This window comes from Hemitrygon akajei, chromosome 11 (genome assembly GCF_048418815.1).
Source record: "Hemitrygon akajei chromosome 11, sHemAka1.3, whole genome shotgun sequence".
Taxonomy (NCBI): domain Eukaryota; kingdom Metazoa; phylum Chordata; class Chondrichthyes; order Myliobatiformes; family Dasyatidae; genus Hemitrygon; species Hemitrygon akajei.
The window spans coordinates 51,371,534-51,443,622 of NC_133134.1; the positions used below are offsets into that span (position 1 = coordinate 51,371,534).

General features: G+C 40.3%; 1 protein-coding gene across 1 annotated transcript; it reads left to right on the forward strand.

Moving 5' to 3' along the window:
• Window positions 1-2,805: 2,805 nt before the first annotated feature.
• On the forward strand, window positions 2,806-42,931 carry drg2 (developmentally regulated GTP binding protein 2). Its single transcript, XM_073060849.1, has 13 exons — window positions 2,806-3,132; window positions 11,137-11,297; window positions 15,708-15,797; window positions 17,290-17,350; window positions 20,107-20,197; window positions 22,235-22,307; window positions 25,269-25,359; window positions 27,768-27,865; window positions 29,195-29,271; window positions 30,570-30,658; window positions 30,741-30,799; window positions 34,718-34,771; window positions 37,045-42,931. The coding sequence occupies exons 1-13, from the start codon at window positions 3,069-3,071 to the stop codon at window positions 37,129-37,131; spliced, it is 1,095 nt and encodes a 364-aa protein (XP_072916950.1). The 5' UTR covers window positions 2,806-3,068; the 3' UTR covers window positions 37,132-42,931.
• Window positions 42,932-72,089: the final 29,158 nt, after the last annotated feature.

Below are 72,089 nucleotides of genomic sequence, written 5' to 3' on the forward strand. Positions count from 1 at the left end.
GGTTAGGTCTTTATTCTCTGGACTGTAGGAGAATGAGGGGAAATTTGATAAAATTATACAAAATTGAGGGGTATGGATATGGCTAAGGGAAGCAGGCTCTTTCCCCAGAGGTGGGTGAAACTAGAACCAGAGGTGAAGGGTGAAAAGGTGAGATATTTAAGGAGAACCTGAGGGGTAACTTCACTCAGAGGGTGGTGCAAGTGTAGAACGAGCTGGCAGCGGAACCGGTGAATGCAGGTTCAATTGTAACATTTAGATAAATACATGGATGGGAGGGTGTGGAGAGCGATGCTCCAGGTGAGGGTTGATGGGACCAGACAGAATTAACAGCATAGCATGGGCTAGATCACAAGGCCCTATATCTGTGCTGTAATGCTCCATGGCTATTATGAAGAAGTGGTTGCAATGTGGGGAATTAAACATTCTGACAAGATGGGCAAAAGTGGAAAAGGAGGTGGAGTGGCCCTGGTCTTAAGGAATGGGCTAAAGACGCTAGGCAGAGAGAAAGAAACTTAACTCAGAAAATAATGAAATGGCATTGGGGTAGGTGGAATTAAGAAACAGCAATGGGCAGAAATTGTAAATGATGTGGTTGGCTTTCATAGCTATTAAGAGGCTCTGAGAGAACTGTGAATGTAATACAACAGAATTTTGCAAAAAGCAAGAGTCTCAGTCCAACCTGAAGTCAGAAGTTTTAAACTGAGTAAGTCAAGTGACAAAGGCACGTTTTGAGTTGGTTAAAATAAACTGGGGAACTACATTAAAAACAAGAGATTCTTCAGATGCTGGAAATCCAGAGCAACATACACAAAATGCTGGAGAAACTCAGCAGGTAAGCAGCATCTGTGGAGGAGAATGAACATTGAACATTTTAGGCCAAGACCCTTCACCGAGCCAATTACCTTTAAAAGTATGGCAGTAAATTAGCAAGGTCTAATTTGTAAACAATCTTTTGCAAGTATATTCCTTTGAATGCAAAAAGAACAGGAAAAGTGGTCCAGCTGAAGTTTTCGGAAAACAAAGAATGCATTAGATGAAAATAATAAGATTTATAACATTTTTGAATTATAACATTGCAGAATTCATCAAAGAAGCGTCAAGAATAGGAGCAAGAGAAGGCTATTTCAAGCTTGCCTGTCATCAATGTCCAATTTACTGTCATCTGCAAGTGTATATGTGTGCAGTGAAAAACTAAACTTGCAACAGCTTCACATAAGCAACATCCATAAGAAAACTATATACTATTAAAACTATAAATACACATTTTTTTTACTAGAATGCAAGTAGAATAACAAACAGCAAAGTCCATTTTTGTGCTAAACTGTAGAAATTAGGGTTTTGATCAACACACACAAAATGCTGGTGGAACACAGCAAGCCAGGCAGCATCTATAGGAAGAAGTACAGTCAACGTTTCTGGCTGAGACCCTTCATCAGGACTAGGTAAATTAGGGTTTTGATGGTTGGTTCAAGAACTGAATGTTTGACGGAAGTAACTTGTATTCAGTAATATCATTACTGATCTACTCCAAGCCTCAATTCCCTGAACTTTAAAATGTACTTATCTTCAAATACTTATAATGACCTGGCTTCCACAACTCTCTGGACAGAGAATGCCAGTGATTCACCACTTTGCAAGAAGAAATTTCCAGATATCTTGGTTTAAATAACTAGTTTCTTAGGCTGAAAAATGTGTCCCTTGTTTTAAGATTTTTCCACAAGTAAAAACATTTCAACATCCACTTCATCATGTCATGTCAGTTATTTTTGTTTCAATCTTATTCTTCCGAGCTCCACAGTAACATAAAGCTTGACTGTTAACTGCAACAACACTTGAAACTACATGTACTTCTATGAATTGGCTTTTGAGGAATGAAAATTTATTTTTGTAACCTACTTCCTCCCTCTGCATACTGCTAAGCCTCATGAGGTATTTCTATCTCCAGTACCGGGCCGAATATACATTTCCTTACACCTGACTACCTTTCCCACGATTTGGTCGTTCAAATCTATGCCAGTTCAAAAGACAACCCTACTCCCTATTCTCTTTCCTATTACTTGAGTGGTAGAACCAGGGAAGAGTTGATGGTAAAGAGGAGAGAATAGGTTACGTGGAAATAGGATTGCTTCGTGACTGGCACATTTTGCGGGTATAGGAGGAAAACAGAGCACCTGAAAGAAATCCACCGGTCACAAGGCGAACACGCACATTATACCTCGACAACACCAGAGTTCGAGAATTAACTCAGCAGCTTTGTGCCCAAATGCCGGAACGTCTTTCCGCGGGTTAACAGCTGCAAGCAGGTTTCACCGCCGATGAGAGTTGAGTAGAAATTCTACAGATATTACAAACAACTGATTTCCAGTCAATTCCTTAAAGAGTTACGAGGAAAAAAACCCTGCTTTTTAATGTCAAATTATATTGAATTGCCTTTATCACACAATATTTGAGAAAACTTTTGTATGTCCTTTTGTGATTTCCCCGTGGTTAATGCCGCAATTGCAGCATTGCCCCTATCAACTTCTCCGTGAAATTGTCTACGTAAACGAAATGAAGGGGAAAAAATAGATTACATTAGCAGCTACAGGGATAGAGAATGTGTCAGTTAACCTCCAAACCAAGAAAATATAACGCAAACAAAAATGTGATGAAGTGATGTGAAATGGATAACGAGCAAGTGGGCACTGCGACAGCAACAACACACAAGATGCTGGTGGAACACAGCAGGCCAGGCAGCATCGAGAGGGAGAAGCACTGTCGACGTTTCGGGCCGAGACCCTTCGTCAGGACTGGAGTCCCTATGGACGCTGCCCGGCCTGCTGCGTTCCACCAGCATCTTGTGTGTGTGTTGTCGCAGTGCCCACTTGCTCGTTATCCATTTCATTCGTCTGCAGATTTCCCCGTGACTGCGGCAGCAGCAGCAAGGAGCGGAACCAAAGACGCGCTCAGAGGAAGCCAGGATATTTTTCTCGGATGCAATCGAGCCGGGTTCCGGATCCGCTGTGGGAAGTTTCCAGAATTTGCGACAACTTTTTGGTGAATTTGCTCCGGGATTCAAAGCTGCAACCATGGGGATCCTGGAGAAAATCTCGGAGATCGAGAAGGAAATCGCACGGACCCAGAAAAACAAAGGTTGGCGCCGTGGAAATGAAATAAACTTCATCCGTAGCCCGTAGACGCTGCGGTACAATGAGTTCTTGCTCCCCTCCCCCATAGTCTGTGCAATGTGTCCATGAGCCCGTAGCCTGTAGAAAGTGAACGTAGACTCCCACTGTAGAATATGCCCATTGCACCCCCAGAATTTGTTCATGCTCAATGTGCTCACGGGCCTTGCGCCACATATGATTAACCCTCTGCATCCTTAGCATGTGCTTATTAGCTTCATTTGATTCCTTAATCCCCTGCACTTCATAGAATGTGTTCATTATTTTCCATTTGCGCCTTATCAAACATAATAAATAAACCATTCCTTGTTTCCTACTTTTCCTTATTAGGTTGTTCATTAACTCTACACTCCCACCCCATATTGATTTATTAATATCCCACCCCATATTAATTTACCAAACCGTTTATCGTTTATCGAATAGATTGTATTTATCAACCCCAGCTACACACTATACCTTCACTCCATTCCTTGCTGTTTGTACACTGAAGCATTCATTAATATCTGCATGTACTTGTTAGATTTTATTTATTTACTGTCTTCACAATGTGTAGATTTTTAAAATAAGCTCACATGCCATTCAGTGTACTTTTAACTATATCTCCCATGTGCATTCTATAAATTTTGTCCTCTGAGGAGGGTAGTGGTGGGTCTTGTTCTGGCTGGAGGTCTGTGACTAGTGTGCAGGGATCCGTTTTGGAACCTCTAGTTTGTGATATGACGTGAATAAAAATGTGGATTGGTGGATCAATGAGGTTGTGAATTAGTGGCATTATGGTTAGCATAACGAGGGGTACCATGGGATCTAGCTCATTTACAGCTATGGGCTGAGAAATAGTAGACAGAGTTTAACTTGGCCAGATGTGACGTTTTGCACTTTGGGAGATCAAATGTAAAGAGATGGTACATTGTTCATGGCAAAACCCTTCATTGCCAGTTTTTTTCCCCCAAGGTTGACGTGTCTAGTATCAGAGAGCATGGACTTAAGGTGACTTCTGAGGAGGTGTGTGGAGCAAGTTTTTTTCACAGAATGGTGGGTGACTGGAATATGCTTCCTAGGGTGGTGGAGGAGGCAAATTCAATGGAGGGATATTGGGGTCCAAACTTAGTTTCCTGAAAGTGTTATATAGATCCATAGGTTGGTGAAGAAGACATGTAGCGTGTTTGCCTTTTATTAGTTGATGAATTGAGTTCAAGAGTCAGGAAGGTATTTTGCAAAATTAATTTGGTCACACCTGGGTATTGCATTCAGTCTTGTTGACCCAATTCAGGAAGGATATCAAGGCTTTGGAGAGGGTATAGATGGGGTTTACCAGGATGCTGCCTGGAGTTGAGGGCGTATTTTAAAGTGAGATTAGATAAACTTGGGTTTTCTCTGGGCTGGCAGAGACTGAGTGAAGATCTGATAGAGCTTTATAAGATTATGAGAGGCATAGATAGGCAGTAACTTTTTCCTAGGGTTGAAATGTTTAATACCAGAGGACATACATTTAAGGTGAGGCAGGAAAGTTCAAGGGCCATATGCAGAACAAGTTTTTGCACAGAGTGGTGGGTGCTTGGAATGGGGTGGAGGTGGAGACAAATAAAATACATTTAAGAGGCACGTAAATGGAAGGATATGGATATTGTGTAGCAAAAGAGATTAAGTCAGTTGGGCATTTCATTTCTAATTTGATTAGTTCAGCACAATATTGTGTGCCTTAGGGGTTGCTCCTGTAATGTACTGTTCTATGTTCTAAACCTTCCTCGCTTCCTGTAGATTATATTCATTACCACCGCATTAACCTATATGTTGTTTATTTGAACTCCCTAGGTGGTTATTTTGTCCTCCTGCACTGAAGACCTCTTCACACCCTTGAAATTTTAAAGAAAAATTCCCCATGCAAGCTATAGAATGATCATCATTTCCTCACTACACACGCCAATAATTGCCAACACACACAAAATGCTGGAGGAACTCAGCAGGCCAGGCAGCATCTAGGAAAAGAGTAAACAGTCAATGTTTCGAATCGAGACCCTTCATCAGGATTGGACATTGTGTAGGACTCCAATAATTAGCTGTTTTCATCTTACCCATTGAGTTCATTGTCCTTCCCGAGCCTAGGCTTAGTAACCAATCCTCCCACATACAGATTTGTTCATCACTCTCGGGCATTTTGTACCACACTGAGAGACAAAATGCTGGAGGAACTCAGTAAGTCAGACAGCATTTATGGAGGGAAGCAAACGGTCGATGCTTTAGGCCTAGACAAGGATGCTACCTGGCTTGTTGATTCCCTCCAGCATTTTGAGCGCATTGTTCAAGATTTCCAGCATCTACAGAATCCCTAGTATGCACCACATTGACATTCATTTACAAACATCACACTCTGTAGTTTGTAATCCTTTCTCACTGCATCCTGCTAATTGTGTTCACTACACTTTCACCTCATTCATTTCACTGTTCCGTTCAAGTTGAGATCAATGGGTTACATCACCTCGGCATTGTGTTTGGTGACGCTGTGGACTGTGTTCAGTAATACAGCTGACCACCAGTGGATTATGGGCACAACCTATTTCAGTTGTCTAGAATACTGGCTTCTTCACCCTGTTACGCAGGCAGTAATTTTCTACATTTTCCATATAATGTATGCTGAAAACTCAAAATAAGAGTATTGTATGAAGAACAATAATTAGATGAGAAATAAAAGCAAAGCCTGCTGGTATGATACTGAATTGGAAAATACTGGAAATACTCAGTGGGTCAGGACACATCTGTGGCAAGAGAAACAGTCGATGTTTCACATTGAACCCAGTGAGATTTCCCTGGATTTTCTGTTTTAGATTTTCATCTGTTGGTATGGTGTTAGCATGCCTTTGTGTTAATACAAGGAAGTTGATGGACAGCAGGTTGCAGAGATCTAGGTTAAATGTGGAAGATGTATGAAGTAAATATCCCTAGTTAATGGAGGAAAGAGCAAACTTGGAATTGTTAAAGACACTGTTTTACCACCCTGGAGAGATTTTAAAATAGTGTATAACTTTTTAAAGAAATTGTTGATGGTATTTCAATCTCTATCTTAATTTCATCAATACTCCAGTTTATTTTATGCTCTGTGAAATACAAATTGAAAATTGAGCTTTTAACTTCATAATTGATTTATTATCAAGGTACATATGTGTCACCATTTACAACCCTGAGATTCATTTTCTTGCCGGCATACTCAATAAATCCTTAATAGAATCAGTGAAAGACCTCAACTTGGGCATTCAACCAGTGAGCAAAAGACAACAAACTGTGCAAATAGAAAAAGAAAGAATTAGTAATAATGAGTAAATAAGCAATAAATATCGAGAACATGAGATGAAGAGTCCTTGAGAGTGAGGAATTTAAAGGTGCTGACTCTCCACCTCTGATCCACTGATGAGGACTGGCTCATGGACCTCTGGTTTTCTCCTCCTGAAGTCAATAATCTGCTTCTTGGTTTTGCTGACATTGAGTAAGAGGTTTTTGCTGTGGCACCCCTCAGCCAGATTTTCAATCTTTCTACAAACCCCATTTCCAGAAAAGTTGGGATATTTTCCAAAATGCAATAAAAACAAAAATATGTGATATGTTAATTCACGTGAACCTTTATTTAACTGACAAAAGTACAAAGAAAAGATTTTCAATAGTTTTACTGACCAACTTAATTGTATTTTGTAAATATACACAAATTTAGAATTTGATTGCTGCAACACACTCAACAAAAGTTGGGACAGAGTTAAAATAAGATTGAAAAGTGCACAGAATATTCAAGTAACACCGGTTTGGAAGACTCCACATTAAGCAGGCTAATTGGTAGCAGGTGAGGTATCATGACTGGGTATAAAAGTAGCGTCCATCAAAGGCTCAGTCTTTGCAAGCAAGGATGGGTTGTTGCTCACCCCTTTGTGCCAAAATTCGTGAGAGAATTGTTAGTCAGTTTAAAAGGAACATTTCCCAATGCAAGACTGCAGAGAATTTAGGTCTTTCAACATCTACAGTACATAATATTGTGAAAAGATTCAGAGAATTCAGAAACATCTCAGTGCGTAAAGGGCAAGGTCGGAAACCACTGTTGAATGCGTGTGATCTTCGAGCCCTCAGGTGTCACTGCCTAAGAAACCGTCATGCTACTGTGACAATTATAGCCACCTGGGCTCGGGAGTACTTCGGAAAACCATTGTCACTTAACACAGTCTGTCGCTGCATCCAGAAATGCAACTTGAAACTGTATTACGCAAGGAGGAAGCCATTCATCAACTCTATGCAGAAATGCCGGCGAGTTTTCTGGACCCGAGCACATCTCAGATGGACCAAAAGACTGTGGAACCGTGTGCTGTGGTCAGATGAGCCCACATGTCAGCGAGTTTTCGGAAAAAACGAGCGTCGAGTTATCCGTGCCAAAGATGAAAATGACCATCCTGATTGTTATCAGCGAAAGGTGCAAAAGCCAGCATCTGTGATGGTATGGGGGTGCATCAATGCCCACGGCATGGGTGAGTTGCATGTATGTGAAGGTACCATTGACTCTGAGGCGTATATTAGGATTTTAGAGAGACATATGTACCATCAAGGCGACGTCTCTTCCCAGGACGTCCATGCTTATTTCAGCAGGACAATGCCAGACTGCATTCTGCACGGGCTACAACAGCGTGGCTTTGTAGACACAGAGTGCGTGTGCTTGACTGGCCTGCTGCCAGTCCAGATCTATCTCCTATTGAAAATGTATGGCGCATCATGAAGAGGAGAATCAGACAATGGAGACTACGGACGGTTGAGCAGCTGAAGTCTTATATCAAGCAAGAATGGACAAAATTTCCAATTGCAAATCTACTACAATTAGTATCCTCGGTTCCAAAACGATTAAAAAGTGTTATTAAAAGGAAAGGTGATGTAACACAATGGTAAACATGCCTCTGTCCCAACTTTTGTTTGAGTGTATTGCAGCCATCAAATTCTAAATGTGTGTATATTTACAAAATACAATTAAGTTGGTCAGTAAAACTATTGAAAATCTTTTCTTTGTACTTTTGTCAGTTAAATAAAGGTTCACGTGAATTAACATATCACAGATTTTTGTTTTTATTGCGTTTTGGAAAATATCCCAACTTTTCTGGAAATGGGGTTTGTATGTGCTGACTCGTCACCACCTTTGATTCAGCCATTGACAGTGGTGTTGTCAGCAAACTAGAATATGGCATTGGAGCTCTGCTGAGCTTCACAGTCATAGTGGCTACCCTGTGAGTAGAGCAAGGGGCTAAGTACACAGCCTCGTGTTGCACCTGTGAGATCGGGCAGGAGATTTTGTTGTCAATACGAAGAGCCAGTGAGATAACATCTGCAGTGGATCTGTTCGAGAAGGCAAATTGGAGCAGATCCGAGTCACTTCTCAGGCAGGAGTTGATGTGCCTCAACACCAACAGTTCCCTGTGGATGTAAGTGCTACTGAACAGTGGACATTGAGGCACATTACCACGTTCTTTTTAGGCACTGGTATAATTGAAGCAGGAGGTTAGAGGTCTCAGTGAACACTCCAGCCAGTTGATCAGCACAGGTTTTTCTTGCTTGCTTGTGGTAAGATGGCACACACTGTCGCAACAGCCTCTCCGGGTCCAACCAAAGGAATAATTGTTCACCCTTTACATCTTTTTTTACGATCTCAAGACACTACTGGATATTAAGAACATCAAGTCTAGCAGGTCTACCCCTTTAGCAAGTTGCTGGATATCGATGGAGCTGGGTTTGTGTACTGTGTTGTCAACTGGATGTGTTGGGTATCATTGTGTGGAAGCGATGCATGGGTCAACAAACAGTGCAAATAATTATCTTGGAGATCTTATTGTGATCACAAGACCCTGCTGGACATTGGTAATGTAGTAAACTGCAAGTCTAGCTCTGGTTCATAGGTGAGACTGACAGCAGGGGAACTTCATGGCTTCAGTTGTTGCACGGAACAGGCTGTCATGCCTGTTGAGGCCACCCAGGAGAGGAGATTCCAGAGGCCGTGTGGGAGAGAGCAGAGGCCTCTGGCCATGCTGGAATCTGTGCTGGTTGGGGGCTTGCCCTCCAGTGTTCACTCAGTGGAAGAAAGCTGGATTGTCTTTGCGGCTGGAATAGCACGTGATGAAGAACTAACTGCGTGCTTGTTTGTGCAGATACATAGCTCTAGGACAACATCCCATGCTCTATCAATATATAGGCCATGCCACTCAGGGACTTGGGCTATTTTTAAGATGGTATGTTTTCCTGCTATTGTAACTATATATGCTTATATGTGTGCCCTGTGTGTGACTACTGATACTGTGTTTTGTACCTTGGCCCCTGAGGAATTCTGTTTCATTTGGCCGTATTCATGTGTGTGATTAATGACAATTAAACTTGAACTGAATTGGGAGTTCATTAACTTCTTGCCGTTTTCTGACGTCAGTTTGTTGCAGAAAGGTAATAACTTAAAGGTATTTTCAGTAGTGAAAATCCAAAATGTCATTAAACCGATTGAGTTTCTAATTGCAGTAAATTATAAAGTTAAAAGCACAATTTTAGATTTAATATTTTCAGTGTTCTACAAAGCAAATCAAGATAGCTGAAACATACAAGTGCTGTGGCCACATGCTCAGTCCACACTCTAGACTGACCTTGTGAGTTCACATTTCAATCCTGTTCATTTGATGCCTCCAGAACAAATCGGTGCAGAGCCTTGAGTGGACCTTGTCAGTTCACAGATAATTTAATGATGTGGTGTATAAGTATATACACCATGTTATAAACATTTTTGTACAAGAGCAAAGATATATCTGTTTATTGATTTCTGCTTTTAGTAATGACATCATCTGATTTTTTTAAAATTGTAAACTCATGCTGGATCTGGAGGGAGCTAATTCTTCTGTGTAATTTGGGGTGATGGATGGTCCCTACAAGTTCACCAGTAGGAGTAGTAGTTAGAACAATTTTAGAGCCAGAGTTAAGAGTTTTATACATGAAGCATGTTATCCTTGAGTGATTTGTTCTTCATTGCACACGGATGCATTAGCCTGGGTTTTGTGGTCCTTTGGCCCAAAATGTCTGTGCTGACCATGAGGTCAAATGAAACTAAATCCAGATCCCTCTATTCCCTTCATGTTCATGTGCCTCTTAAATGGCAGTCTCAGATCTTCTTTCACTATCTTTTTTCTTCCAGTCAATGATCACTCTGTATATTAAAAAAACTGTCCCTCTCTCACCATAAAGCTATGCCCTCTGGTATTTGACATTTCTACCCTGGGAAAGAGACTCTGATTATCTATCCATGCCACCTCTAATTTTATAAACTCTTATTAGACCTCCCCTAAGCCTCTGATACTGTAATCCAAATCTGTCCAACCAATACTCTCTAATCCAGGTGGCATCCTGGTGAAATTGCTCTGCAACCTCTTCAATGCTTCCACATCATCTCTGATGGAGTGACCAGACTAAGGCAATACTCCAAACAAAATATTATGCAGCTGCAACATGGCTTCCTAACTCTTATACACAGCACACTGACTGATGAAGGCAAGTATGCCATCTGCCTTCTTGACCACCTTATTCAACTTGTGTTGCCAACTTTCAGGGAGATATGGACCTGGACCCCAAGATACCTGTTATTCAGTGCCACGAAGCATCCTCCAATTTACTGTGCATATTTCCCTTACATTTGACCTCCAAAAGTGCGACACTTCACACTTGCCCAGATGAAATTCTATCTGTAGTTTCTTCACCCATATCTGCAACTGATCTAGATCCTGCATTTGACAACCTTTTCCACTACCCACAACTTTACCAACTTTTGTATCATCTATAAACTTACTAATAAACCCATCTTTTTTTAAAATCCAAGCCAATTATATATATCACAAAGAATGGTTTCATAGAATACGGGAATAAATACACTGAATAGATCTGAAGTCAACATTACTGGGAGACTGACTATAATATGATTGATATTTTACAGCCACTGAGTATCATTTGGGCTTGTTAAAAGCCAAACTTGCTAAGTACAGAGCACACTTGTTAGAACCCCCAAAATCAGCTGGATCAAAAGGTGAAGGCTTCGATGTGATGAAATCAGGAGATGCCAGGGTAGCTTTGATTGGATTCCCTTCTGTGGGCAAGGTAAGAACAAGTTTACTCTGTACGTCTTTTACACTTCCCAACAACAGTGTTGTGTGTTGGACTAACATGGTTGGTGGGACAAATTGGAGGAGATGCTGTAAATGGACAAAACTTCATTCAGCATTTTAACTGTGCAAGCCTTGTTTCCTTTAGAGACCACTCAATGAATGCTAACACCCAAAACATTAATATGTGGTATTGTGCACTTCCTGCTTTGGCCTTACTTTTTCTCCCTCTTGAGTAAATAAAGTTAGACTTTTATCTCCTGCACGTAATCCACCACCATGTTAAAGGCCGAAAAAGTACAACAGGAATCATGACCACAACAATACAAAAGCCTTTGAACCATTCTCTGTAATATGGGAGTTTTACTGAGCTGTACAAGGACTTTAAACCCCTCCACCCTCATCAAAGTTTTGAACAGAATTCGTTTGCATTCATTGTAGTGTTAAAAGTGCAATACCAGTCAAATGTAGATTTATTTTTCTGGTTACAATTTCTAATTGCTATCAGAGCATAAAATCTTCGTTGTAAATGGTTGTATGAAATGATGTACACACTTGTGAAATTGTTGTTATAGTCAGTACTTGTTTTCTGTAGATCCAAAGTTTGTGATCTTCATGTCAAGTGCTTGTGCTTTTATTATCAGTGCATCAATCATATGAATTAAATGGAATAAAATATTTCCAGCTATTTCTTACGGTTCAGATGGGCCTTAAAGAACATCACTCATTAGTATTTAAAGCATTTTGAAAATAACCCCTTCAATGCTTTGAAACATTTGATAAGATGCTGCATAAATATAGCATAGCTGAGAAATGGGTTGATCCAAGGTGATTGTTGCTTGTATGGAGCAATCAACGCAAGAAACATGAGCAAACCAGAAGCATGATGTCATGTATCACTACAGCATAGAAACAGGCCCTTTGGCCCCTCTGGTCCATGCTGAACGGATACTCTGCCTAGTCCCACCAGCCCACACCTAGACCAGAGCCCTCCATGCACCTTCCATCTGTATTCTTACCAAACTTCTCTTAAATGTTGCAGTCAAAACGGCTTTCGCCACTTCAGCTGGCAGCTCGTTGCACACTTGCACCACCCTCTGAATGAAGAGGTTCTTCCTCAGGTTCCCCTTAACTATTTTACCTTTCACCCTTAAGCTGTGACCTCTAGTTCTAGTCTCACCTAACAGTAGTGGAAAAACCTTGCTTGTGTTTACCCTGTTTATACCCCTTATAACTTTATATACTTCTATCAAATCTCTCTTCATCTTTCTATGCTCCAGTGAATAAAGTCCTAACCTACTCAGGTCCTTAAGTCCCATCAACATCCTTGTAAATTTTCTCAGTATTCTTTCAATCTTATTGATATCTTTCCTCTAGGTAGGTGACCAGGACTGAACACAGTGCTCTAAATTTGAAGTTGCCATGTCTTCTGCAACTTCAATATAACATACTAACTCCTGTTCTCAATACTGTGATTTGTGAGGCCAATGTGCCAAAAGCTCTTTACAACCCTATCTACTTGTGACGCCACTTTCAACAGATTGTGGATCTGTATTCCCAGATCGCTCTGATCCTCAGTGCCCTTCCATTCACTGTGTAAGTCCTATACTGGTTTGTTCCCGAAAATGCAGTTCCTCATACGTCAGCATTAAATTCCATCTGCCATTATTCAGCTTATTTTTCCAGCTGGTCCTGATATCCTGCAAGCTGAGATAGCCTTCCTCATTGTCCACTATGTCCTCAATCTCAGTGTCAACCATAAGTTTGCTGATCCAGTTTACCACATTATCATCCAAATTATTAATATAAGATGACAAATAGCAATTGACCCGGCACTGCTCCCTGCGGCACACCACCAGTCAGAGATGCAACCATCTGCCATCACTCTCTGGCTTCTCCCGCGAAGCCAATGCCGAATCAGTTTACTATTTCACTTTGAATGCTAAGCGACTGAACCTTCTGGACTAGCTCCCACACAGAACTTTGTTAATGGCCTTGCTAAGTCCATGTGGACAACATCTTCTGCCATTCCTTCATCATCTTTTCCAGTAACCCCCTCGGAAATCTGCATGATTGGTTAGACATCACTCATAAAGCCATGTTGACTATCCAAAATCAGACCATCTATCTAAATACTTATATATCCTGTTCCTTATAGTACCTTCCATTAATCTACCCACTATTGATATCAGGCTCACCAGTCTATAACATCCCAGTTTATTCTTAGAGCATTTTTGAACAACAGACCAACATTATCTGTGCTCCAAATCTCTGGCACCTCACCTGTGCCTAAGGATGTTCTAAATACCTCTGCTAGGGCCCCTGCAGTTTCTGAACTAGCCTCTCACGAGGTATGAAGGACTTCTTGCCAGGCCCTGGCTACTTATTTTAATTTACCCAAGATAACAAGCACCTCCTCTTCTGTTATCTGGATATGGTCCATGATCCCACTACTATTGTGCCTCTAATAAAAGTTCTGTAGACTCTGTATCCATCTCCTGAGTAAATACAAATGCAAAAAATCCATTTAAGATCTCCCCCATCTCTTTAGGCTCCATGCTTAGATGACCACGCTGATTTACAAATGGACCAATTTTGTCCCTTGCTGTCTATTTAGTCTTAATATATCTATAGAAACCCTTGGGATTCTCCTTCACCTTGTCTGCCATTGCAGCCCTATGCCTTCTTTTAGCCCTCCTGGTTTCCCTCTTAATTGTTCTTTTTTGTCTCTTATCCTCCTCAAGTACCTTATTTCTTCATTGCTGCCTACAGCTCCTGTGTACTACAGGTACTTCTTAACTGGGGCCTCAGTATCCATCAAAAACCAAGTTTCTCTAAACCTGTTACCCTTGCCTTTTATTCTAACAGGAACATAGAAATTCTGTACTCTCAATGTTTCACCTTTCAAGGCCTCCCACTTATCAAGCATCCCTTTGCCAGAAAACAATCTATCCCAATCCACACTTGCTGGATTCTTTCTGATGCTATCAAAATTAGCCTTTCTTCAATTTAGAATCTCAACCCAAGGACCCAGTCCTAGCCTCTCCCTAGTTATCTTGAAATAATTGGAATTATGATCACTAGATCTGAAGTGTTGTCACCTTTCTTACGATGCTCTCTAGTTCTGGTATTGTGGTTTATCTAATTGGAACCTCTATATATTGATTAAGGAAACTGTCCTGAACACATTTGACAAGTCCTATTTCATCCAGTCCTTTTATAGCATGAGAATCCCAGTCAATATGTGGAAAGTTAAAATCACCTACTATCACAACTTTATTTTTCTTGCAACTGTCTGCTATTTCTCTATAAGTTTGCTTCTCTAAATCCCACTGACAATTGCAAGGTCTTTAATATAATCCCATTAGCATGGTCATCCCTTTCTTATTCCTCAGTTCCACCCATAAAGTCTCAGTAGTAGAGCCCTCCTGCTTTCCTGTCTGAGCTCTGGCATGACACTTTCCCTGACATGTAATGCTGCCCCCTCCCTTTAATATCCCTTTATCATGTCTAGAACAATGGAAGGCTGGAACATTGAGCTGTCATTTCTACCTCTCCTGCAACCAAGACTCACTAATGGCTGCAGTATCATAATTCCATATGCTGATCAATACTCTTTACATTCAAATAACCAGAGTTCAGAATATTAGTCCCACTTCACTCAACCTTTCTGTTTCTATCTTTGTATGAATGCTTAACATCTACTTTCCCCACAACCACTCCATTAGCTGCCCTGCCTCTCTTAATTCCCATTACCCTTGCAGCTCTAGTTGAAACCACCTAGAGCAGTACTAGCAAACCTTTCTGGAAGGATAGTGGTCTCCCTCCAGTTCAGGTTCAAACTGTCCTGTTTGTACAGATCTCACCTTTTCTAAAAGAGAACCCAGTGATCCAAAATTTGAAGCCCTCCTTCCTGTACCATCTCCTTAGCCACGTGTTAAATTGTATTATCTTCCTGTCTTTAGCCTCACCAGCACGTGGCACAGGGAGCAATCATAGATCACCACCTTGGAGATCCTGTCCTTTAATTTAACACATAACTCTCTGAACTCACTTTGCAGGACCTAATCACCCTTTTTGCCTATGTCATTGGTACCAATGTGGACCATGATATCTGGCTTTTCACACTGCCCCTTAAAAATGCTTCTGTGATCTCAAGCTCCACAGAAAATGCCAAGTGACCCCACTTGCTTTTTAAATATGGTGCTAAAATCCACAAGCAGTGGCTTCCTTAATCACAAGTTCTGCAAGAAAAAAAACACTATGCTTTTATGCACAAAAATTATTCTCAGTAGTTCTGAAAATGCAGCTTTTTAGTGAGCATCAGTGTACGGCTTTGTACCTTCATTGTATTTAATTGTCACTCCCTGTTTTTTCTAAGTTATGCTACATATTTATTTTTCAGTCAACGTTTTTGAGTTTGATGACTTCCACTGCAAGTGAAGCAGCTTCATATGAATTTACAACCCTTACCTGCATTCCTGGTGTCATAGAGGTGAGATATTTGCATTAAAAAATTGTAGGTGCTGGAAATCTGAATTGTAATCAAAATTCCATAACTATCTTGATAGCTGAAGCATCTGTGGAAAGAGAAATCGAATTAACATTTCAGTTCAATGATCTTTCAAAAGGACTGTTCCCTTCATAGATGCTGGCTGACTTGCTGAGCATTTCCAGGGTTTAATGTTTTTATTTGAGAATACTTGTTTTACATTTCATTATTGGGATTTTTGCAAGATTAAATAATGCTGTATTTTCAAGTGTACCTTCTGATGGGGATGCTAGTGGACTATATTTGATATGGTCTACCCTTGACAGAAGAATGTACACCATTCTCTTCAATTGAATTCCAACCAGTTTAGGTTTTTAAATCAGTGTTCATCCCTAAAACAACCAGACTGCAGTTGTTGTCTGTTAATATTCACCTTCAGGTCCTTATTCCTATATTTTCTTGCTATTTTTATTGACTCCTCTTTTTGCTGTATAACAGTAACTGAACTAGTTTGTACCTATCTCAGTATCAGTGAAATGAAAAGTAGTTCCTTTCATTTGTCAACAATCTTTTCCTTATTTCTTCTAAATGTGAATGCTTGCCCACAGTGTCTGTAGCACCCCTGGTTTATTTGCAAGGCTAGAAGTTGTTCAGAGGCAAATCAGAAACAGTATTTGAAGGAATTGTGGTAATAAGCCAAGTTCCTGTTAAATAGATTAAGTTCTGGAAATAATGTTGATGGGATATTGCTCTATTTCTGTGCAGTGTATGATAACTTCCAAATTCTAACATCAGACAACCTTTGCTCCCAACTCTTGTGAAGAGGAAAGTCAGCACTATTATTTTTTGGAAGTTGGAAAGAATTTTCCATTGCAAATGCAGAAGTAAATGTAAAAATCCAGCTGTTACGGTCTGTGGCTCTGCTGCTGTGTAAGCTGTGATTGTTATAACTCCATGTGCTTTGCAGCTGAGCCTCCTTATGTGTACTTCCTTAGAGACATGGTACTGAAGCAAGTGCGACAATGTGAACTTGAATGTATGCAAACTGTTTGCAGGAAAATATTACTGCTTTTTTATTTTAGTGTATGTACTCTTTAATGACGTAGTTATTGACAAGTAACTTATTTGGGACTGAAAATTAACTTTAAGCAAACATTCTGTTTGTCATGGAAGTTTAAAATAGCAACATCTAAATGAAATGTATTGTTCTTTAACTGGCAAGAGAAAAATAATCAGAAAATTAAATCACCATTAATGGTTATATACTTCTGCACAAACAGTCGAGCATGATGGTAGGCAGCCTGGAGCCAGATCGTGTATATTGCATGTTGGCTGCTGTTGCTCCTAGTTTGTGACTTTGGAAATCACAAAAGATAGATTAAATGACACAAATATGTTTTGTCCCTGTGTGCTTCAGATTGAAGCTATAATGAGCAGGTATTTTTTGCTTAAAACAGGAATAAAATTACTTAATATGTTTCTTTTTGTAATCCAGCATAAAGGTGCTAATATTCAGCTTTTGGATCTGCCTGGTATCATTGAAGGAGCAGCGCAAGGTTTGTATGTGACATTGTAGCTTTGGAATACATTTAATAATTCATTCATAAAGGTTTTACTGTTGGGTTGTTGTAATAAAATGTTTATTCAGTGTTCTGATCACAATTTTACACTCTGGCTTTGGAGGACAGAAACTAGGAAAGTTGAAATGAAAAATTTGGTATTGAAGAATGGTCCTCCAAACTGAATGTGCCACTAGCCAAGGTATCCCAGTGCATTTGCAACAGTGGCAGCCATCTAATAATGGGGAAAATTGTCCTGTTTGCAGAAAGTAAGACAAATCTAATGCCCATTCAGTCTTCTCTAAATCATTAGCAAATTGATGGAAGGTGATTTCAACAGTACTATCCAACACCACTTTCTCACCAGTAACTTGCTCATCAGTTAGTGTTTTGCCAAGATCACTTAGCTGAATTCCAGAGATGAGGTGAAAGTGAATGTGATAATTATCATTTGAGTGTAGCATCACAGAGCCCTGGTAGAACAGAAGTCAGTAAATGTCAGTGGGTAAAAGCATTCCAGTAATTGGAGTCATATCTTGCACAAAGGAAGGTTGCTGTGATTATTGGCAGTAAAGAATCCTAGCCCTAGATATTGCTGCAGAAGTTCCTCAGGATATTATCCTAGGCTCAATCATCCTCAAATGCTTCATCATTGACCTTATTCATCTATTACATTCCTTTCATCATCAAATCAGAAGTGCTGATCTTTGATGATTGTGCAATGTTCAGTTCCATTCACTGCCTTCAGTGAATGAAGCAGAATGTCTGCAGGCAGCAAAACATAAACAACGTTGAGGTATGGACTAATTAGTGGCAAGTAACATTCGTGCAACAAAACACAATAAGGAACTTGACATCCCCCCCCCCCCCCCCCAATGCATGTATACCTGTGGACAGTCAAGTGGAATGGGAGTTGTGGGGGCAAAGGTGCAAGAAATCAGTACAGCATGGTTGGAGCAGGTTGAGGCCAGAGAGGGGCTTTTCAGACAGTGAGAGAATAAGGTCAGACACAAGACACTGCAGATATTGGAATATGAAGTTACAAAAATCTACTGGAGGAACTCAGTAGATCGAACAACATCTGTGGGAGGAAAGGAATCGTCAACATTTGAGACTCTGCACCTGGACTAAAGGTGAAGAGGGGGGATAAACAATATAAAGTAGAGAGGGGGAATGTTGAGACAGTGGAAAACAGGCAGGCAGATTAAAAGCAATCCATCCTTGTGGGTTGAATACTTTAAAAAGATTTTGAAATAAATGATGGCATTAGAAAGTGTCTAAAACTGGAGGGCAGAAATTTAGAAGGAGTAGAAGGTTTAGAGATGATCTGAGGGAAGATTTTTTTTCACCCAAAGGATGGTTGCAATCTGGAATATATTATCTGAAGGGGTGGTGGAGGGTTTCTCAACATTTAAGAGTTTTCTAGACAAGTGTATGAATCACCAGTACAGAGAGTGCTGTGGGGAAATGGGATTAGTTTAGATAGCACTGGACAGTTGATATTGGTATAGATCCATTGTTGTCACATGTACCAAGACGCAGTGAAAAGCTTGCCTTGTGTACTATTCATGCAAATCAAATCATTAGACTGTGCATTGAGGTAGAACAAGGTAAAACAGTATCCGTGCAGAGTCAGCGAGAGTAGAATAATTGTAAGAGAGGTAATGAGTGGATCTGCAGGAAGTAGCTTGCAATAAGTTACCAGTCTCTGGCGCCATCCTGTGTTCTGTGGGTGTGGACATGGTGGGCCAAAGAGCCTATTTCTGTCCTGTATGATTCTGTGACTAAAAGTACAAGAACATAAGGATATAAGAGCAGGAATAGGTCACCATTCAATATGAACATGTCTGATCAACTCCAAGTCTCAGCTCTTCTTCTTCTGTGCCAAATTCCCTTGTTTTTTCAAAAAATTATCTGTCCCCACTTTAAATACTTCTCTAAAGAGAACTTTTAGCCACCTACCCATGATAATCGGTGGTACTTGATTAGATTCCCTTCATCCCCATCAAGGCTCTTCAGGTGTCTGGATGAATGCATCTCCATCAAGCCTCACAAAACTTGACAAAGCAGTATATTTGATTGACACCATCAGTTTTTTTCCATCAGCTGTGCACCGTGGCTACAGAGTATGCCATCCAAAAAACACTGTAGTTACTCATCTAGGCTACTGACAGCACTTCTTCAGCCCACTATCTCTACCACAAAGAAGGACGACACAGCAGATGCATAGAAACGCCACTGCCCTTCACATTGCTCACCATACTTGTATGGGAAAAATGTCACTTGTCCTTGGTCACCGCTGGGTCTAAGTTCAGAAAGTCTGCAGTAGTTGAAGGACATGGTCAACTGCTATCTTCTCATAGACGCTTATGGATAGCAATAAATGCTCACTTTGCCCTCAACCCTTAGATCTCAAAATGTGATATATATTTTAAATTATTCACAATGGCATTTTTCATGACATTTGTCCAGTTGGATCTTCTGTTGACCTTTTGGAAACAGTGTGGAAATTGGTATATTTCTTATACTGTGGGTTATTTTGAGGTGATGAAGGGACAGTTTAAATATAAGCCAATTTGTTTTCTTGTTTTCTGTGCTCTTCAGACTCTCCTTAAAGCTCATTCTTTCAAACATACCCACATTTGCCTACCAATAAAGCAATTCATGAAATTCGTGATTGATTATTTTTGGCAGTTTATATTGGGAATTTTACCTAAATTTGTTGACTGCTAATATATATTTTAAATCTACAGGAAAAGGACGTGGTCGCCAGGTGATTGCAGTTGCTAGGACTGCAGATGTTGTAATAATGATGCTGGATGCAACGAAGGGTGATATCCAAAGGTGTGTCAACATGCAACTGTTAAAAATGTCCATAATCAGTTATTCTCAGTTTTTCTAAATTTAGAAATAAAAGTATGTTGTTATGTTAAAAGATAGCTTAATGGTTCAGGTATTTATTCAATTTCTAAGATCAAAGTAAAGGTATTGTCAAGATATGAATAAGACACTATATGCTATTTTGAGGTTCATTTTCTTGCGGACATTTATAGGAAAATAAAGAAATACAATAGAGTTAATGAAAAACTATACATATGTATATGCAGTATACTGTATAAACATCCAATGTGCAAAAGAGGACAAATCGTGCAAATAATAAATTAAAAAGTAAATAAATAATACTGAGAACATGAGTTGTAGAGTCTTGAAGTGAGTCTGTAGGTTATGGAGTCAGTTCGGTGTTGAGGTGAGTAAAGTTCTCCATGCTGGTTCAGGAGCTTTTTCCTGAATCTGGAGGTGTGGGGCCAAAGGCTCTGTACCTCCTGTCCGGTGGTAGTAATAGGAAGAGAGCATGATCTGGATAGTGGGGGTCCTTGTAGCGGCGCTGTCTGTGAATGTGTGCAGTGATGGGAGGGTTTTGCCTGTGATGGACTGGGCTGAATCCACCACTTTTGTAGACTCTTCTGTTCCTGGATATTGGTGTTTCTATACCAGGACATGCTGCAACCAGTCAGGATGCTCTCCACCATGCATCTGATAGAAGAAGTTTTGTCAGAGTTTTAGATGACATGCTGAAACTACGCAAACTTCTAAGAAAGTAGAGGTGCTGTTGTGCCTTCTTTGTGATGTTACTTGCATTCTGGTCCCACGAACGGATTCTCTGACATGATAACGCCAAGAAATTTAAAGTTACTGACTTTCTCCACCTTCGACATTCTAATGAGGACTGGCTCATGGACCTCCGACTTCTTCCTCCTGTAGTCAATAATCAGCTCTTTGGTTTTGCTGACGTTGAGTGGGAGGTGGTTGTTAAGATACCATTCAACTAGATTCTCCATCTCCCTCCTATATGCCGAATCATTACCACCTTTTATTCTGCCAACAATAGTGGTATTATCAGCAAACTGAATATTGCATTGGAGCTGTACTTAGCCACACAATCATAAATATATATATATATATATGTAGAACAGGGGGCTAAGCATACAGCCTTATGGTGCACCTGTGCTGATGGTGATTGTGGAGGAGATGTTGTTGCCAATCCAAACTGACTGGGGTCTACAAGTGAGAAAATTGAGGATCCAGTTGCACAGAGAGGTATTGAGGCTTAGGTTTTGGAGCTTAGTGATTTGAGAGAATAATAGTGTTGAATACTGAGCTGTAGTCAATGAAGAGCATCCTGATATATGCATCTTCATTGTCCAGACGTTCCAGAACTGAATGAAGAGTCATTGAAATGGCATCTGTTGTTGACCTGTTGTGCCGGTAGGCAAATTGGAGCAGACCCAAGTCACTCCTCAGGCAGGAGTTAATATGTTTTATGACCAACCTCTCAAAGCACTTCATCACAGGCTATGTAAGTGCTGCTGGACAACAGTATTTCAGGCAGATTACCACGTCCTTCTTGGCCACTGGTATGATGGAAGCCTGCTTGAAGCAGGTACATATTGCAGATTGTCAAAGCAAGTGTCCATGAACACTCCAGCCAGTTGACAGTTGTTTGGATTGTTGAAGAACACAAAGTGGGGATTGAATATTTTCTTTTTAATATGTAAGGTTTAAATCATGGATGGTTTAACAACAGTTTTATTTTCATCACTATTTATTGACACACGTCTGTAGTTGTATTTTAACATTAACCAACTCAAATTTGGTTCTCAAGGTGCATGTGCTTTTGCTTAACCTGAGCTGAAGTTTAAAACTTGTAATGAAGTTTAGTAGTTGCATATAGCTGCTGGAGGCCATTTTCTTGCAACCGTAACTGAATTTCCAGATAGTCTTTCTTGAAGATAGGGTGGGGGGAGGGATGTGGGTGTGTGCTCCAACTGTGAATGTTATGAGTGAAATTACAAACTTTACTACTTCCTATTTTCACATTAGGAATTTACTGGTAAGAGAGCTGGAGTCTGTTGGAATCCGATTAAACAAACCTAAACCCAATATTTATTTCAAGGTAAGGCATGTAGATTTGCTTTTTCCAGAACTGATTTACCATTGGTGAACTCAGTCTCTTCACTTTGTGTGTTGAATTTTAAATCCTATAAATATTTAATTCTTATAAATTCTGTTACAGCAGTTGTTTACATTTTTGAATGTTCTGAAATTTTTGAATTTAGATTACATAATCTACATTTTCTGTTTCCAACCTTTCTGTAAATGTTTCGGCTTCTTTTAATGTGTTAAATGTAAACTTTAAATACATAGTTTTTATTCTTGTGATATTGCAGCAATGAAGAAACAAAATTTTCTTAGCATTTTATTGCTTCTTTGAGAATAACTTGAAACAGTACATTTTTAAGTGGAGGGGTTTGATAATGTGATGCAGAAGGTTTAGCGTGGACGTGAAAAAGTATCAGGTTTGTATAGGGAGGTGAAAAGTTTCAGTGAGTGACAAGCCTGAAGCAATAGTGCACCTAGAGTGATTGTACAAAAGTCACTATTTTGTTATATGGAGGGGGTAATGTATATTGTCTGACTGCAGGGCAAAACCTGAAACCTAAAGCAACTTAGGCGTCACCAAACTAGCAATCTGAAGAAAGAGCAAAATCTAAACGAACCTTGACCAACTGCACATCAAATTCCCAGTTCCATCAACAACAACAGAACAATTCCACAGACATAGGACATTGGCTAAAGCTGAGGAGTAAAGAAGCTAGAAGGAATCTGAAGATGTTAACGCTTAGCTGTTGGTTGCACACTGCTTGAGAAGGTGTTTGAAGCCAGATATTCTTACACATTTAAAAAGTATCTGGCTGAGCACAAAAATTGCAAGGCATTGAAGGCTAAGGACTAACCGCTGCCAAATGAGAATAGTATAATTGGTACTTGATGGACAACATCAAAGTGGTGGGTTGAAGGGTTTGTTTCTGTGCTGTATGACTAGCAACCAATAAATCAATGTATAGAAATGTAATCAGGAATTATTGGATTATGTATTTAAGGGTTTCAGAAGATTGATGTAATTTGTGCTTCCTGATCTTGTGTTTGCATGGTGTTAGTGTTCCAATTTGTCCAACACAGTTAGAAAAAAAACAACAGGTACAGGGATATCCTTACCCATATTCATGACTTTGTCATTACCAGCTATGATTTTACTAATAGCCTCCTGCTTGTCTCCTTCACCCCTATAAATTTGATATTAAATATACAGTCTGTGATACTTGTTTCATTACTGAACTTTCCCCAGGCAAATATGAACTTCATTCAATACCACATCACTAACATGTCTTCTCTGAATGCTCTCTCTTTCTGTCTGCCAGATCATTAAGCATTTCAAATCTAATTTCTAGAACTTCATTCCTAAATCAATATGCTTTTAACTGCTCATAAAAACAACCCATTTTCCTTGTTTTTCCATGTAACAATACAAATTATTTTCTCTTAAATTCCTGTCCTTATATAGTACTGAAAGCCCTAATTTGACTCTGATCTCCACCAACTTAACAGTGATGAGCAACGACTCAACTTGCACTGTTCTATTATATTTTTACTTCTGTATGCTTTCTCCATTACTTGAAATCTGTAATCCTAGTTCTTGAAGCATTTGACTGAAGGTCAGAGCTTTTCCCTACTCTGTCTTAACCTTTCATGACATTGCACATCTTTATTAAAATTCCTCTCAACGTCTTTCCTTGAATGTCATTTCTGTAAATCTTCCTTGTGGACATCTGGGTCTTAACTGTGCATTCCAGTTTGTTAGGCTCCATATTGCATGTTATAAGTATGTGTAACTCTTGTCAAGTAGATCAGTGGATAGAAACATCAGAATGACAAAGATTTCTGAAGGAACCTGCAAAAATGTAGTTTCCATTGCTTCCTGAGCAGTGAGGTCACATGCATGTAATATGTAACTTTGGCTGCCCAGTGTGTTGGAAGTGGAGGAATGTTAAACCAGCTAGCTCTAAACACTAGCACGTTAAACTTCCCCAATTGCCCTCAGTTGAATGACTAAACAATCTTGAATTTTCCTATCACCACTCAGGCTTTGGAATTTGTAGCGCTGTTTATACTTCAAGCTAGGCAACAAATTGTGCAAATTCTTCCTAATTGGTCACTTCCTTTATTCAGGGAACAAGTGAAATTAAAAAATATATATTGAGATATGGAGAGTTTAAAAATCTTCATGTGCTTTTCACATCAGTGGACAGTCAATATTGTTGAGTCATAAAGTCATCTAGTAATAACGCAGCAACTCATCCATCTAAACCTCTCCTAACTGTGTAGTTATCCAAATGTCTTTTAAATTTTGTTGTATCTTTCTCAATTAATTTCTTTGGCAGCTTGTTCCATATACACACCATTCTCCGTGTGAAGAAATTGTTGATCAGGCTGTTTTTAAATCTTTTCCCTCTCACCTTAAGCCTATGCTCTCTAGTGTTTGGTTCTCTTTTCCTGAGAAAAAGACTGCATTCACCCTGCCTATGCCCTTCCTGTTTTTATACACCTCTATAACGTCACCTCTCAGTTGTCTACATTCTGAGGAATAAAATGCCGACCTGTCTAACCTTTCCTTCTTCCCGAGGCCCTTTGATTAGTTTTATTGGGGATGAAACAAGCTTGCTAACTGGATTGGCTCTGTAGTGTTGTGCTGAATTTACTGGTTTATTTGTTTGTTTAGAGGTCCAGCACAGTAACAAGCCCTTCCAGCCCAATAAACCCATGTTGCCCAATTACATCCCTCTGACCAACAAACCTACTAACTGTATATCTGTAAAGTCGGAGGAAACTCAGTCACAGGGAGGATGTACAAACTCCTTACAGACAGTGACAGAATTGACCACAGGTCAGCAGCGTTCTAATAGTGTTCTTAATCAATTTAGCCAAAAAAATATTTTTTACTTAAACTGTTTTAATTATTTGCTGTCAGGTTATGTGTCTAAACTTTTACACTTAGCTTCATATATTTCTTTTTCAGCCCAAGAAAGCTGGTGGGATCTCTTTCAACTCAACAGTAACATTGACTCAATGTTCTGAAAAGTTAGTACAGCTCATCTTGCATGAATACAGTATCCTTTGTTGTGCTGACAGATCTTGAGAGTATCCTCACTACTGCCACCACCACCACAAGCAGCAATATACTAAGCATACCACCATCCCATCACATAATGCTTTAATGTGGAAAAATTACCCCATGGTATTTTCTAGGTACAAGAAGAATAAATAGAGATTGACTCAAAAAAGAAAATAGAATTGTGGCTGAAAGCATTCTCAGCAAAATGAATCTGGATGTATTAAGGAAGTTTCAGGAGCCAGAGATTTGGTTTGAGGACTACTGAGCCAATGGGACATGCTGGTGAAGGAGGTGTTTAAGAGTCCAGAGAAAGGGAAAGATTGGAATGCAAAAGTTATAGATGCTGGAAATCTATCTATATAATACTGAAACTCTCATGCTCTGTTTGTCTGTTTGTGACCTCCAGTTAGCACAAACGGTGCATTACACTATTTTGGCTAAATCAACTTAAAATGCACTAATTTACAGAATGCAGGCAAAGTTCAGTGTTATATATTCGTATAAAATTGCTCACTCGCCAAAATCAACAGCCCCGCTTTCACCCGAGAGCCGATGTCAGCAATGATGGAAACCGCAACAAGACACCACGACACATGCGCACGGCCAGCCTCAGCAGAGGCACCAACCAGAGCAAAAGGGCAGGGCAGTTCTATTCCGAGCGGTCACATATCGCCATCAGCATGTGCAGGATTGGGACAGATCTAACTGCCACCCATCAATAAGAGATCATTAAATCTTATTGTAATGATATACTTTGAGACACCCATCAAACCCTTTGCTGCAGTCAAATGACAGCAGTGACTATATCACGTCCATTTAGGAAAGCGCCAACCACATGACCAAGAATAATCGGCATCCTGGAGGCTTTTGTGTTACTGCTTTGTATCTTCTATCCAGTATTTGTCATCGTCTGAACCCTTAGTGCCTAGGTGGCACATGGGGCCTCCTATCTATCATTAGGGTAAAACAAAATATGGTCAGCCTAATTATGCCACATGGAAAGAGAAGGGGGACATTATGGTCAAGAGATGACACCAAACGTTGTCAGGAGCGGCAAGGAGAAGGAGAGAACAAGAATCGGATGAGGCCAGGGCCACACAACTCCAGGGTCAAAGATTCAGGACAAAAAAAGATGAGAGAAGAAGAGACAGAGGAGAGGCATGCACGTCTCCAGAATGACAACAACTGGCACAGGAGGAGGAGCGAGGAAGAGACAAAGGAGCTGAGAAATGCAGGTCTCCAGGATCAGAGATAAACAATAAACAGCAGAAGAGATGAAGTGCCGGGGATGAGAGGGCTGCATGTCTCCAGAATGACAACGAGAGGCGCAAGGGTGGCAGATCAACCAGAACTGATGCCATCAAAAGTGTCCTTCGTTAAACGAGGAGGAGCTATATTTGCCTTGATACACGTTGTTGTTCTTTAATGAACTGAGGTTTTCTTCTTCAATTTCCAAAGCAAAGCGATACCAATAGCATTCAGGAAAATTTAATGCTCATTCTGGTCACATCAGACTGCACTACCCCTCTCTCTAAGGGTGCCCCAATGGGTCACCCCATTGTCTAGTCTGAAATACAAAGAGAATATACTGGCAAAGCTCAGCAGTGAAGTAGTACTTGTGAAGAGAGAAACAAAGTCAATGTTTCATGTTAATGAGTTTTTATCAGAGCAGAAAATATGAGAAGGCAAGCATATTTTAAGTTGCAGAGGAGGAGGGGTGGAAATCAGGGGAGTCCATATGCTATTGTTAATGAGTAGTCATTCATCATAATTGATCTTGAAATTTCATTCTGTTTGTTTTCTAGAAATCCATGTCCTTCTCCCCAAAACACACATCAAATACTAACTAATTTATTGCAGCAATATGACATTTCCTTTATGTTTTTCATCCAACCTTGGAGGTTCTGAATGAATTTGCAAGCTATTGTTTTAATCTGCTTGAAAACAAATTATCTGGAATTCGATTCATTTAAGATTATAATTGTTAAGTGTTTGTTAATGTGTTGTCTGAACTGTTTACAGGGGAACATCATATCAGATTGACCACAGTTCAATTCAGTGTGAAATAAATACAAATTACCTGTAAAGACATAGACCCACTTTCTTTGGGTTTCAGAGTATGGTTGGAGAGTTAAACCTTTGAGAGGAGTGAAAGAAGGAATAACAGGGGAGAAAGTCATAGAATTATGGTCAATAAATCACACTATTCCTGTTCCACAAGAGTAGGCGGAGCAAATGTTGGTGAGCAGTTCTATTGCTCATACTCTCTTTTGGTTCCAACCAAAGTGAGACCCCAATTTATACCCAAGTAACAAGTCAGATTTGAGCAGGATTAGTGCCAATTGGTTTCAGTTCCAATGAAATTTAAGAAGTTTATTTGGTCCTTAATATTTTCCATCCCAGAAATTTTCAATGCAGAGGTTCTTTTCAGGGAAGATGCAACTCCAGATGAATTTATAGATGTAATCGTTGGAAACCGTGTTCACATGCCATGTCTTTATGTAAGTTAAATTCCAAGTCTCTTTATACTGTAGTGTTTAAGCAGAGTGTTATGTTTTAACCATTGGATGAGGAAGGTGATGTGAAAATAAACATTTTATTTGAAGAATTAATATACCCCATTTGCCTTCTGATGTGGAATATGTGCCTTTGCATATCTGTAAAAGATGAGAATAGATGGAATAGAGGTAAAGAGCACAAGCAATAGATGTCTTGATTGTCCAATAGAAGATAGTGGTTGATCCAGTTTGACTCCACTTGCCTTCCCAATCCCCATTTCCCCTTTTTCTCCTGGATTCTACAAATCTGTTGAACTGAGCCTTGAATATATTGAGCATTCACAGGGTTCAGAGTTAAGAATTCCAAAAAATAAAGGAATTCTTCCTGACCTCCGTTCTAACTATCCAGTCCCTTATTCTGAAAAATGTGTAGTTTGCCTACCGCCCCACAAACTTCTTGACATGCAGCTGACGGAAACAGTCTTTTCGTATCTACATGCCCAATTCCCTTTAGATTTTTCAGCATTTTAATTATATTGATCTTGCTGTTCTAATCTGCAGAGATTATAGACCCATTCTTTCTTCACAGGATCTTTATGTCTTTGTACGTCTTAAGAATTGCTCTAATAAATTTTATTGCACTGCTTCTAAGAAAGTTAAATCTTTTATGAGAAAAGGAGACCAAAATAATGCTGCATTTGTTTCTTGCCAGAACCCAGTCTAAATTAAGCAATTACTCTTGCATTCTTTGCAATAAAAGTCAACATGTCATTTTTCTTTAGATTGCATCCTGTGCATATATATTAACTTAAGGTATAAATGTCCAAGTGCCTCTGAATACCATCAGATAGTGAGCAGAGGTCTGGCATAAGTTCTTCATGTTGTAAATGTAGTTGGTGTCATCTATGTTGACCACTTTTTCAGTGCACAATTTAGTCTTGCATCTGAGATACTAGGGATGTTCTGTATCTGTTGGTCAGAACAGATGTTGCTGCTGTCATGAAAGGAAACAGCATAACTTATTTGAAAGATTGGTTATAATAGTTCTGAGGGAATGTTGTTAAGATGATCAGTTTCTCTTATGTTTAAAGATAAACATAAATACTCAATGCCCACCCTGTAAGATTATTAGTCTTTGCATTTAGAGAAAGTGATCAATAATTTATAATTATTAATATTCTAGACTGTCTCATGGGGGAATAATACATTGAAAATATATAGATTTCACTTGAGATCATTAATGTTATAATTGGCCTTGAGTTTTAACATGTTTTCATGTTTTTGATTATAATATATGGAGCATTATTGATTTGTTCTCATTTTGTTAAACAGGTATATAATAAAATTGATCAGATCTCCATGGAAGAGGTAGACCGTTTGGCCAGACAACCACACAGCGTTGTCATTAGGTAGGCATAAACTGAAGCGCTGTTAAATTAGTTTTCATTTTAATTGTGTACAGTGAGGTTTAACAGCAGTAAAACACATTAAATAACCTAAATGAGCACCACAGGCTGTAGTGAGTCTGGAGTAAAAGCAGGAATGCTGGAAATGCAAATGTGGATATGCTCTGTCTTCTGACAGATACTTGTCCTGCGGAATATTTCCAGCATTTTCTTTTTTATGTCAGGGAGCATCTTCATTTTTTGCTTTTACACCATTGATTATGATGAGTCTCACTGGGTTTTTGCAAGAACTTGTGAAATGTTTCTTTACTTCGTCATATCCTTTATTCTTCTGTAATCATTCAATGTCTGTAGTGAGATGCTGAAGATGTTCTATAGGTCAGTTGTGGAGAGCGCCCTCTTCTTTGTGGTGGCGTGTTGGGGAGGAAGCATTAAGAAGAGGGACGCCTCACGTCTTAATAAGCTGGTAAGGAAGGCGGGCTCTGTCGTGGGCAAAGTACTGGAGAGTTTAACATCGGTAGCTGAGCGAAGGGCGCTGAGTAGGCTACGGTCAATTATGGATAACTCTGAACATCCTCTACATAGCACCATCCAGAGACAGAGAAGCAGTTTCAGCGACAGGTTACTATCGATGCAATGCTCCTCAGACAGGATGAAGAGGTCAATACTCCCCAATGCCATTAGGCTTTACAATTCTACCGCCAGGACTTAAGAACTTTTTAAAAGCTATTATTAATGCTTTTTGAGATAGTGATTTAGATGCATATCATATTCTTTACTGAGTTAAGTATTGTATGTAATTAGTTTTGCTACAACAAGTGTATGGGACATTGGAAAAAAAGTTGAATTTCCCCATGGGGATGAATAAAGTATCTATCTATCTATCTATCTATCTATCATAAACTATCGACACTACCCAACCACTAGAGCTGTGATTAGTGAGCATTCTTTTAATGGGCTAGGGTCCTTTGGGAATCCTGAGTGGCATTAGGGGTGAGGTAGGGGATAATGACCTTGGAAATGGCATATGGTTGGGCTGACAGGAGGTGATACATTCTGTACAAGTTAAGGACAAGCAATCCCTATTGTTTTAACAGGCAAGAAAAAGGGTAAATGGCAAAATGCACCTAAACCCAATTAGTTACATAAGATCAGTCCATCAAAGTGAATCCGCAGAAAGATCTGGCCTGATGGTGTCCCTGGCTGTGTTCTTAGATCCTGAGCTGGTGGGAATACTTGAACATAATTTCAGCCTCTTCTGGCTTCAATCAGATATCTAATGTCTAATATGTTCTTTCTAGCTGTGAGATGAAGCTCAATTTAGATTATCTGCTTGACACACTTTGGGACTACCTTGCGTTAATCTGCATCTACACAAAGAGGAGAGGAGGTAGGAGAATATTCAGTACTGATTAACCTTGTAGTTTAAATTTATGTGTACATATTTATAATGCATTATTTTATTTTGACAGAACGACCAGATTTTTCAGGTGCAATTATTATGAGAAGATCAGCTTCAGTTGAACATGTGGTAAGAAAAAAACTGCTTCTTTCTGAAACACCGAGCACATTGCCTCTCTATATAATATTTCTTTTTTTTCTAAATATTTGCTATTGTCACAGTTTCCTCTGTATTTCTGAAAAAAATGGGTTTTAATCTATAAGCAGTCATAAAACAAACTTCAGGACTTGCCATTTTTTCAATAGATAGATATGCTTTTACAGCAGATACCTTTCAGAAACCCTGCTATTTCTTTCACTGTTCATTCTTTGTATGATATAGTAATGTAATTGATAATATTGTGGAAAGCAATCCCAAGGTTAAGAATCTCAGTATCGGCAAATTGCAAGAATGAAGATAAAATTTGAAATGACATGTTGAAAGATGACTCAGCTTTTCAAGTTCACCTTCTACAACACTTTAGGTGAAATAATACAATAATAATACTGATTAGTTGTTGACAATCTAACATAGAATTTTATAGAATCTTTCACAATGTCAGGATGCCCAAAATATTTCCTTACAATGCATTACTTTTACTCTGCTCACACACATCTGCACAGCCAAACACCCGAGTAATCACATTGTCAAGTTCGCTGATGACACCAGAGTGGTGGGGCTCATTGCAAACGATGATGAGACAGCCTACAGAGAGGAGATGGAAGAACTTATGGCCTGGTGTGTGTGAGGCAAATAACTCCTTCTTCAATGTCATCAAGGCAAAGGAGATGATTATTGATTTCAGGAAAACCCACTCTGCTTACATCGACAGCACAGCAGTGGAAACTGCAAGCAGTTTCAAACTTCTGGGAGTGCATGTTTCACACTAGTCATGGTCCCAGAACACATCATTCACAGTCCAGAAAACTTACACCAGTGCTCATGACCTTCAATAGATGCAAAATAGAGAGTATCCTAACATGCTGCATCATTGTATAGTACAGAAACTGCGTTGTGGTAGATAGGAGGGCTCTTCAGCAGGTGGTTAAAATTGCCCAACACATCAATGGCACTAGTCTAGCCATTGTCAAGGATATACAGTAGCATGCAAAAGTTTGGGCACCCCGGTCAAAATTTCTGTTGCTGTGAATAGTTAAGTGAGTAGAAGATGAACTGATCTCCAAAAGTCATAAAGTTAAAGATGAAACATTCTTTTCAATATTTTAAGCAAGATTAGTGTATTATTTTTGTTTTGTACAATTTTGGAGTGAAAAAATGGAAAGGAGCACCATGCAAAAGTTTGGGCACCCCAAGAGATTTGAGCTCTCAGATAACTTTTACCTTGGTCTCAGACCTTAATCAGCTTATTAGGGCTATGGCTTGTTCACAGTCATTGTTAGGAAAGGCCAGGTGATGCAAATTTCAAAGCTTTATAGATACCCTGACTCCTCAAACCTTGTCCCAACAATCAGCAGCCATGGGCTCCTCTAAGCAGCTGCTTAGCACTTTGAAAATTAAAATAAATGATGCCCACAAAGCAGGAGAAGGCTATAAGAAGATAGCAAAGTGTTTTCAGGCAGCCATTTCCTCAGTTTGTAATGTAATTAAGAAATGGCAATTAACAGGAATGGTAGAGATCAAGTTGAGGTCTGGAAAACCAAGAAAACTTTCCAAGAGAACTGCTTGTAGGATTGCTAGAAAGGCAAATTAAAACCCCCATTTGATTGCAAAAGACTTCAGGAAGATTTAGCAGACTCTGGAGTGGTGGTGCAGTGTTCTACTGTGAAGTGACACCTGCACAAATATGACCTTCATGGAAGAGTCGTCAGAAGAAAACCTTTCCTGCGTCCTCACCACAAAATTCAGTGTCAGGTTTGCAGAGGAACATGCCTGATGCATTTTGGAAACAAGACCTGTGGACTGATGAAGTTAAAATAGAACTTTTTGGCTGCAATGAGCAAAGGTATGTTTGGAGAAAAAAGGGTGCAGAATTTCATGAAAAGAACACCTCTCTAACTGTTAAGCCAAGGGGTGGATCGATCATGCTTTGGGCTTGTGTTGCAGCCAGTGGCACGGGGATCATTTCATTGGTAGAGGGAAGAATGAATTCAATTAAATACCAGCAAATTCTGGAAGCAAACACCACACAGTCTGTAAAAAAAAAAGCTGAAGATGAAAAGAGGATGGCTTCTACAACAGGATAATGATCCTAAACACGCCTCAAAATCCACAATGGACTACCTCAAGAGGCGCATGCTGAAGGTTTTGCCATGGCCCTCACAGTCCCCCGACCTAAACATCATCAAAAATCTGTGGCTAGACCTCAAAAGAGCAGTGCATGCAAGACGGCCCAAGAATCTCACAGAACTAGAAGCCTTTTGCAAGGAAGAATGGGTGAAAATCCCCCAAACAAGGATTGAAAGACTCTTAGCTGGCTACAGAAAGTGTTTATAAGCTGTGATACTTGCCAAAGGGGGTGTTACTAAATACTGACCATGCAGGGTGTCCAAACTTTTGCTTCGGGCCCTTTTCCTCTTTTGTTCTTTTGAAACTGTAAAAGATGGAAATAAAAAAGTAATCTTGCTTAAAATATTAAAGAAATGTGTCATCTTTAACTTTATGCCTTTTGGAAATCAGATCATCTTTTACTCGCTTAGCTGTTCACAATAACAGAAATTTTGACCAGGTGTACCCAAACTTTTGCATACCACTGTATGTACAGAAAAATGTCAACAATATCTCACCCACTCCTGCTTATGGACTTTCTGTCCCACTCCCATTAGGGAAGATGTTATATGGCTTCTATGCTTGGACCTCTAGATTCAGTTACTTCCCCAAACCATCAGACCGATCAGTACTTCACCCATTAACCCACCCCACTAGAGTTATATACACATCACCTAGCATCACTTTACCTTCATACAGTTGGTCTGTGTATATGTTTCTTGTACATTGTGTTTTATAGAATTGCTTTTATATTTTTTTAAATTTTTGTTTGTTGTGTTCTTTATGCTTGAGTTTTTTTTAATACAGCATCAGATCTGGAGAACAATCATTTTGCTTTCCTTTACAATTATGCACTAAAGAATGACAATAAACAATCTTGAAGCTTGAATTTTGAAAATATATTACTGCTGCAATGTTCCAAAGCAGATAATTTGCATAAAACAAATATTATTCAGATTAATGGTCTTTCTTTTGGAGGTGTTGGCTAAAGGAACCATAGTATCCGGAACACAGAGAGCATCTTCTTCCTTTTGTGTCACACAAAGGTTTTGCATTCATGTAGAAAGGCAAATATTTAGGATTTCATCAAGAAGGTAATATTTCTGATAGTACAGTACTCTCTCGGTACTTCTTTGAAATATCTGCCTGGATTATGTCCTCAAGCCGTAGAACATTGCTTGAAATCATCATATCCTTCAGGAATGAGAGTGCTAATAAAGGAGTTAAACTGACAAATTAGAAATCTCATGCCATTTTCTATGAATTTATCGCTTGAAATGATTACAAGATTTCAGCAGTATTCATGTGACATAAAAGAAGTGCATCATCCAGTTAGACAGCCGGCCAGTGGTGTAGTGGCATCAGCAGTGGACTTTGAGGCAAGTGGTCCCGGGTGCAGATATGGACAGCTCCTTGCACGCTCTCCTTCTGTGCTGGATTGAGTGTCGAGCTAGCAACTCGGCCCTGTTAAAAAAAGACAAAAAAATAGTAAGATTGCCACCCAATGCGCCACAAGGCACAGGGAGGAGTGTGTATATATCCTATTAGATATCTAGGAAACAAAAGATGAACTACATTAATAATGATCCTAATTTCAGTTTTTCATTTTATGTAATAGTTGTAGACTAAAGCAGATTCTGGCTTGCTATGATTTGCTGTTTTGATATGTATGCATGCTTTTTAAATTGGGAATAGATGTAAGTAATTAGCATATGTAATTAGTGTTGTAAACATAACAGTATGTACAATAGTAACTATATTGTCCTTGATTGTATCTTGCAGTGCCATCGAATTCATAGAACTTTAGCAAGCCAGTTCAAGTATGCTCTCGTCTGGGTATGTATATTGGTATTCTATGTTGAAATTGTGAATTGCTTGGGTCCTAAGTATTCCACATAGCCAGCTGATTTGCATGGCCACCTTAATTACCGGTACTATTATCCCATCAACCTTTGCCAATAATGTTACTCTTTACTTTCCATCTCTGTTGGATTTACTCTGATAACAACTACCTATGAAATCTCTACCCCTTTATTTTGTCGTCGGAGTATTCCATCTACTTTAGTTAGTAAGTCTCTTGAGCACAACTTTACCATTTCCTGGACTTGCCCTCCCTATCAGAAACATGGATGTGGTTTCCATTATCTTTGCTGTCCATCTTGCAAGTCTACATACGCTTTCAGTGGATTGTTATCAAGCATCTTTTTGCCACCTCCTGTATTACACCATAAGCCTATCTATGTTTTCTATTTCAGTATTGTAAAGGTTTTTGTATTTTCTGCAACATCCTGGTCCTCTCCTCCATCATCACCAACATCTATTTCTTTCTCACAACACCTACTCAAGCAAGTCACCTAATATCTTTGTTTCTTCCCTTCCACCAAGCACATTTTTAGTGACTTACTTGAAAGACTTGAAGTTTTGGTATGTTAGTCTCAATATAGTAACAGCAAGGTGAAAGGCTGTGATGCTGGAGCAGGCCTCTATTAGAGTGTGAAGGTCAGCCCCAATTTAAGTTTAAACTTGAGATTCTGTCACAACCTAAGCCACATTTTGTGAGATGCTTTGAACCTTCAAGGATGTTTTTGCCATCCAATTCCCAGGTAGGTCTTCTGCTCTTGGGGAGGGGTTCCCAGGTGGTGATAATCTGAACTCTCTGTATTCAGGGTCCATTCCCATTGCTCACTATATCTCTGAACCATTGTGTATGATCATACAACAACATTTTGTTTCCCAGAAGGTCTTAGGAAAATCACATGTTTTCTTTGAGATTGTGGTAGTGACCTTAGGGGTTCCCCATGCCCTTGCACAAATCCTGTATGCCATCACTTCAAGGCTCGGGTTACATTGAATTAGAGAAAATTCCTATGCCGTTGTCTCAGATTATTTTATCAAGTATTTAAGGGGGACCTGAAGAGCTTCTTCACTCAGAAGGTGGTGGGAGTGGGGAACAGACTGCCAGCGGAATTGCTGGATGTGGGTTCAGTTGCAACATTTAAGAAAAGTTTGTATAGGTTACATGGATGAGAGGGGTCTGGAGGGATATAGTCCTGGTGCAGGTAGTTGGGACTACGGAGGTAAACAGGTTGGCACGGACTGTGTGGGCAGAAAGGCCTGTTTCTGTGCTGTAGTGCTCTTTGACTATGACTATTATTTTTCTTGTTCTGATGAAAGGTCATCAGCTTGGAAATGTCACTCTTTCTGTCTTTTTAGCCGCTGCCTTACTGCTGAGTGATTTCAGCAATTTTGTTTTCATTTCAAATTTCCAGCATCTACACAGCTTTGCTTTTAAACCTGAGATAATGAAACTAGAAAGAGTTTGATGGAATTGATCATTCATTTATACATTACATTGTTATGTGAAACACTAAGGTAAAATAAAAATGATACCTCTAAATTGGGGAAGCCAATTTTACTAGACTGAGAAGTAACTTAAGAAAAATGGACAGGAAGCACTTTTGGAAGATAAAGTAGTGAGAGTAATGAGAAGCATTCAAGAAGGAAAGTTGAGGGCTTCAGGATAAAATGTTCCCAAAAAATGTCTTGAACTATCAGATCTGAAACCCCTGGATAATAAAGTGTAGATAGAGTGAACTAAGGCAATGAATACTACTTTATGTTGGTCATCAGTTCTTAACAGCTCTAGAGAATGCAGTGGTAAAATTAAACTGAAATTAAGAAAGCAAAGGGAGAACATGAAAATAATAGGAAGGAAAATCAAAGACATTTTAAAATTACATGGAACAGGGGGTTAACGATGGAAAGAGGAAGACTACTAGGAAACAAAAAGCCAAGCTTTGTGTGTAGGAATTTATTAATCAGTGCTTTGTGGCAGAGTGGCCTGATGCCAAAGTTTTTGTAAAATTCTGGTTACAAGAAAATGTTGGATGGGCTGAGGTTATTTTCTTTGGAACAGAGGAGAAACCTTATCACATTTAAAAATTCTCAAATATTTCAAGAACTTTGAGCTTCATGGTTATGGATTAAGGCAAATAGGTGGAATTACTCTGTAGATTTTTTCAATGTTAAGTTAAACAATCTTCTGTGAAGTTTATAGACATTGTGATTTTTTAAAATCATTCAATGATACACTTTGTGTTTGATTCCAGGGTACAAGTACAAAGTACAGCCCTCAAAGAGTGGGACTGAATCACATAATGGAGCATGAAGATGTCATTCAAATTGTCAAGAAATAAATATTGACCAGCATTTCCCAAGTAACTGCAGTGTTATCTTCTGCCCTCCCCTTTCTTGGAACAGCAGGCAGTGTGAAAGTGGACTGTTCTGAAATTGTGATGAAAGAAGTTATTGTATAGAGATGGCTTGCTGTGGCAGCCCTTTAATTACAAATTTACCATTTTCTGGTACTTTACAGTATGCTGAATGTTAAAATGGGAGCATATAGCCTATTATGAAGGCCATTGATTGTACTTTGTAGCTCTTGCTTAAACAGTTACACATCTTAATTTGCAGTACATTTTGGTATCAAGATGATTTCCTACTTCAAAGAACTCTAGTACAGGCATTCCTTTGTTTGCTTATTGAGTAAACATTCTTTACTCATTCTCGGTACATCAATTTGGTTCCTCATAGAACTCCTAAGATACTGAACTTACAGTGATTCTGAATAATATATATCCGAATTGAGATGAAATCTCAATGAAACAGCAAAGATTGATTGAATGCTTTAACAGTAAATATTAAAAGTTGCAGGGCCAAGCCTATATGATGCTAGTACCAATACATCAAAAAGAGCCAATACATCAATTTGTTCAGTGGGCCCACTTTGGTGTGCTCTCCAGCCCTACAGTAGTTCCTTTAAAAAATAGTTTTTAAATTTCTTCATGACACTTTCAGACCATACCTAGATGAATCATCCATTTTTCATCTACGAGTATAGTAGGATAATTAAACCTGAAGAATTTCATTGCATCTAAATTTATCTTTGCACAGAACACCAGATCTTTAAAGCAGATTTAGAGCATCGCAGTCCCTTACTTTTTAGATTTGAGCCAAGTTACACTAACAAGCTTTTTGGGGCAAGAGTCTTTGCCCAAGAGGTAAACCATGGTTTGACCCTCATTGATAAGAGTTTATTTGAAAATTTGTGAGCCTTCAATTTTGGATATGCAAAATTTGGGGTTCGTAATTTTTGATTTAATCAAAATTTTGTATTTAACAAGAATGATGTTTGTTTCTGTGGCACTTTTTCACATTATTCTGAGAATGTTGTGATTTGGTAGATGTGGTGTGACCTGGAGTTATTTGGGTGCTTTTTTGTAGTGCATTGATTTGCTGACATCTAATGGTGTATAGTTCATGATTTCTATGTCTACAGTGGATGTTACTAGTGACTGTTGAGCTCAAGACAGGATCTGCAGCAAACAGACAATGAAAAACTAAGAAAATGGCATTTTTGAGATTGGATCTTCTCCTGATTGCTGTTCATTTGGTGGCTGACAATTGTTGTAAGCCTGACCTCTAGTAAAAAGAAATAAGTAGAGAGCACTGCTGAAAGATTGTGTGTGTTTCTCTCTCAGTGTGGCCTTACCTGTTATATGACATCAATATAAACAGCCAAGAACTTAGATAGTGTATGTGCTTGTTGTGTTCTAAACCAAAAGGTGGGATTTGGCAGTGAAAATTAGAGTGTAGCAATAAATTCAGGAAGAAAAGTTACTGATCTGCAAGAAGAAAACTATAGATGCTAAAAATCTGCAGTAGAATTAGAAAATACTGGGAATATATTGGCACATTAGTCAATGTGCATGTGTTGGATCAAAGTGTATGTTTTTTGTGATCAAAGACGGACATATTCAGCATGTCAGGAAGTATCTATGTAGAAAGAAACAGAATTAAAGATCCAGGTCAGTGATACAGAAAGGTCACCCACTGGAAACATAAACCATTTTTTTTCTCTTTCAAAGGATGCTCCCTGAGTATTTCTGGAATTTTCAGTTCTTATTTAGACACATTTGTAGGACTGTATGAACAAACAGTTAATCTTTTTTAATTGTCAAGAATTTCTGATTGTTTATTTGACCACAAATAAGTTCTCAGTTTTTAAAAATAGTTCCATGGGATCTTTTGTGATCACCTTAAAGAGCAGACAAGACTAGTGTCATCTCTCATATAAAAGGCTTCCAACAGTAGAATAAATCCTCAGTACCGTCTGTCAGCCTAACTTAGCTGCTCAAGATTTTCAGTGGCTGTTGGGACTACTCTCTTCTAATTAAGAATACGTTCTCTGAGCCAAAGTTGATATCCAGTATTTGGTGAAATTTCAATCCTGTTTGTTAGTGAACATTGAAAATAACTAAGCAGATGAATAATTTAGAATTAATAAGTTTATTTAAAATTATTTTGCCATATTACCAACTGTTGAATATTCTACAGAAAATTTTTGGATTTGGAATTAGTCAAGCAAGTTGTTAAGTAATTCATATGCCATGTGTATCCTGGCCACTGCTCTGATGACTTCAAAGAAGTTCAACACTGTTTATTTAATGTTTTATTGACATTATTTTGCCATACACTACAGGTGTATTAGATATCATAATGCATAATGTCATACTTGCAGAAATGTAGAGTAACATATGGATTTGCAATGGCTGTTCTTGAGGTTACAGTTAATAGTTTTTGTTCATGATTCTTATTGATCATCCACATGTTTGTTTAATAAGTCTTATATTAACTGTTAGTGATGGCAATTGCATGGTTATGAGGAAATATGTGCAATTTTCCTGAGAGCATGTCATTCCTTTTAATACAGTCTTTTTTCAAAATCTCAGAATATTTCTAACAGGGAAAGAGCCCATTCTGCCTGTTAGGTTTGCACCAGCTCGAAGTAAGATCCTACCAGCCATTCCACATCCACACTTGTTTCCATAACACTCAGAATTCTTTCTTTTCAGATACTTATCCATCTTTTATTTTCAATGCTGCAATTCAGTCTGTCTGCACTACTACCCCAACCAATATATGATTTTCTTTAAGCAACACACACAAAATGCTGATGGAACACAGCAGGCCAGGCAGCATCTATAGGAAGAAGTACAGTCGACATTTCGGGCCAAGACTCTTCGTCAGGAAGGCCCGAACGTCAACTGTACTTCTTCCTATAGATGCTGCCTGGCCTGTTGCGTTCCACCAGCATTTTGTTTGTGTTGCTTGAATTTGCAGCATCTGCAGATTTGCTCGTGTTTATGATTCTATGTCACTTTGGTTCTATTGTTAGTCATCTTTATTTGATGTCCACTCATTCTTGACACCTCCACTCTAGCCGTGCACTTAATGATTTGCAATAATCTCAATCACATTCACATTCCCTATCAACTTCCACCATTTGAGAGAAAATAACTTTTCTAATCTATTCAGATAATTCAAGTCCCTCATCTTTGGGATCATCTGGGTAAATCTTCCTGTACCCTCTCCAAATGTTTTCCATCTCTGCTAAATTGCAGCACCCATAAATGGAAACACTACCCCAAATGGAACTGTGGTTTTGGCTTTGGTTGCATTCCCCAGAGGAATCCCATTTCCCCATCAATATTTAGAATTGCATGCAAGATGCTCTTGGAGTGGGGTGGAGGGTGTCTCCTGAATTACTTAACTGCTCAGTATTTCTTTGTCTCTGCCAACTCTGGACATTGTTGCTATCTGTTATTTGTTATGATGCTTCTTGTATGCCTGGTAGTGATTGAGCTCTAATAAAAAAAGTTACTACAGTTGTCTAATAGGAAGACCAAATCCGTTGGCTTTGTCTTCAATGACAAACTCTTTTCCCTGGCTGTGAGTTCCTGAGGATAAATAAGCTTTCATCTTGATAATATTGTTCATTCCTGCCCTGCCTCATGTTCATTTACTGCTCAGATTCAAATTCTTCTCTTATTTCTAAACTTGAAAATTACAATGCTTTCTTGTACCCTCCTTGTATTCTTTGTTGTCTTGTGCTCTTCCAAGATATGACTACCTACAGAGGCAAGAAAACGTTTGTGAACCCTGTGCAGTCATCTGGTTTTCTACATCAATTACTCATACAATGTGGTCTGATCTTCATCTAAGTCACAATAATAGAGAAGCACAATCTGCCTAAACTAATAATATACACACAATTGACTTTTCATATCTTGATTGAACACATTCTTTAATCATTCACAGTCCAGGCTTGGAAAAGTATGTGAACCCTTGTATTTAATAACTGGTAGAACCTCCTTTAGCAGCAATAACCTCCACCAGACGTTTCCAGTGGCTGCTGATCAGACTTGCACAATGGCAAGGAGGAATTTTAGACCATTCCTCCATACAAAACTGTTTCAGTTCATTGATATTTCTGGAATACCTTGCAAAAACAGCCCTCTTCAGGTCATGCCACAGCATCTCAATTGAGTTAATGTCTGGACTCTGATTTGGCCATTCCAAATCATAAATTTTCTTCCTTTTAAACTATTCTGGTATTTATTTACTCTTGCGTTTCAGATCATTGTCTTGTTGCATCATCCAACTTTTATTAAGCCTCAGGTGATGGACTGCTATCCTGACATCCTCTTGTAAAATGTCATGATACAATCTTGAAATAATTGTTCCCTCAATGATTGCAAGCTGCCCAGGCCATGAGACAGCAAAGCAGCTCCAAATCAAGATGCTCCTTCCACAATGCTTCACTGTTGGTATGAGGTTTTGCTGTTGGTGTGCAGTGCCCTTTTTCCCCCAAATATAGCAATGTGCATTTCTGCCAAGAAGTTCAACTTTTGTCCACAGAGCATTGTCCCAGAAGTGTTGTGCAACATCCAGGTGGTCTTTTACAAACTTAAGACATGCAGCAATGTTTTTTTGGAGAGCAGTGTTTTCCTCCAAGGTCTCCTTCCACGAACATCATTCTTGTTCAATGTTTTTCTTATAATAGACACATGAACAGAGACTTTAGCAAGTTAGAGATTTCTTCAGGTCTTTTGCTGTTATCCTTGGGTTCTTTTATTACGCCCTTCAGCATTGCACACTGTGCTCTTGGTGTGATATTTGCAGGATGTCCACTCCTAGGGAGAGTAGCAACAGTACTGAGTTTCCTCCATTTGTAGACAATTTCTGTTACTGTGGACAGATGAACACTCAGGTCTTCAGAAATGCTTTTGTAGCCTTTTCCTGCTTCATGCATCTCTACAATTCTTCTAGGGTCCTCTGAAAGTTGTTTTGATCGAGGCATGGTGCGTGTAAGCAGATCTTTCTGGAGAAGAGCAGGCTCTGTCAGTAACTTTGTGTGTCTTTTTTATAGGGCAGGGCACCTCTATAACCCACACCTCCAGTCTCAGCTCATTGATCGGAACACTTGACTCCGAATAGCTTTTGCAGAAGACATTACCCCAGAAGTTCACATGCTTTTTTGAACCTAGACTGTGATTGTTTAAATGGTGTTCTCATTATTGATGAGAAGTACAATTGTTTATTTCTGTGTTATTATTTTTAGGCTGATTGTGTTTGTCTATTATGTGACTTAGATGAAGATCAGACCACATTTTATGAGTAATTAATGCAGAAAACCAGGTAATTGCAAGGAACTCAAACTTTTTCATGCAACTGTACATATTAATTCACATTCATCTATTATTCTGCCTACTCAGACCAGCAGTTTCTCAAACTTGAAATTATCATCATTTATTTAAAATCCCTCTATACCGTGCTTTATTTTTCTAACCTTATTTGGACTTCACACAGTTTGATTATAAGCGAGGACTGTGTGTAATGTTAGCTGAGACTTGAGATTCAATGTTATCAAAGTTTAGAGCTCTTTAGAACAGAGACTGCCTGGTTTCTTTCCATCATTCCCTTGTCTACCATATTGTCATTGTCTTTCTGTCTTCAGTTCCAATGATTTTGATGAATGGAATTGAATAGATGCTTTACTTCACTATTTTCTAAGCCCTCTGTTGATATCCCAATTTATTAATCATACCACTGCCTCGAAGTTACAGATATTAATAAAACAATGTCTAAAATTTACACTTAATTGTGAATGTGCTCTACCTAAAATTGTAGTACCAAGAAAATCACTGAATAGACTTTAAATATGCACCAAGGTCACGTAGCGATTAACGCAACACTATTACAGATCAGGGCATTGGAGTTCAGTCCCAGTAACCTCTAAAGGATCTGTACATCCTCTCCATGGAATGCATTGGCTTTCCCTGGGTGGTCCGTTTTCCTCCCACAGTCCAAAGATGTGCCGGGTAGGTTAATTGGTCATTATCAATTGTCCCGTGATGAGGTTACGGTTAAATCGGGGTTTTGGTGTTTGCTGCATAAATAATTTTTTACAGATTCCTTGCCTTCAGTAAGAAATATTCTTATGACCTCTATCAAAATGAATGAACATTTACAATTACATCCTAATTGTAAATAAAAACAGAAAATGCTGGAAATTTTGAGGAGATCAGGCAGTGTTGAGGAAAAAAATTAATGATATGAGTCCAAGAATTTGGTTGGTTCTGTTAATTCTGTGTCCACAACTGCTGAGTGATTCCAGTATTTTCTGTTTTTGTTTTAGATATCCAGCATCTGCAGTGTTTATTATGATTTTCATAGTGCTAATTGTGCTGGAGATTTCTACCCAGTATGGTCAGCCAGAGCACAGTTACATTAGAAGACATTGGACAGGTAAATGAGTAGGAAATATTTAGATGGAAATGGGATTAGCTTGAGCAAGCAGCTTAGTTGGCATAAGCAATTTCTTTCTGTACTGCCGAGACTTTATGACTATGCATGACATACAATCTCTTAAAAGTTTCAAAACTGTCAAACAAATCGAAAAATGGAAATTTCTTACCATTGTTACCATTCTATATTGCCCAATGGCATGTGAATTATTCTAATCAGTGGATCTACTTAGGTTCAAATCCCTCTGCACATTTTGCTCAAATAAATCCATGTCATTGCAACTACCTTCTTCTCAATATTCCTTCCTAAATTGCTTCACTTTACCTTTAATAAACTTCCATTGAAATGGACAATGACTTACAGCACACAGACATATGTATATCAATGCTCTGCACCCAACTCCAAGTCATTGTTGGTTCTTTCAGGCAAGTGTACAAAAGGATGGACTGTATGCTAAATGTGCAGAAAGGAGACCAACTTGTGATTATTGCCAAATACTGGGACCAGTCAAGTTCATAATAAGACCCTATAAAAATGTGAATCACTCTCCACATCTTGGAACCCATGTCTTGGCAAACGTGGATGATATTGACAAAATTAATCACTGCCTGTGTTGTGTCAGTATAGCCTTCTGCAAACTGAGGAAAAGAGTATTGAAGGACAATATCTTATACCCAGTGCCAAAGGTATGGAACACTGACAGCAGCAATATCTGCCCTCTAGTCTTTAAGGACACAAATAACATGCAGCAGTTACTTTAAAACAATTGAAAAATACAGCCAAAGCTGTCAGCGAAATTCTTTTGGTAGAATAAGTGAACCAATGTTGAGCTTTGTCACATGAAGTCAGAACAAATGCTTCAAGGACATTCTCAAATACTCCAAACGTGTGATGTCCTCACTCATATGGAAATTCTTGGCACATGGCACTGAAAATGAAGGAGGAACACATAGAGGTCATGTACAAGAGTACAGCACCCCAAAGAACCCACACCTTGTCAAGCACTACCTCACCCATTTGTGGGTGAAATAATCTCTTTAACCACCAAAAAGTTCACAAAACGGATGTGAAGCTAGGTCATTCTTGACTCTTGAAACTGTCTAAGAAGAATTCAACCTTTGGAGAGCTAATTTTTAAGCGCTACAGTACCTATAAAAAATATTCACGCCTTTGGAAGTTTTATTGTTTTACAACAATAAATCACTGGATTTAATTTGGCATTTTGTCACTGATCAACATAAAAAGAATCATGTCAAAGTGAAAACAGATCTCTACAAAGTGATCGAAATTAATAATATATAAAACACAAAATAATTGATTGCATAAGTATTCACCCCACCACCCCTCTTTAATATGACACACCAAATCATCACTAGTGCAGCCAAATGGTTTTAGAAGTCACGTAATTAGTTAAATGGAGATCTGTTTTTGGAGACCTGTGTGCAGGCAAGGTGTTTCAATTGATTGCACTAAAGATACGCCTATATCTGGAAAAGTCCAACTGCTGGTGAGTCAGTATCCTGGCAAAAACTACACCATGAGGACAAAAGAACACTCCAAGCAATTCAGCAAAAAAGGTTACTGAAAAGCACAAGTCAGGAGATGGATACAAGAAAATTTCCAAGTCACTGAATACCCCTTGGTGTACAGTTTGAATACCCCTTGGTGTACAGTTTGAATACCCCTTGGTGTACAGTTAAGTCAATCATCAAGGTCTGGGAAAAATGTGGCACAGCTGTAAATCTGCCTAGAGCAAGCTGTCCTCAAAAACTGAGTGATCGTGCAAGAAGGGATCTAGTGAGGGAGGACACCAAGAGACCTATGACAACTCTGGAGGAGTTATGTGCTTCGTTGGCTGGGATAGGAGAGACTTCACCAGTCACTGCTTTATGGGAGAGTGGCAAAGAGAAAGCCACTATTTAAAAAAACATGAAATCTCAACTAGAGTTTGCCGGAAAGCATGTAGGAGACTCTGAAGTCAGCTTGAAGAAGGTCTGATTAAAACAAAATTGAGCCTTTTGGCTATCAGACCATACGCTATGTTTGGCATAAGCAAAAACACAGCACATCATTAAAAACACGTCATCCCTACTGTGAAGCATGGTGGTGTCTGCATTATACAGTGGGGGTGATTCACTGCAGCAAGCCCTGGAAGGCTTGTGAAGGTAGTGGGTAAAATGAATGCAGGGAAATCTTAAGAGGAAAACTTGATGCAGTCTGTGAGAGAGCTGCGACTTTGGAGATTTGTTTTCCAGCAAGACAATGACCCCAAGCATAAAGCCAAAGTTAAACAGGAGTGGCTTAAAAACAAAAAAAAAAAAATCAGTGTCCTGCAGTGGCCAAGTCAGAGTCCAGACCTCAATCTAATTGAGAATTTATGGCTGGACTTGAAAAGGGCTGTTCACTCATGATCGCCATGCAATCTGACAAAGCTTGAGCAATATTGTAAAGAAGAATGGGGAAAAATGGCAGTTCCCAGAAGTGCAAAGCAGATAGTCTCCTATCCACACACTCAAGGCTGTGATTGTTGCCAAATGTGCATCTACTAAATGACTTGAAGGGGGTGAATACTTAAGCAATCAATTATTTTGTGTTTTATATTTGTAATTAATTTAGATCACTTTGTAGAGATCTGTTTTCACTTTGACACAAAGAATCTTTTCCTGTTGCTCAGTGTCAGAAAAAACCTAAATTAAGTCCATTGTGATTTAGTGTTGTGAAACAATAAAACATGAAATCTTTGTGTGTGGGGGGGGGGGGGGCGTGGGGGTAAATACTTTTTATAGGCATTCATGCTTCTACGTATCCTGCAAACTCTTACAATAATGAAGACTAAATAAAGGTTAAACTACCTAAATTACTTTAACTCTTTGAATAGAGCAGTATGTAAAACAATAACTCTGGCATTTTCTTTGAATGTTAAAGCAAGGGAATGCTGCATATTTCTAACAAATGCAATTAAAACTATCTTTATTCTGCTGCTGTTTGATTTGCAATTTGTGTAAATTTCTGGATTCCTCTCCATAACTGAAGCAAAACAGTGCAACCTGTTGTTTCAATATTTGGAGTAGTTTCTAAACATGGAGTTGTTTTTACTTTCTAATGCCATCAGTAAGGTAATTTAAGACTTGAGTATTCCATTTTTAACAGATATTTTGATATTTCTAGTCTAATATAGTACTTGCACCTTCAATGTCACTTCCAGAATATTTCAAAACTAATTGATGTGCATTCATTGCAACATATGAAGCACGACAATGAATTTATTGTCATAGACAGTGTGATAATGACTAGATAATTTATTTTGGAAATGTAGACTGAGTGATAAATATTGGCCAGAGCTCCCACACTGACCCTCATCATGGTACCATGGATTTTCACCTGAGAAAGTAGGTGTCATCCAGAAGATGCCGTCTTTGACTGTGAGCTGGAATGTCAGCATTGATTTACCTATTCAGGTTTCCAGAATGGAGCCCAAATCCAGAATCTCTGACTTGTAGGTAGGTGTGCTGCCAAATGAACCTGGCTGATCTCTCAGTTATCTCTCAGCATAAAGGCTAACTCTGGATTGACCATAAGAATGATTGGTAGAGAAGTTAGAATCATGTGCAGTTCAAAGTGCTTCCTAAGAGCAGAAAAAGTATTACTCTGGATCATTCTCTGCTCTATTTTACTGTAGAGAGTTTGATGCTGTTGATGCAGATGAAAAGATTTTAAAAATTCATTGCAAACCAAGGTCTCATTTTTAACACAGTTCATTGTGAAAATAAGCACATCTATTAATACAATAGGCACACACTGTTTATTTATCCATTCATTATACATTTCTGAACACAATGAATGCTCCCTTGGTCTCTAATATAACTCAAATAAAATCCTGGAACACTGGCAGGAGAGCACTTAGAATATAATACATGCATAGGGCATGACAGTGAGTTGTACAAATCCCATTTCCAGAAAAGTTGGGATATTTTTCAAAATGCAATGAAAACAAAAATCTGTGATATGTTAATTCACGTGAACCCTTATTTAACTGACAAAAGTACAAAGAAAAGATTTTCAATAGTTTTACTGACCAACTTAATTGTATTTTGTAAATATACACAAATTTAGAATTTGATGGCTGCAACACACTCAACAAAAGTTGGGACAGAGTTAAAATAAGATTGAAAAGTGCACAGAATATTCAAGTAACACCGGTTTGGTAGACTCCACATTAAGCAGGCTAATTGGTAGCAGGTGAGGTATCATGACTGGGTATAAAAGTAGCATCCATCAAAGGCTCAGTCTCACCCCTTTGTGCCAAAATTCGTGAGAGAATTGTTAGTCAGTTCAAAAGGAACATTTCCCAATGCAAGATTGCAGAGAATTTAGGTCTTTCAACATCTACAGTACATAATATTGTGAAAAGATTCAGAGAATTCAGAAACATCTCAGTGCGTAAAGGGCAAGGTTGGAAACCACTGTTGAATGCGTGTGATCTTCGAGCCCTCAGGTGGCACTGCCTAAGAAGCCGTCATGCTACTGTGACAATTATAGCCACCTGGGTTCAGGAGTACTTTGGAAAATCATTGTCACTTAACACAGTCCATCGCTGCATCCAGAAATGCAACTTGAAACTGTATTACGCAAGGAGGAAGCCGTACATCAACTCTATGCAGAAATGCCGGTGAGTTCTCTGGGCCCGAGCTCATCTCAGATGGACCGAAAGACTGTGGAACCGTGTGCTGTGGTCAGATGAGTTCACATTTCAGCTGGTTTTCGGAGCAAACGGGCGTCGAGTTCTCCGTGCCAAAGATGAAAACAACCATCCTGATGTTATCAGCGAAAGGTGCAAAAGCCAGCATCTGTGATGGTATGGGGGTGCATCAGTGCCCACGGCATGGGTGAGTTGCATGTATGTGAAGGTATCATTGACTCTGTGGCGTATATTAGGATTTTAGAGAGACGTATGTACCATCAAGGTGACGTCTCTTCCCAGGACGTCCATGCTTATTTCAGCAGGACAATGCCAGACCACATTCTGCATGGGCTACAACAGCGTGGCTTTGTAGACACAGAGTGCGTGTGCTTGACTGGCCTGCTGCCAGTCCAGATCTATCTCCTATTGAAAATGTATGGCGCATCATGAAGAGGAGAATCAGACAACAGAGACCAGGGACTGTTGAGCAGCTGAAGTCTTATATCAAGCAAGAATGGACAAAATTTCCAATTGCAAATCTACTACAATTAGTATCCTCAGTTCCAAAACGATTAAAAAGTGTTATTAAAAGGAAAGGTGATGTAACACAATGGTAAACATGCCTCTGTCCCAACTTTTTTTGAGTGTGTTGCAGCCATCAAATTCTAAATTTGTGTATATTTACAAAATACAATTAAGTTGGTCAGTAAAACTATTGAAAATCTTTTCTTTGTACTTTTGTCAGTTAAATAAAGGTTCACATGAATTAACATATCACTGATTTTTGTTTTTATTGCATTTTGGAAAATATCCCAACTTTTCTGGAAATGGGGTTTGTACATAAATTGCCATGGGCTTGAATTTACAAATTACAAATATTTTGGGCCTTTGATATTTTCCTTCAATAAACCATTTACACTTTGAGCCAGCCATTTCTGCCTGTCTTTAGTGAAGTGATTTAACCCTAAGTACTACAGAGGAAATCATTGGGAAAAGCAAAGTTGGTCACTTCTGGGTTGTACTTCACAGATGTTCTTACCTAACCAAAGGTAAATTGATAAATTGATTTATTATTGTTACGTGTACCGAGGTTTTGGACAGATTAGGAGAATGGGCAAAGAAGAGGCGGGTGGAATACAGTGTAGGGAAGTGTTTGGTCATACAATTTGGATGAAGGAATAAAGGCGTAGACTATTTTCTAAGTGAGAAGTGAATTCAGAAATCAGAGGTGCAAAGGTACTTGGGTGCCCTAGTGCAGAATTCCCTTAAAGGCTAGCTTGCCGGTAGTTAGGAAGGCAAATGCAATGTTAGCATTCACTTCGAGAAGACTAAAATATAAAAGTAAGGATATAATGCTGGGGCACTGTTCAGACCAAATTTGAAGTATTGTGGACAGTTTTGGGCCCCAGGTGGAAGAAAGGATGTGATAGCATTGGTGATGGTCCAGAAGAGATTCACAACAATTATCCCAGGAATGAAAGGGTTAATGTATGAGGAGTGTTTGATTCCTCTGGGCCTGTACTTGCTGGAGTTTAGAAAGAGGAGGAATTTCATTGCAATCTACCGAACATTGAAAGGCCTAGATAGAGTGTAAGTGGAGTGGATGTTTCTGATAGTTGGAGAGTTCAGTACTAGAGGGCACAGTCTCAGAATAAAAGGACATCCCTTTAGAACAGAGATTACAAAGAATTTATTTAGCCAGACAGTGGTGAATCTGTGGGATTCATTGCCACAAATGGGTGTGGAGGCCAAGTCATTGGGTACATTTATAGCAGAGGTTTATATGTTCTTAATTAGTAAGGACATCAAAGGTTATGGGGAGAGGGCAGGAGAATAGAGTTGGGAAGGATAATAAATCAATCATGATGAATGGTGGAGCAGACTCAATGGGCTGAGTGGCCTAATTCTGCTCTGATGTCTTATGGTTTTATGGCAAAAGAGCTTGTCTTGCATACTCATCGTAAGATCCATTCATTACAACTGTGCATTGAGATAGTATAGGATAAAACAATAACAATGTTCGGAATAAAGTGTTACAAAGTGCAATGTTGGTAGACAGGCATAAATTCATAACAAGATAGACAGTGAGGTCAAGAACTACAGTCCTCATGAATAAACTGCAATTTTGCAAGGGAAGTAATGAACTATAATTGGAATGAATGATTGTTTTACATGGCTAGTACTTGAAATTTTGTAGACTTTAGCCTTATTTTTAGCATGCTATTTTATACTTGGTTTCACATTTCTGCAATCATCAGAAATTAAATAATCTGGTTACTTTTACAGCATGCATTCTCTGGTTTTTATTCTCAATCTTCTGTAAGAATATAATTTTATTTCATCATTCTTCTCTGCAAAGGACTCCTATTAGTAGCAAGTTAAGCATTCACTATTCCATGTGACCTTGCATTTTAACTGGATACGTAATTTGTAAATTCTATATTTAATTTATTTTCTTTACCAGTGACATATTTGCAATATTGTGCAAGTCATGCCTCAGTGTCTTTCTTTCATCATATTTATAGTCATGCAGATTTCCTGTTCTTTATTATCTAGGAACTTTCATTAGAGTTCAACATCACAGAGCACATAAAACTAGAGGCATTAGAAACATAGAAATCTATAGCACATAACAGGCCCTTCGGCCCACAATGTTGTGCCGACCATGTAACCTACTCTAGAAACTGCTTAGAATTTCCCTACCCCACAGCCCACTACTTTACTAAGCTCCATGTACCTATTTAAGAGTCTCTTAAAAGACCCTACTGTATCTGCCTCTAGCACCTTCACTGGCAGTGTATTGCACGCACCCACCATTCTCTGTGTGAAAAACTTACCTCTGACATCCCCCTTGTACCTAATTCCAAGCACCTTAAAACTGTGCCCCCTTGTGTTAGCCATTTCAGCCCTGGCAATAAAGCCTCCAGCTAGCCACACGATCAATGCCTCTCATCATCTTATACCCCTCTATCAGGTCACCTTTCATTCTCCATTGCTCCAAGGAGAAAAAGCCAAGTTCACTCAACCTATTCTCATAAGGCATGCTGTAACCTCTGACAGTAAACTTACTAACCCACCCTTCTACTTCCTTATCCATATCATTTATAAAAATCACCAAGAGGAGGAGTCCCAGAACAGATGCCTGCAGAACACGAACCATCCACAACCACCCTTTGCATTCTGTGGTCAAGCCAATTCTGGATCCGCAAAGCAAGGTCTCCTTGGATCCCATACCTCATTACTTTCTGAATGAGCCTCGCATGGGGAATCTTATCAAATGCCTTTCTGAAATCCATATACAATACATCCGCTGCTCTACCTTCATCAATGTGTTTTGTTACATCCTCAAAGAATTCAATCAGGTTCATAAGGCACGACCTGCCCTTGACAAAGCCATGCTGACTATCCCTAATCAGATTATGTCTCTGCAAATGCTCATAAATCCTGCCTCTCAGGATCTTCTCCAACAACTTGCCCACTACTGAAGTAAGACTCACTGCTCTATAATTTCCTGAGTTATCTCTACTCCCTTTCTTGAACAAGGGAACAACATTTGCAACCTTCCAACCCTCTGGTACTTCTCCTGTCCCTATTGATGATGCAAAGATCATCACCAGAGTCTCAGCAATCTCCTCCCTCACCTCTTACAGTAGCCTGGGGTGTATCTCGTCCGGTCCCAGTTACTTATCTAACTTAACATCTTTCCAAAGCTCCAGTACATCCTCTTTCTTGATATCTATATGCTCAAGCATTTCAGTCCGCTGTAAGTCATCTCCAAAATTGCCAAGGTCCTTTTCACTGGTGAATTCATTAAGTACTTCTGCTATCTCCTCCGGCTCCATGCACGTGTTTCCACTCTTCATTCCTATTTTCACATGGTTCATCCTCTTGCTCTTCACATACTTGTAGAATGCCTTGGGGTTTTCCTTAATCCTGCTCGCCAAGGCCTTTTCATGGCCCCTTCTAACTCTCCTAATATTATTCTTGAGCCCCTTCCTGGCATCCTTGAAATTTTCAAAGCTCTAACAGTACCTAGTTTCTTGAACCTTTCGTAAGCTTTTCTTCTTAACTAGATTTTCTACACCATGGTTCTTTTACCCTACCACCCTTTCCCTGTCTCAATGGAACATACCTATGCAGAATGCCATGCAAATGTTCCCTGAAAATTTGCCACATTTCTGCTGTGCATTTCCCTGAGAACATCTGCTCCCAATTTATGTTCCAAGGTTCCAGCCTAATAGCATCATATTTCCCCCTACCCCAATTAAATGTTTTCCCAAATGTTTTTCTCCTGTCCCTATCCAGCGCTATGATAAAGGAGATAGAGCTGTGATCGCTACCTCCAAAATGCTCTCCCTCCAAGAGATCTGACACCTGACCAGGTTCAATTCCCAATACCACATCAAGTACAACCTTTCCTCTGGTTGGCTTATCTACATATTGCATCAGGAAACCTACCTGAACACACCTAACAAACTCCACCCCATCTAAACCCCTTGCTCTAGGAAGATGCCAGTCAATATTAGGAAAGTTAAAATCACCCATCACAACAACCCTATCATTATTGTACTGTTCCAGAATCTGCCTCCCTATCTGCTCTTCGATGTCTCTGTTACTATCGGGGGTGGGGGGGGGGTCTGTAAAAACACCCAGTAGAGTTATTGCCCCTTTCCTGTTTCTGACTTTCACCACAATGACTCAGTAGGCAATCTCTCCATGACTTCCTCCATTTCTGCAGCTGTGATGCTATCCCTGAATTCTTTTGTTTAGATATGGTTCATTGTATGTGAAAACACTGGCATCACGATAGTCAAGCTTGCTTTGTAATTTCTCTGGTTCTAATATTACAAACATTGTTTAGGTTAGTATTTAAATATCACTCTTCTCTCATTTTCTGACACCTACCTACACAGTCAGCAAGCTATATGCAACCATTAAGCATTTGTACTGTGCTTCCAGGTAAGGCAAAATGTATTTTTTTTATTTAAAGAAATGCTTGTTTTTGTTTTATTCATCTCTCTCCCCCTCTAACCCCCTCTCTCTCCCTCTTTCTCTCTCCCTCTCTCCCCTCCCTCTCTTGCTCCCTCCCTCTCCTTTCCCCTCTTTCTCCCCCTCTCACTCTCTCTCTCTCCCCCACCTCTCTCTCTTACTGCAGTGCAACTCCACATTTGTTTGGACTAGTTAGGATCCAGTCCAGTAGATTGTGATGCTTCCCAGCATACTATTCTGTAGTTATTAACGCTTGTTGGGGTTGTTACGAATGAGGAGCAACTCTGATGGGCAGAAGGGTGCAAAGTCCACCCCCCCTTTTTGAGAATCGCAAAATTGCTATTATTTCAGCTCTGATACCAAGGAAATGAGAGAGATAAACAGCTCATACAAATTTATGAGAGAGAGGCACAGCACAGGTTGGAATGTCTCCTATTGACAAAGAGATTACTGCTATTGTCTCTTGGAGACGGAATTTAGATTGAGTACTGTTCTATTCATTGAAACCCCTCAGGGGGCAACCAGAGTGGTCTGGTTGAGGGATTGCATCATCCCAACCTGATTGACACCTGAGACCCCGTGAGTGGGGATAAAAGTAGGGTCTGGGGAACACCCCTCAGATGCACCAGGAGAGACGCTACGAGACCGGTGAGGGCTTGTGTGTGTGTCCACCCTTGCCTGGGTGACGAGTCCTCCAAGAAACGGTCTAGCTAAAGGACGGAGACAGATCAAGATCGTAAAAGGAAAGTCGGCAAGTCTCTCTCTCTCTCTCTCTCTCTCTCTCTCTCTCTCTCTCTCTCTCTCTCTCTCTCTCTCTCTCTCTCTCTCTCCCTCTCCCTCTCCCTCTCCCTCTCCCTCTCCCTCTCCCTCTCCCTCTCCCTCTCCCTCTCCCTCTCCCTCTCCCTCTCCCTCTCCCTCTCCCTCCCTCTCCCTGTATGAACTGAACTTTATATTTCCATGGGACAATTCATTATCCCCCAGACAACGATAGAGCTTATTTCTTATTGATTATTATTATACCCGCACTTTTAGGTTTAGTATTGATGACGTATATTATCTGTATATTTGCATTGATATTATTTTTGTGTATTTTTACTAATAAATACTGTTAAAAATAGTATCATCAGACTTCAACGGATACTCCTATCTTTGCTGATAAGATACCCAGTTACGGGGTTCGTAACAGGGTATAGTCCACATGAAGAGTCGGAGGTCTTGTACACAAATATTCTCTATCCGTTTGGATAGAGAGCTATTCACCAGTAGAACCAGTTGTGATTATCTGAAACCTGCTTTGTCTAGAATTTATATGCACACAGAGTCAAGATGAAAATTGGAAATGCTAGTCAACAGTACCTGCCCACTACTTCAGTAAACCATTAAAAATTAACATTTATGACATAACTCTCAAGACTATTTAAATAGAAAGCCTAGGCTACTCATTGTTTAGAGTTAAATCTATTGATCTAGATTACTTTTTAATGTAATTCTTACAAAATTACCATAAAATCGAATCAAGTAAATTTAAATCTGAATGTGTTATTATTGGCACTGTGACTGTGTAATCTGTTCTGTTTCATTGAGAGTATCCATTCCCAGATAAGTTATAAGTTATGTCTTTGTACCAAAGTCTCTCCCTCTTTCTGTCTTGGCACTCTTCTTAGTACCATTATAAACCACTTTTTAAACCCGCCAATGTCTTTATTGTTTTAGATAACTGAGTCACTTCTCAGGAAGTTTTTAGGAGAATGAGAAAATAATTATTTAATTTTTTGCTATTGTTTATCAACCAGAAAGTCTATCAAACAAATTTCTCAGTTAGCCTTAGCTGAATTACTGCTTCATGTATGTAATTATCTTTATTTAAATTTCAAGACTAGCTTTAGACAAGTTGCCATCAGCAAAAGGTATATAGCAAAGATAAGAATTGCTTTGCATTCTGAATTGTCTGGAATTGGAGTACTTTGTAAGATGCTGAAAGGTGCTTCTGTTGATAATGTTAGGAAGAATTTGGTCAGGTACATGAGGATGGGGTTGCCAATAAAAACAAAATGGGACAAAGCATACCTACTCTTTCAAAGAATCAGCTCAGGCTTGAGGATTTCAGCCTGTAGACTGTACTTTTTTCCATAGATGATGCCTGGCCTGCTGAGTTCCTCCAGTATTTTGTGTGTGAGCCTCCTTTCATCCTATGATTTAGTGAACATATTGTCCCAAATTCAGGTGCATAGAGTGGGAGAACATGATGCTTCTGTTGTCTCAAGACCGGAGTTTACAAAAATTGAGGATTGCATTGGTTACTATGCAAAATGTTTTTGTAGTAATGTTTCCTGTAGATAGAATCTGTCACTAGCCTGGAACAGGTAACTGTGACTTATGATGATAACAAGGGTATAGCTACCTGAGATAACACCTTTTTAACTTTAATATCATAGGACTATAAGACATAGGAGCAGGAAAAGGCCATTCAGCCCATTGAGTCTGCTCTGCCATTCTATTATGGCTGATATCATACCAAACTGTTGCCATACTTTTACAACTTAGTTAATAATTATTTAGATGTTGCACAATTAGCAATAAACAAGGTTCAGTGGTGACCAGGTTACAGGCACTGAGCGTGGGTCTGTGGTGCAGAAGGGAAAGAGAGAGAAGAAGGGAGCGGTAGTGATAGGGGGCTCAATAGTGAGGAAAACCGACAGGAGATTCTGTGGATGAGAACGGGACACCCGGATGGTATGTTGCCTCCCAGGTGTCAGGGTCAGGGACGTCTCCGATCGTGTCCACAACATTTTGGAGATGGAGGGGGAGCAGCCAGATGTCTTGGTACATATTGGTACCAATGACATAGGAAGGAAAAGCAATGAGGTCCTGAAAAGAGAATTTAGAGAGCTAGGTAGAAAGCTGAGAAGCAGGACCTCCCAGGTAGTAATTTCTGGATTGCTACCTGTGACACACACCAGTGAGGGTAAAAACAGGATGATTTGGCAGATAGGTGCATGGCTGAGAAGCTGGTGCAGGGGGCAGGGCTTCAGGTTCTGGGGGAGGTATGACCTGTTCAAATGTAACTGGTTGCACCTGAACTCGAGGGGGACTAATATTCTCATGAGCAGGTTCATTAGAGCTGTTGGGGAGGGTTTAAACTAATCTGGCAGGGGGATGGGAACTGGAGTGAAGGGCCTCAGCTTAGGATAGAGGGTAAAAAAGGAAAAGTAGCATGCAGTCAGACTGTCAGGGAGGGCTGGCAGGTGATGGGACTTAGTTGCAGCCAACAGGCTGAGTATCAAATCATTAGGGATGCTGAATCAGAAAGGATAGCAGATATGGTACTCAAGGTGTTTTATCTAAATGCACGTAGTATAAGAAATAAGGTGGATGATCTTGTTGCACTATCACAGATTTGCCAGGTATGATATTTTGGCCATCACTGAATCATAGCTGAAGGATGGTTGTAGTTGGGAGCTGATTGTCTAAGGTTACACATTGCATCAGAGGGATAAGAAGGGAGAAGGTGGTGTGGCTGTATTGGTAAAGAATGGCATCAAATCAGTAGAAAAATGTGACACAAGATCGGAAGATGTTGAATTCTTGTGGGTTGAGTTAAGAAAATGCAAGGGTAAAAGGACGTTGATGGCAGTTATATACAGGCTTCCCAACAGGAAATGGAAAAGGCGAGTCAGAAGGGCAATGTTATGGTAGTCATGGGAGATTTTAACGTGCAGGTCAATTGGAAAATTAGGTTGGTAATAGATCTCAAGAGAGTAAGTTTGTTGAATGCCTACGAGATGGCTTTTTCGAGCAGTTTGTCGTTGAGCCTGCTGGGGGATCATCCTTCCTGGATTGGGTTTTATGTAATGAACTGGAGGCGATTAGGGAGCTTAAGGTAAAAGAACCCTTAGGAACCAGTGATCACAATATGATTGTGTTCAACTTGAAATTTGATAGGGAGAATGTAAAGTCTGATGTAGCAGTATTTCAGTGGAGTAAGGGAAATTACAGTGGTATGAGAGAGGAGTTGGCCAAAGTAAATTGGAAAGAGCTGCTGGCAGGGATGACAGCAGAGCAGCAATGGTGTGAGTTTCTGTGAAAAATGAGGAAGGTACAGGCCATATATATTCCAAAATGAAGAAATACTCAAATGGTAAAATAGTACAACCATGGCTGACAAAGGAAGTCATAGCTATTGTAAAAGAAAATGGCAAATGAAATACAATGTTGGAAAATGCATGGTCACGCACTCGATAGTAGAAATAAATGTGCAGACTATTTTCTAAACGTGGAGAATATCCAAAAATCTGAGATGCAAAGGTACTTGGGATTCCTTGTGCAGAACACCTTGAAGGTTAACTTGCAGGTTGAATCAGTGGTGAGGAAGGCAAAAGCAATGTTAGTATTCATTTCAAGAGGGCTAGAATACAAGAATGGGGATGTATTGCTGAGGCTTTATAGGGCATTGGTGAGGCCTCACTGAGTATTGTGAACAGTTTTGGGCCCCTCATCTTAGAAAAGTTGTGCTGGCATTGGAGAGGGTCCAGAGGAGGTTCGCAAGGATGATTCCAGGAATGAAAGGGTTATCATACTAGGAACATTTGATGGCTCTGGGTCTGTACTCACTGGAATTCAGAAGGACGAGGAGGGATCTTATTGAAACCTTTCAAATGTTGAAAGGCCTAGAGGAAGTAGACGTGGAAAGGATGTTTCCCATGGTGGGAGGGTCTAGGACAAGAGGGCACAGCCTCAGGATAGAGGGCTGCCCTTTCAAAACAGAAATGCAGAGAAATTTCTTTAGCCAAAGGGTGGTGAATTTGTTGTCACATGCAGCTGTGGAGGCCAGGTCGTTGGGGGTATTTAAGGCAGAGACTGATAGGTTTTTGATTGGACATGGCATCAAAGGTTACGGGGAGAAGGCTGAGAACGGGTTGAGGAGGAGGAAAAAAGAAGTATCAGCCATGATTGAATGACAGAGCAGACTCAATGGGCCAGATGGCCTAATTCTGCTCCTACATATGTCTTATGGTCTAAATTTGTACATCTTTTAATCAACTGAAAAGCTGAACATCTGAATTTTGAAATTATTGAAAGCTGTAGGTAAAACAGCAGCAGATACCAAAGAGCAATAATACAAGCACACATTCTTTCTTAATGTCATTGGGTACAGAACTGGAATTGTCCCCTCCTGCTATCTAAACTCCAAGTACTTGTTGGAGCATTTAAGTGGAAATTGATCATCGCACTTCCATGGATTCATATTTGTATTCATTTACAAGCTAATAGGCAGCATTGACAAGGCAAGAGTTAATTGTGCATCCCTTGTTGCCCTTGATGTAGTGGTGGTGGTAGTGGGCTGCCTTCTTGAAATATGCATCTCTTCTGTTGGATATAGAGCTACATTGCTGTTGGCAAGAGAATTCCAGTATCTCGACAAAGGAACAACAACATCTTTCAAAACCTTCAATGTGCCTCACTTGGTCTAGAGGAAGGTATAGAGGTTATGAGTTTGGAAGATGAGCAAAGAAGCTATAGGGAATTGCTGCAGTACATTTTGTGGATAGCAGACAACACAAGCATTGTTCATTGGTTGTTTAGGGATTAATGTTCAGAGTAATTAGTTTACAGTTCCCAAAAGCCACCTTGGATCTCACAAAGCCTTTGTGGAAATATATTCATTTTCAAGGGACTGCCCAAGAGAAGATTCATCCAACAAGTATAATGTATTCCAGCATGTTCCTAGCCTGTGTCTTGTGGCCAATAGCAAATTAGGAATCTGGAGGTGAATCACTCACTGCAGGAAATATAGACTGTGACCTACTCTTATAATTACAGTATTTATTTCAGTACATCAGTACATCTGATGGTGGACACACAGCAGTGCTGTTGGGGCACTCGCTGATCCTGGTGTAGATCACAGTGTCATGCAACATGGAAACATGGTGCTACAAATGTCTGGGAAGCATGTGTGATGTAATAGAGAAAATGTCTTCGATAAAACAGCTGTAAAGGGTTAGGCTTTATCTTGACCTGAGGAGCTGCCATGTGCAGAAGTTCGCTGATGACACGGCCATAGTGGGGTGTGTCAGGAATGGACAGGAGGAGGAGTATAGGAAACTGATACAGGACTTTGTGATATGGTGCAACTCAAACTACCTGCGTCTCAATATCACCAAGACCAAGGAGATGGTGGTGGACTTTAGGAGATCTAGGCCCCATATGGAGCCAGTGATCATTAATGGAGAACGTGTGGAGCAGGTTAAGACCTACAAGTATCTGGGAGTACAGTTAGACGAGAAGCTTGACTGGACTGTCAACACAGATGCCTTGTGCAGGAAGGCACAGAGTCGAATGTACTTCCTAAGAAGGTTGGCGTCATTCAATGTCTGTAGTGAGATGCTGAAGATGTTCTATAGGTCAGTTGTGGAGAGCGCCCTCTTCTTTGTGGTGGCGTGTTGGGGAGGAAGCATTAAGAAGAGGGACGCCTCACGTCTTAATAAGCTGGTAAGGAAGGCGGGCTCTGTCGTGGGCAAAGTACTGGAGAGTTTAACATCGGTAGCTGAGCGAAGGGCGCTGAGTAGGCTACGGTCAATTATGGATAACTCTGAACATCCTCTACATAGCACCATCCAGAGACAGAGAAGCAGTTTCAGTGACAGGTTACTATCGATGCAATGCTCCTCAGACAGGATGAAGAGGTCAATACTCCCCAATGCCATTAGGCTTTACAATTCTACCGCCAGGACTTAAGAACTTTTTAAAAGCTATTATTAATGCTTTTTGAGACAGTGATTTAGATGCATATCATATTTTTTTTACTGAGTTAAGTATTGTATGTAATTAGTTTTGCTACAACAAGTGTATGGGACATTGGAAAAAAAGTTGAATTTCCCCATGGGGATGAATAAAGTATCTATCTATCTATCTGTTACACTAATGTCCAGGGTCTGAGATGAATGACTTCCAACAACCATAACCGTTTTTTCTTTTTATAAACCATTACATGAGGGAAGAATTATCTCCCTGACTGCCATTAACTTCATTTTAAAAGCTCTTTAAAAGGAGGTGCTGCAGCTGTCGTTACTGTTGCCTCACAGTTCTGGGACTGAGGTCAAACCTGACTTCTGGTGGGGAAATCTGTGTTTTCTCTCTACAACTGCACGGGTCTTTTCCAGTTGCTCCAGTTTCCTCCTTTAGCTCAAAGACTTGATTGCAAATTTATTGGTTACTGCAAATGGAATCAATTGCATTTGGACCAGGTGTCTTCCAATGTCCTCTTTGGACGAAGTTAGCACTGGTTTCTCACTTGGAAAACATTTGAAAGATTTTTGCTTTTGAAAGAGTTTAATGTCTATTAACGTCTCTGACGGTGAATGTGTTTTAGTGTTCAGGTTATTCAGCTGACTAACTCTTCATGCATGTTCAAACATTATAGGCAACTGGTGTTTATTTATTGTCAGGTCAGACCTAAGGACTCCACAAAACAATGGAACAAGCAGACCGTCTATATTGCTATTCATTAAATGTTTAACCTGCCAGTGATGCACATGAACCAGGAGTGAATTAGCATTTAACTTTCCTCTGGTGCTGCCTATCTCTGTATCCACAGTTGTTGTCAAACCTTGAGGAAGCATCTTATTCATGACCCACAAAGCCACTGTGCTGTAATCCTCACAATATGCAGGAAAATTGTGATATCCTCAGAGTTCTTTTGCACACCAATATTCACAGTCACAATGTTAGCAGACCGAGCTTGCAAGTTTGAAGTTGGAACTTCCATTGCAGCATTCATATTCTGAGTGATTTTTGCCAGTTTGATAAGGCGAGATGAGGGCCTGGTCAAAAGATATCGCAGCAAAAGTTGAAATAGGTAGGTAGGTTGACCTCCCGTCTCCATCGTCCACTGAAGTCGATGGTATGGTTGGAGTTCATCAATGCTTCTGCAGTCCACTGTACAGGGGATTGGCTTATACAGCTTCACCAGAGCTTTGCCCATTAGCCAGCCTTACCCATTTTCAACTCTCCTGAAGGGGATGTAGGGTTGGACTTTGAGAGGCAAATGGAGCTGGATAGATGAGCACCAGACGCTACACAAAAGATTATGCATGATTCAAGCTAATGTGTCCCTTAAAAATGACAAAACAAATCTTGACATTTCAAACAGTCTGACAATTTCCCCAAGCATCTTGACCTGCATGCCAGTCTTCCTCCTTTGAGTCCTCCGAAGGTGAGTTCATGTGCACCCTCACCCTCTGGGGGTGGGGGGGGTGCTCATATCTGAGTTAATTTTACCTATATTCCCAATCCTCAGTGGCAATTGGGCTGCAGACACCTATTTCCTGCAGATTCACTATGTGTCTCTCTACAAGGAACTGAACAGGATCATCAGCACCCTGGAGACTACACACCCAGAGGCTGCCTTCATCATCGCTTGAGATTTTAATAGAGTGTCACTGTCTAAAGTCGCTCTGAAGTTTTGTCAACATATCCAGGTCAGCACATGGGGAGATAGCATACTCAATCACTGCTAATCTACATTCCGCAATACTTACATAGCGCTCCTCCACCCGCCATTTGGAAAGTTGGATCACTCCTCCATCTTGCTTCTGCCGATGTACAGGTAGAAGCTGAAATAAGAGGCAGCTATAGTTAAAACCATCCATTGTTGGTCCAACCAATCGGTCTCCATGCTACAGGATTGCTTTGATGATGTCAACCGGAATGTCTTTCACAACCAGGATGCCTCCGAGTTCACAGAAGGGGTCACAAGCTTCATCTGGAAGTGCAATGAGGATGTTGTCCCCCAAAAGTCAGTTAGGATCTATCCAAACCAGAAACCCTGGATCAACAGTTCCATGCGAGCATCACTTAACGCGCGACAGAGCTTACATTACTGGTAACCAACAAGAACTCAAGAAATCCAGCTATGACTTATGCAAAGTCATCAAGGCAGTGAAATGACAATACAGGGACAAGATTCAGACACAACTCTCCACCAGCAACACATGTAGCTTATGGCAAGGTTTGCCCACCATCACAGATTTCAAAGTTAAGTGCAATGGTGCTGCCAACATTGCTGCCTTTCTCCCAGATGAGCTAAATATATTTTACATTCGGTTCAAAGTCGCCAACACTGAGCCCCCGAGGAGAGCCGCTGAAGCGACCTGCGCCTTGGTCATCTCTGAGGCAGAAGTACACAGGTGTTTCCAACGAGTGGACAGTCGCAAGGCCACGGGACCGGACGGCATCCCAGGGTGGGTACTCAGGATGTGCGCGGCACAACTGGCAGGTGTGTTTACAGACATTTTTAATCTCTCCCTCTCCCAGTGTACAGTGCCCTCCTGCTTCAGAAGATCTACCATTGTTCCTGTACCTAAAAGACCAAGGTAACATGTCTGAATGACTGGCATTCTGTCGCACTCTCCTCAATAATAAGGAAATGCGTTGAGAGGCTGGTCAAGGACTACATCTGCAGCACGCTACCACCCACACTGGACCCCCTATGATTCGCCTACCAACACAACCAATCAACAGATGACACAACAGCCACAGCTCTACACACCATCCTTACACATCTGGAGAAGAAGGATGCTTATGTGAGAATGCTGTTCTTGGACTACAGTTCAGCATTCAACAACATCATTCCACCCCGCCCCCCCCAGACTCGACAGGAAGCTCAGAGACCTCGGCATTCACCCTGCCTTGTGCAGCTGGATCCTGGACTTCCTGTCAGATCGCCAGCAGGTGGTAAGTGTGGGCTCCCTCACCTCTGCCCCTCTGACCCTCAACACAGGGCTGTGTCCTATGACCTCTCCTTTACTCTCTGTATACCTGTGACTGTGTTACCACCCACAGCTCTAATCTGCTAATTGAATTTGCTGACGATACTACATTGATTGGCCTTATCTCAGATAATAATCAGGCAGCCTACAGAGGAGAAGTCATCACCCTGACACAGTGGTGTCAAGAAAACACTCTCTCCCTCAATGTCACAAAAACAAAGTAGCTGATTGTGGACTACAGGACGAATGGAGACAGGATAACCCCTATTGGCATCAATGGATCTGGGATTGAGAAGGTGAACAGTTTTAAGCTTCTTGACATACACATCACCGAGGATCCCACATGGTCTGTACATACCAGCTGTGTGGTGAAAAAAAGCACAACAGCGCCTCTTTCACCTCACCTCACTTGAGGAAGTTTGGCATGAGTCCCCAGATCCTAAGGAGTTTCTACAGGGGCACAATTGAGAGCATCCTGACTGGCTGCATCACTGCCTGGTATGGGAACTGTACTTCCCTCAATCGCAGGACTCTGCAGAGAGTGATGTGGACAGCCCAGCGCATCTGTAGATGTGAACTTACCACTATCCAGGACATTTACAGAGACAGGTGTATAAAAGGCACCCAAGGGACCTGAATCACCCCAACCACAAACTGTTCCAGCTGCTACCATTGGGAAACAGTACCACAGTGTAAAAGCCAGGACCAAAAGGCTCTGGGGACAGCTTCTTCCACCAGACTGATTAATTCATGCTGATACAATTGTATTACTATGCTATATTAACTGCCCTGTTGTACATACAATTTATTACAAATTACTATAAATTGCACATTGCAGGTTTAGTCGGAGCATAATGTAAAGATTTTTACTCATGTATGTGAAGGGTGTAAGAAATAAAGTCAATTCAATGCAATTTAAACTCTACAGGGCATGCACTGCTGAAGACAATGATTGGGAATTTTAGCTCAAGTGACAATGTCTTTTTGTTTGGGTATTCTTTGTTACCTGAAAGTGGTATGGCACAACGGTTTGGTCATGCTGAAGGGAGGGGAGGATTAAGAATCTATGTACATACAGTACCTTCCAAATCTTGTAAATCAGAAGAGATTATGGGATGAGGGGCATGTAGATATGAGATTACCATCGCCCTGCAGTCTCTGTAAACATTGCTGGCCACCAATTATACACTGGCTCCTCAAATAATGTTCTGTAGCACCATTGTAAGTAATCACTCTCAGTGATTGAAGCTGTGACTGTACCTCCTGTAGAGATAAGGGTCAACGCTACAGCCACTGCAGGAAGCTATCATACAGCTTTACACGAGGAAATCTGCAGATGCTGGAAGTTAAAACAACACACACAAAATGCTGGTGGAACACAGCAGGCCAGGCAGCAGCTATAGGGAGAAGCACTGCTGACGTTTCGGGCTGAGACTCTTCGTCAGGACAGCTTTAGATGGTTTGCATTATGTCATGGCAGACCAGGACCAGTTACAGGCATCCAAAATACCCAACACTACCATTGATACATTAGTTCAAAGATATGGAAAGGAGGTGCCCTAGGAAGCTATAGAATCCTCTCCTCCAGATCACTGAATGTGTGGACAATGTAGTGCACATGTTGCTGGTGGAACTGTCACATCTTCACCACATTATGGTTAAGGATTTTATGTTCTGTGTTTTTGTTTTAAATCATCTGGTCCTTTTCAGTTTTGTTATGCAAGGGGAGGGTGTCTGGGGATGATGCTTTGTTAATTTTTTGTGCAAGGGGTTTGTTTTTTGGGAGACAATGTTACTGTTCCATTTTGTGTAGGGGAACATGGGCCAGTTTTGGGGGGGTATTGATTATTGGGTTGCCATCCTTTTTTGTACTATGGGAGTGGGTTGGATGTTTCTCTCTGAACGACTCATGTTTTTTCTTTGTTTTGTGGCTATCTGGAGAAGACAAATTTCAGAGTTGTATATGGATACATGCTTTGATAATAAGTTAACCTTTGAACATTCTGTGTGATTGAGATTGTTGTTTGGTGAATGAAGGATGTGTATAGTTTGAAGCAGTACTTTTGTAACACTGTATTCACTACAAGAAAGGATTTGCTGATGTAGTTGATTACTTTCATCAGTTGTTTAAAGTCATTAAACTTTTCTCTGCACTACGTCAGCCTAGATGGTTTACCTAGATGAGTACTAAAGATCAACTGGCTGAAGTGTTCACCGATATCTTTTACCTCTCAGTATGGCATTCTGAGGTGGCCATCTGCTTGAAGCAGGCTTCAATTATACCAATGCCTAAAAAGAACATGGTAAACCTGCCTCAATAACTATCGTCCAGTAGTATTTACATCGAATGCGATGAAGTGCTTTGAGAGATTGGTGATGAAACATATCAACTCATGACTGAAAAGTGACTTGGATCCACTCCAATATGCCTGTCGTCACAAAAGATCCACAGCAGATGGCATTTCATTGACTCTTCACTTAATCCTGGAGCATCTGGACAGTGATGATGCATAAATCAGGATGCTCTTCATCGACTACAGCTTGGCACTCAATGCTATCATCCTCTCAAATCTCATCAATAAGCTTCAAGACCTTGGCCTCAACACCTCCTTGTGCAATTGGATCCATGAATTCCTCACTTGCAGACCCTAGTCAAAGGTATCTCCACAATCTCCATTGGTACAGGTACACCACGAGGGTGTGTCTTAGCCCCATGCTCTACTCATTTTATACTTATGACCATGAGGCTAAGCACAGCTCCAGTGCCATATTTAAGTTTGCTGATGTTACCACTGTCATTGGCCAAATCAAATGTGGTGACAAATCAGCATATAGGAGGGAAGTTGAAAATCTGGCTGAGTGATGGCGCAACAACTTCTCACTCAATATCAGCAAGACCAAGGTGTCACAATGCATGCTCGCAGGACTGGACCTACATGGAGGAACAGCAGACTCCCTCTCACAGTGGTCGCTGGCACCGACTCTACCCAGGTGCGGTGGACAGTAGCCTCAGTCATGGTAAGCATTGACAACTTGACACAGGAACGGCGAAACAGTAGACTCCCCATGAATAGATGGAAACAAGAGGCCAGAGAGGAATATCAACAGACCATTGGAGGCATGAATGAGCAACGTCATGAGACAAATCATACTCCCGAACACACAGTAGGAATCTGCTTACAGAGCACAACAGAAATCCGGGAAACACCTGCCAACTAACTTGACAAGACCAAACAGAAAGTACCTGAGCTTAATGGCTCTAACAATTAGCAAATACAGTACAGATGCTCGAGAAACTCAAGCCCAGCGCTCAAAGGCAAGCTGCAGAGGTCCGCAGAGCTCATAACACAAGGAGCTGATTATTGACTTCAGGAGGAGGAAACTACAGGTCCATGAATCAGTTCTCATCAGGGGATCAGAGGTGGAGTGAGTCAGCAACTTTAAAATTAGCGGTGTTATCATTTCAGAGGACCTGTCCTGGGCTCAGCAGGTTAGTGCCACTATGAAGAAAGCATGACAACTAAAACTTTGACAAACTTCTATAGATGTGAGGTGGAGAGTATAGTGACTGGTTGCATCATGGCCTGGTATGGAAGCACCAAAGTCATTATATGGAAAAGCCTACAAAAAGTAGTGGATATAGCCCAGTCCATCACGCGTAAATTCCTTCCCACCACTGAGCACATCTACACGGAGCATTGTCACAGGAAAGCAGCATCCATCATCAAAGACACCAACCACCCAGGACATGCTCTCTTCTCACTGCTGCCATCAGGAGGAAGACCCAGGGACCTCAGGACCCACAACACCAGGTTCGGGAACCCCTCAACCATTAGGCTCATGAACCAGAGGAGATAACTCACTCACCCCATCACTGAACTGTTCTGACGACTTATGAACTCACTTTCAAGGACTTATCATCTCATGTTCTCGATATTTATTGCTTATATACTTATTTTCTATTTGCACTTTGTTTGTCCTGTTGGGTGTGGTCTTTCATTGATTCTATTGTGTTCCTTGGATTTACTGTATTTGCCCACAAGAAAATGAATCTCAGGGTTGTATATGGTGACGTATATTTACTCTAATAATACATTTACTTGAACTTTGAAGATCAGATCCTGCTGTTGATAGCTTTTGGTGTCCACAAGAAACTGCTCCCATTGTTATGTACAGAACAAAGACTGGCACAACACAGGAACGGCCCTCCAGTTCACAATGTCCACAGAACATGATGCCATACTCTTCTGCATGTACATGATTCACATCCCTCTGTCTCCTGCACATGAATGTGCCTAACAACCTCTTAAATGTCTATTTCCATAACTATCCTGGCAGCCCATTCCAGGCACCGACCACTCTCTGTTGGGGAGAAAAATATATCTTACCCTGCACATGTCCTTTAAACTGTCCCCTCTCACCTTATGTGCATGTCCTCATTTATACCCTGGTGGAAAGATTCTATCTACCCTACAGATGCCTCTCATAATTTTATAAATTTTTATCAGGTCTTCCCTCAACATAAGATACTCCAGAGAAAACAAACCTCTCCTTTTAGCGCAACCCCTCTAATCGGGCATAGTACTCTTATGCACCCTTTCTGAAGCTGCTACATTCTTCCTGTAACCAAAAGGGCACACAGTACTCCATACGGCACACGCAAAGTTTTATCTAGAGGCAACATGAATTCCTTACTTCTATATTCAATGCCCCAACCAGTGAAGGTAGGTATGCCAAACACCTCCTTCCACCCTATCTACTTGGGTGGTCACTGAATCCCAAAATCCCTCTCTACATCAGTGCTGTTATTATATCAATGCCACGTCATTGACTGTATACTTTCCCCTTATATTTGAACTCCTAAAATGTAACATATTACACCGCTGAGACTAAAGTTGGGATGGTTTCCTTAGCTTTTGCTTGTGGAAAACCTCTCTCCTCTTAACACCATGTCAGAAAATTGGGATGTCCAATCTGTTATAGTTTGATGCCTGTATTTTAAACTGCATCGTGACTTGATATCAAGTAGTGAATCAAAGTCATTCAGCTGTTTCTAGCCATTTTATATCCACTCGGTGGCCACTCTGTTAGGTACACCTGTACACCTGCTTGTTTATGTAAATATCTTCCGCCAATCATGTGCCTGCAACTCTATGCACAAAAGCATGCTGACAAGGTCAAGAGGTTCAGTTGTTGCTCAGACCAAACATCGGAATGGGGAAGAAATATAATCTAAATTACTTTGAATGTGGAATGATTGTTAGTGCCGGTGGCGGTGGTTTGAGTGTGTCAGAAAATGCTGATCTCCTGGTCTTTTCATGCATCATATTCTCTGGAGTTTCCAGAGGATGGTGTGACGTAAAGTTCAGTGAGCGGCAGTTCTGTGGACAAAGACACCTTGTTAATGAGAGAGGTCAGAAAGAAAGGACAGACTTGTTCAAGTTGACAGGAAGATGACAGTAACTCAAATAACCACAAATTACAACAGTGTAGAGCAGAGGTGTCGAACTCAATTGCACATGGGGCCAAAACTCAAAGCACACTTTAGGTCGCGGGCCGAACAGGATAAACATTTATTGAACACACTAAAACTAAACATTTTTTGAACATAAATATGAATAAAAACAGACAGGAATATTATTCCAGAAAAAATAAACTAAAACTTTAAATAACTTAAATATTTTGCTCTCCATAAAAATATCTCCTGTCAGTATTATACAAGTTAGAAATACGAGCATGCTGCAAAAAAACCCTGAAAATATAAATAAAATTTGTGCTTTTCAGCAAAAGTTAAAACAACAACAAATCAAAACACTCAGTTTTCTTTGCTCTTATGCCGTTTTGTCAGAGCTGGATGCTTGGCATCTTTTCTTGGCAATAAGTTCGTTTAGGTTTGGTGTAAGGTTCTGTGTTGTGGAGATTCTCAGGATGGATTGCAGGTGTTCATCAGTGAGACGACTCCTGTGTGATGTTTTGTTAATCTTCATCACTGAGAAAAGCTTCTCACACAGATATGTGCTACCAAACATGCACAAGGTTCGAGCCGCATGTAGACAGAGCTGAGGCATTACTTCAGGAATGGAGCGAATAAACTGTACGGGCCCTGCAGTGTCGTACTTTGCCTTTAGTGTTCCATTACACTGCAGCTTTGACTTCAGAATAGCGTTGTATACAGCAACAGACGCTTGACACAGGAATGTTCCCGGGTAGCCTATCGGCAGCTGTTGCACTGCATTATGGGATCTGTAGTTTGCGTGTTATCAGCGCTTCATATCGCCGGGCCATTAATAATTAAAATAATAGATCTATCTAAAATGATCTCGCGGGCCGGATATGGCCCGCGGGCCTTGTGTTTGACACCTATGGTGTAGAGCATCTTTGAACACACAACATGTCGAACCTTGAAGTGGATGGGCTACAGCAACAAAAGACCATGAACATTGACTTAGTGGCCATGTTATTGTACTTGGTGTAAATAAAGTGGCTACTGAGTGTATTGTACCTTGCGAATCTGCAGGAAAACAGTAAACTGTGGAGCTGCTGCCAACTCTGATGGCTTTAATAAAGTGATTCTGATACAGATTCTGACAGGAATTTTGTAATTGAAAAACTGTAAAGAAATGAGTTCTTCTAGCAGAATTGCAACCTTTCATATGCTTTTTATTTTCACGGCAGGTTCTGACTATCGGACCTGTATTTATGACTAAATCATAGTCAGAAATCTTTCCCTGTCACTCTCTTCCCTCAGCCCCCCTTCAGAATTGATACATTTTCTGACCTGTTTTCTCATGGAACAGTGGACTGTTAAACTTTGGATCATTTTCTGAACTTGTGGGGCTCACCTTAGGTGTCAAGAGGGCAAAACCACCAGCACACAAAAAATTCAGGAACATCGGTCTGATAACAATCCCTGGCATATGTGGCTGGGCATCAAGGGCCTTCCTGATTACACAAGGGAAAACAGCATCGACTGTACCAGTGATGCTTCCTTTTTTGTCACTGTAAACGACTTTTATGCACACTTCAAGGCATGCGACACAAAGCCCGCCACGACAGCTACGTCCCTACCCGGGTGAGCAGCCACTGTGTGAGAAGGGCTCTGCGCGTAAGACTGCTGGGCCAGTCAACATTCCAGGGCGAGTGTTCGGGGAGTGTGCACGCCAGCTCATTAGCACCTTCATGGACATCTTCAGCACTTCCCTCATCCAAGCTGCTGTCCCCACACGGGTCAAGTCAGCCAACGTCATCCCTGTACTAAAGAACTCTACATCTTCAGAACTAAATGACTACTGCCCAGTGGCACTAATGCTGATCATCATGAAGTACTTTGAACAGCTGATAACGGCACATATAAAAATTTCCAGTACTGCCACAATGGACTCTCACCAATATGCTTACTGACAGAACCACTCTATGACAAAGGCCATAGTATCTGTCATCCACCTGACCCTATCACACCTAGAAAACAAGGACACTAATGTCAGAATGCTGTTTCTGCATTTCAGTTTGGTACATCAAACCGGTGTCCCATAGACCTTGGTGAATAAACTCCTGCTCCTCAGTCTAAATACACCACTGTGTAACTGGGTGTTGGACTTCCTAATTAATAGCACTCAAGTAGTCAGGATGCACAACCACTCCTCCCCCACCCCATCATTCTCAACATGGTGCCCCCCCCCCACCCCAGGTCTGTGTGCTGAGCCCACTGCTGTACACTCTGCTCACACATGAGTGCACGGTCAAACACCTGAGTAATCACGTTGTCAAGTTTGTGTTGGGATGACAGTGATGGGGCTCATCACCAACAACAATGATACAGCCCACAGAGAGGAGATGGAAGAGCTCGAGGCCTGGAGCCAGGCTAATAACTTCTTCCTGAAGATCAATAAGACAAAGGAGAGCTCGCACTCCCCAAACCCCTCTTTACAGTGAGGGCACAGCAGGGGAAACTGTGACCAGTTTCAAACTCCTGGGAGGGCACATCTTGTGCAACCTCTCATGGTCCCAGAACACACCCTTCACAAATGGGAGAGCTCACTAACACCTCTACTTTTGAGGAGGCCGAAGAAATGTACAATACTCATGAACTTCTACAGATGCAGAGTAGAGAGCATCCTGGCATGTTGCATCACTGCGTGGTACAGAAACTGCACCGTGGTGGACAGGTTAACTGCATCAGCCTACCCACCATCGAGGGCATATACAGTGCCTGTAAAAAGTAATCACCCCACCTTGGAGGTTTTTATATTTTGTTGTTTTACAATATTGAATCACAATGGATTTAATTTGGCTTTTTTGACGCTGATCAACAGAAAAAGACTCTTTCTTGCCAAAGTGAAAACAGATCTCTACAAAATGATCTAAATTAATTACAAATATAAAGCACAAAACAATTGATTGCATAAGTATTCACCCCCTTCAAGTCAGTATTTAGTAGATACACAATTACAGCCTTGATAGGTCTCTATCAGCTTTGCACATCTGGACACTGCAATTTTTCCCCATTCTTCTTTACAAAACTGCTCAAGTTCTGTCAGATTGCATGGGGATCATGAATGAACAGCCCATTTCAAGTCCAGCCACAAATTCTCAGTTAGATTGAGGTCTGGACTCTGACTTGGCCACTCCAGGACATTAACTTTTGTTGTTTTTAAGCCATTCCTGTGTAGCTTTGGCTTTATGCTTGGGATCATAGTGTTACTGGGAAACAAATCTCCCAAGTCGCAGTTCTCTTACATACTGCAACAGGTTTCCTCCAAGATTTCCCTGTATTTTGTGCATTCATTTTACCCTCTACTTTCACGAGCCTTCCAAGGCCTGCTGCAGTGAAGCATCCCCACAGCATGATGCAGCCACCACCATATTTCACTGTAGCAATAGTGTGTTGTTGATGATGTGCAGTGTTTGGCTTATGCCAAACATAGCATTTAGTCTGATGGTGAAAAAGCTTAATTTTGGTTTCATCAGACCATAGAACATTCTTCCAACTGACTTCAGAGTCTCCCACATGGCTTCTGGCAAACTCTAGCTGAGATTTCATGTGAGTTTTTTTCAACAGTGGCTTTCT

Bases quoted from the DNA above. Each gene is read 5' to 3' on its own strand.
- drg2 (XM_073060849.1), top strand. From the start codon at position 3,069: ATGGGGATCCTGGAGAAAATCTCGGAGATCGAGAAGGAAATCGCACGG. The intron at 3,133-11,136 runs GTTGGCGCCGTG...GATATTTTACAG, and splicing joins ACGGACCCAGAAAAACAAAG to CCACTGAGTATCATTTGGGC. The intron at 30,659-30,740 runs GTAGGAGAATAT...TTATTTTGACAG, and splicing joins CTACACAAAGAGGAGAGGAG to AACGACCAGATTTTTCAGGT.